This window comes from Halictus rubicundus, unplaced genomic scaffold (assembly GCF_050948215.1).
Source record: "Halictus rubicundus isolate RS-2024b unplaced genomic scaffold, iyHalRubi1_principal scaffold0519, whole genome shotgun sequence".
In the NCBI taxonomy this organism is placed as follows: domain Eukaryota; kingdom Metazoa; phylum Arthropoda; class Insecta; order Hymenoptera; family Halictidae; genus Halictus; species Halictus rubicundus.
The window spans coordinates 55536-127624 of NW_027489060.1; the positions used below are offsets into that span (position 1 = coordinate 55536).

Genomic DNA, 72089 nt, shown 5'->3' on the forward strand with positions numbered 1-72089 from the left:
AATTCGGCCCGAGCTCGGACCAATCGGCAAATGCCGAAGATTCGCGAACGAGCACACGAGGTCCGCGCTCGGGCTATAAAGATCGCGACGAAATCCACCGAGAACGGAGTTGGCCTGCACTCTGTGCCCGCGCCATATTGGATCGGTAGATCTCCACGTTGTCGCGAATTTATTCGCCGATCTGTTCGGTTTAAATTGTTCCTTAAACAAGTTAAACTATATTCCAGTATTTTATATTTAGTTAACATATCATCTCAATTTCCTCATTACATTCTAACTTTATGTTTAATATTATTCGTATAAATTCTTTAACCGTGTGACCGCGTGCTCGGTGCGGTTATGCAAAGGCTTCGGGGTTTCTACACCTTAATACCAGTGCAAAAGTGTCCTGACTCAACGGAAACTTGGTGAAGTCAATCTTTATTAACTTAATACTTTTCATATTATCCTATATTATGTTAATTTTGCATACTTGGTTAAATTTTATGTAAATTTGATATCCCACCCGTACACGTGGGAAACATAACCTCACGGTGTGCTCGTCGCACACAAATCCCAGTTGTTTGGGAATGGATGGCTGGGACAGCCTTATCGGAAGGCTTGGAAGATCGAGGCGGATGGTCGGAAACGGATAGGGCGAAAACTCCGTGCGCGTCGATACGACACGTGCGGAAAGGTAGAAGGGAGCCCGTGGTCGGTTAGTTTGTAAGAGAATTTCTGTAGCACTTTTGTGAGTCACTTTGTATTTGATAATCACCATGTACACCGCCGACAATAAATGACACGTATGATCGCCGGGGATTCACCTTTGGTTTACGCGCAAAAATACAGAAAGACTTGTAAGCAAACGGAATCGGTTCTTGAGAAGCGTGGTTGTGCGCCGACGGTTCGCGGAAAAAGAAGACCGATTCCGGGAATCGCTCGCGGATGTCGTCACTCGCGAGTGCGACGATTGGCTAGTGTGCCGTGGGCTTATTCGCAGAGACGGACGTGCTCGGGAGCTAATTAGCGCTGCGCCTGAGCGCGCGCGGTTTTGAATAGTGCAAAGTCGCGGGATCGGCCCGCTGCCCGTGTTGCTCGGAGCAACTCGTCACCGATTCCCGAACACCAGTGCTATAGCACCTTTCTTTTCTTTTTATTTTACTTTATAATATACGGTAGAATTATATTTTTATTTTATTTTCATTATACTCTTATACTTATAATTATCACCATACATATAAACTGCATTTTTTTACATTCTCATAAACTAAGGATACCACTCGCACACGTGGTTCACGTTCCACGTTCTCACGAATTCGATCGCCGATCTGTTCGGTTTAAATGGTTCCTTTCAAACAATACAAACTTTATTTTAGTATATCATATTTAGTTTTTCATATTATCCCAATACGATAACATATTATATAATATAATTTACAAAATTCTACTCCTTTCTAATCTTTACTATCTTATTACTATTGTGGGATAAAATATGACTGACTACGTGCGGGAAAAAGAATAAAACAGTATATATATATTTGAAAATAGGAAAGAGACAAAACAATTGTACACAACGCGATTGACCGCACCTCGCAGGTCAAAACTCAACGCAACACTCTGTTCTCTTAACTCTGACCGCAACTCGCAGGCCGAAGTTCTCTCACGTGCGCTTTTCTCTCGACTGCATCGTCTTCGTTAAAAGAAAACGCGTCAAGCTCGCACTCTACGCACACACGCACATACACACAAACACACACATACAGTTCCTTAAAGCTAAACAGTCTAATGCTCTATCTTAACCTAAACAGTCCAATGCTGTATCTTAACCTAAACAGTCCAATGCTGTATCTTAATCTAAACAGTCGAAGAGTATCGGTCCTCGACGGCGCCCAAATCACTCGACAGGGTGTCGTTTTCGTCTCGACGTTTCGACACGATCCCCATGCCCGACATCCGACACCACACTATTTTATATCATTAGCTCCTTAAACAAGCAAATACGCATTTCTTGCTTTGTTCTACTTTTGTTTGATTTTTTAATAAATAGGAAATATCACCAGCTCACGTGGTTACATAACCTCCCACTGGTGTTCTTCATACCCCAACACACGGAGTATAAACGGCTCATTGCCCGTAATTACTTTGCTCTTACTAAGAGTATTCCAATATTCCAGTTTACTTAATATTACTATAAAAATATCATATTCCGGAAATACTATTAAGTTGTGTGATTGCGTGCCCAGTGCGGTCACATACCCGCCACGGTGCATGCTCTCACCATTGTGCAAAGCTCGCGTAGCCACCTTATGTCTACTTAACAATTATTTTGTAATACACTATGAACTACGTATTACTCCATAACTTATAACACTGTCTGATATCTGTTTTGATGTTTACACGAGTTCACAAACATGTGACATCACGTCCATACACACATTCTGTACACGATTATATACATTTCTCCCTTCCCACCATGCATCGTCGCCTCTCCCTTGCCAAGGGTAAAAAAGGAACTAAAAATACATACAAACGTTTGCTATTCCCAAAACTAAATGTCACGGCTGAGGTTACCTCGGGCTCACCCAAGCCGATTTCAACGTCACTACCGTTATTAAATGAAAGGTCTCCGGTACCCACTGTTTCTTCTCAATAGTGTACCGGACGTAAATCCATTGCTCGTTCATCGACTCACCACTGACAACCTCCGATTCTTTGATAATATAGATCCTGTACTAGAATTTGCCAATCACCCACAGCTAAATCCCTCGTCATCCTCTAGGGACTCCACGTCCCAGGATCTTCACCCACTGCCGGTAGTAGAGGACGAATTTCAGGAGGTCCTCTCCCCGAAATCTAAGAAATTAAACAATACTAAGTCTCCCCCCGGGGACAATCAGAATAACGCTATGCAAATACCAACGATGCATGGAAATCAAATTCCAGTAATATAACAAATTCCAAGTCCTGTCTTCCTTCGCGGTAGACCTAAATCCGGACAAACCCACGGAAGATAATCAAATTAATCGGTCTCCCAATCTCGGGAGCAACTCCTCGAAAAATAATAAACCGACCGGGCGTAAACAACAGACCCAAAAACATCAGCCTCCGAACATTAGGAAACCAAAACCACCGCCGATTTACTTGTCAAACTTTGACTTAAATATCCCGGCTTTCCACCGCCGCATGAACGCCGATGTGGGAAAGGAAGCCTACTCGGCCAAATTCCTTGGCCGGCGTATTCGAATACAGCTCTTCGACGCCGACAAGTATGCTGAGTTCAGGAATATTCTGGCAGAAGCCAAAATTCCCTTTTATACATTCAGCACCAACACCGAAAGAAATCCGATCATGGTCCTAAAAGGATTACCCTCCATTCCTTCCAGCGAACTCTTGGAAGAGATAAAATCACTTGGGTTGGAAATATCCTCCATAACGGAGATCTCTCCCAAAAACTCACCATCTCATTACGCCATGTATAAGGCTATTTTCTCTCCGGCTACCACCACCGCTTCCATCGACAAGGTGGGATACATCTTTAACACCCGGGTCTACTGAGAAAAATCCTTATCAAAGCGAGCCTACACACAGTGCTTCCGCTGCCAGGCCTTCGGGCATTCTGCTAACAATTGCAATCTTCCTGCACGCTGCGTCAAATGCGCAGCGCACCACTCCTCATCGGATTGCAATAAGCCATATGAGATCCCCCCACCTGCGTAAATTGCAAGGGTAACCACACCGCTAACTACTCCCAGTGCCCGGCGTTGGCTGAATATCTGGCCAAAAGGGCTCCCAAGCCTCCAAAAACCGCCGTCTTCGCAAATCCCTCACAGTTGGAAGACAACAGAAACCCAAACCTCAATGCTCCAAGGAACACCTTCACACCCTCGGCTCGGGCATACACATCCTACGCTCAGGCTGCCAAAGCCAAAACTCGATCGGGCCCCCCTCAATACCGACCAAACTCCGGACGTCAACACAGTCCCTAACTTGGCAAATCCCAATCAAAACACTCACAAATTCATGCAATTGTCCGACACTATCCGTGACATATCCAAAATGTGTGATCTTAACCTCATGTTAGCTACGGTTGAAACCCTTGCTGAAAAACTAAGAGCATGCTCTACTAATTCCCAGAGGTTCCAGACATTCCTACAGGTCATTTCGACCCTGGACTAATTATTTCCTGTACTTTCGCACTTACTGTTAAAAAATGGCTAATTTTCCGCATCTTAGCCTCCCCATCGTGGGCACTGTTCTTGCATCAACTTTACCTTCCTTCTCCAGTACTCATGACTGGGTGCCTCCCCCCCTCTCCTAGGGCTTGCCTTAGCAAGCCCCTGGAGAATCTGGGGAAAAACTTAACAACAATGCTCCCTGGTAGGAAGCATAACTCAATGGCATATGCCACGGATAGTTAAATCCTTTCATGATTATCTATCCCCAGGTTTTTGCAACTTTCCTGGGCATCACTCATCTAGTTCCTTACTCACCTACTTCCTTAGGTAACACCAAAATTACTCAATCAGCTGATAAGGAGGCTAAGGCCTTCAGGAGCAGCTCACAAGGGTACAGAGACAAGTCTCTACTGGCGAACCTACGGCTCGCCAGATAGAGATTTCCCCTCTGCCCCTTTTACTCCGTTAATAAAAATAAAAAAAAAGCCTGTAGCAGCTCTCGGGGTAAGGCCCGAGCCCAGGACTTCTCGCAGCCGCGTGGATACGTGCGAGCTACGGTTTACAACCGAGCAAACACGAGGAAGCGCCGGGATCGGCCGTAAGCGTATGCGGGTCTACGTCCCGTACGAAGAAAACCGAAACCGCGAGCAAGCCCTGGGAGGCAGTCGCCCGGCGGCAGTACTTTTCAGTGCACAGCCGCTGCGACACTCCGGCCCGTTCTCCCCACTCCTCGTGACTCGCTCCCGAATCCAGTATTCCTGTCTTCCGATCCGCGATCGTGCCTCGCGCCCCGCGAGTTTAGTCTTCGTTCCGGCCGCAGCAGCGTGCGGAGCTCGTCCCGCGGTGTACTACCGAGGACGAGTAAGCACGCCGGCATCGAGCCGTACGTATTGGGTCTACGTCTGTACGTACGAACTCGTGCCGCGGTTGATCGGGGCGACAAACGGGGCGTCCCGCCGATCCGGAGACGAAATTCTCCGCACCCCGCGAGCTCAGCTGACGAAGGAACACATCACAATTCACGAACACCTACTGAGCCGTGGAGGTTCCCGAACACCATCGCCGAGAATTCGGAGTAGGGAGGACCATTCGTCGTCGGGTCCGAGACCGCGAGAACCGGCCGCCACGCCGCGCTCTCTCTCGCGCGGTTACAAGACGAGCTCCGCTCGCCCCGCGCTCCGCGTACCGTAGCCACGAGGCATTTCGGGGCCACGTCGCTCGCGACCGAACCGCGTACCGTTCATTTACTCCGTCGTCCACCGGTGGACGACGCTCCGTCGGGATTCCGTTCCCGTTACGAGAACCTGTCTCGCTCCGCCGATTCGGAGCTCCGTTGCTCCCCGCGTATAGGTTAAGTTTCCGTAATTCTTAAGGTAAATTGCTTAGGTTAATTATTCTATTGTATCACTCTTTGGGGTTATTCTGTCGGTTTATTGATAGGGTACCCACCCTCATTTGTTACTATAGACCAGCCGAGAGGCGGACCGACGCACCGGACCGACCGCCGCCGGCCCTACGGAAAATCCCGAGCAACCTTAGGATAAAATAAACTCTTTTCATTTTTTACTAAGAGCACGCGTACTTTATTAATCACCTTATCCCCTCCCCAAAGAACCCTAGCTGCTGAGCCAATCCGGGGAGGGCTCGCACGCCTCGCCGCGCATCACGCGGCAAAGTTTTATCCTTTATTTATTAGGTTACAACAATTATCTACACTATGTACAATCTTACCTGTAAACAAAGAAACGACAATTAAAGTTTATTCTATATCTGACTGCTTGATTTACACTTTTCTAACTCTCTTACTTTATGAACACGTGCTCTGTCGCGTAGTCTTCTATCTCTCTCCTCTATCTCTTTCCACCCGTCCCTATGTTCTACAACGCGCGAAGCGCGATAAAATTTGAATTAAAGAAATGCCATTTCTTTACATATATATATAAGTTAAAATTATAAAAATAAATAAAAACTGTTAACAAATGAGTAAAAATTATTTATACACCCTGCACCAATTATTTATATATACAAGTATAAATTATAAAAATAAATAAAAATTATTTATTCAAGTAAGTAGAAATTATTTATACACCCTGCACCAATTATTTATATATACAAGTATAAATTATAAAAATAAATAAAAATTATTAGTACAAACAGGTTGTTACGAGCCAGGGCTGCGAGCAACGCGAGAGGCCGGCGAGGGGTTGTTACCCCAGGAATATGGTTTCAATTTGTTAGTTAGGTACGCGGACGCACCCGATGCGAGATCGGGGAGCCGCTAGGATAGTTGACGTCGAGGACGCACCTAATGCGAAATCAGGGAACCTCTGGGAGGTTGGAGTCAAACGCAGACGCACCCGATGCGAGACCGGGGAGCTACTAGGAGGATGAAACTTCGTGAACGCACCCAATGCGTTATCGGGGAGTCACTAGGAGAGACACGTGGCGAACCCGATTTAAAAGGAAGGTGGATAACACGCAGACGCATCTGATGCGAGACCAGGGAGCTGCTAGGATACGGAAGAACCCAATGCGAAATCGGGGATCCGCTAGGATGGTATAGTTTTCGTGGACGCACCCAATGCGAAACCGGGGAGCCACTAGGTTGGAGAAATCTTCGTTGAATTGAATCTAAGATTAGTAAGCCTCGTAACTTATATATAATTTAATTGATACAATCCGAGCGGTAAGATAGTATCATGTGGGAACGTTCAATTATTAGATTAGGATATCAGGCAATAATTAAAGGTTGTAGATTACGCGAGTTAACAAACAAGACAAATATATTCTAATTTGGAATAGTTACAAGTGTAATTGTTTGTGTCACGAGTTAATGTAGTAAGTGTACAATTAGAGAAATTGTTACATAATGATGCACGGTGTTGACGCACTGGCAATGCGGGGTTAGATAGCGATTGTTGAATGCCAAATAGAATATATACCGAACTAACGGAATCTATAAGGTTACGTTTGATTCGAAAGGGATGTTCGGGAACGGCATAAAACCGACTTTTCAAGCATTGTATTATATTTTGTTGTTCAACCGACCGCATGTACATATAATTGTAATAAACGCACGACAAAGGCTGATCGACAACGCGTGAGCGCGGCTCGCCCCGTCGCACCCCTCCTCAACCCCCGCGTGCGCCACGGGTGGATCGAGCAGCTCGCGGTGCGCGAGGGGAGCGGGCGGGTGTGGCGCGTGCGCCGCGCGACGGTTGATCAATCTCAGTTCGATCACGACCACACACGTAGAGCATCGAGTTTTCTTTCCTCCGATCCATCGTTTGTCCGTCGTTTCCGTCACACTCGTTTTCCCAGTTCTTCCGATTACGACTGAGACAGTATTTGCCTCAGCTACGAGATAAACTCGATTTGTCGTTAACAAGGGACTTTAACCCGATCTCACTAGACTTGACGCGACGTGACTGCACGAGTACTGAACCGCGTCTGAATCTTGACTGAACCGCTTCTCGACTAACCAAAGAGCATGAAAATGCATGGGTTTATATACCCTAAAAATGAGAGGGGAATGTATCTGTTTTATTTTACGGTCGCATACTCGTATTTGTCGTTTCTAGTGAGTTTAAGGTTTGCAGCTGGATCTTTTGTTTATAGGGGTAAAACGAAGGGTTAGCCAGGATGTTTCCTATCCAAGACTATCTTGACAAAACATTCCAGAAGGGGATGTTTTGAAGATTTCCATATTAGGAAATCGTACGGTGCTGTTACTGAATCATGCTTCGTGCCAGCTGCGTCCAGCCGGAGTACAATCATTAAACAAGGGGCCTGTTGGGACGCTTTTCGTTCTCAGAAAAGAGATTAGAACTTCTAATCGAAATGAACGTGGAGAAACGTCTCCATACGTAACAAGGTAGAAATTATTTATACACCCTGTACCAATTATTTGTATATTTAAGTTAAAATTATACAAATAAATAAAAATTATTTGTTCAAATAAGTAGAAATTATTTATACACCCTGTACAAATTATAATAAAAACTCAATTTATCATGTTATTTGACGACCAATTATTGTTTTAACCCTTTCCTTACGGCAACCCGCGCCGCTGGAGTGACGCCACTGAACGGGGCACCGTGCCGCGAAGTGTGCACTTTGCTCGTCGGTAGCCTTCGATGTTCGGACTTACGTCTTTCGACGCCACTTGGTGATTGTCTTGTATGTACACTTTTTTAAGAGCTACATAACAACTGTTTCATCGTATTATATGAAAAACATGAAAATGAGTATATTGTATGAATAATAAGTTATTTACATATTTACAAAATTTTGCTATTATTACAAGTAAAAATACAATTTGGAGTAGTTAGACATCAAATTAGAATTCCTAGTAATATAATTCAGTTGTGACGTTCGCCGCTTCGCGTCAACGTTTGATCTAGAAATAATATAATCATATAATAAATGCATTCAACATTAATCAACAAATATTATAATAACATGTTACACGCGTCCGACTCAGTTAATAAGAACACATTATAACCATATAGAATATACATTTAACAATATCATAATTACATAAGCGTTAATATTCAGTAATAAATATTATAAATAATATGCATTAACAATATATATGTTATATTCTTATAAGCGTTCAGTCTAGATTTGCAATACATATATCATACCGCATTATACACGCATTCAATCCGAGTTAATAAATGTTATAATAATAAATATAATATACGTGTAAGCTTTGTGTAAAGGCTGGTGAGTTACATATAGATACTCGAGAGAGGTCAGGACTAGACAGGATAAAGTAAACAGAGATTTAGATAGAGAGAGTGACACGTGAATCAATTAATTTAATAATTAATTACCTCGATCATTCGTGAGAAACGAATTAACGAAATATTAAAGTTCAGAAATCCACAAGATCAGGTTTCTATAAAGAAGATTGTACGGGGAGAGAATATAGGGAACCACAAACATTTAATTGTTGATTCTCTATATTTTTAGACGAATCAACCTTGTGTTTTTGCTTAAGAAGGAGTCCGAAATAATATTATATAATTTTAGACGAATCAACCTTGTGTTTTTGCTTAAGAAGGAGTCCGAAGTAATATTATATACGTATTCAAATGCAATGTTATAAATAACAATTTATATACGTTCAATCTATATGCGTTCAATATATATATATATGTCGGGGCGTGATGGCAGCGATGCACCCCGTCGGCAACAACGCGTAACGCGTATAGGATTTAGTTTAATCGTAAAATAACGATTTACCGTACCCTGACAATTGCCCTGCGAAGGGGCAATAAAACAGTCCCTGCGTACCTGCGCTACCCCTCTTCGCGCGCGGGGCAAAGGGAGATGCGAGACAGGGTGCCTGGAATGATGGGCTGGGACCCTGTTGAACGTGACCACGGGCGGCAGAATAGTTTGGGCAACGGTAGGCCGAACACCAGCTTTGAGAAAAGTCATTTTTCGTGGGTAGAAAACGTAAAGACGTACGCGAACATTCTGTGAGGCCCGTGTGCTCGTTGACGTGTCTCTCGTTGCACCACGAGATCGGGCATAGCGTGTACGCAGAGTCCATACGACAATCGCGTAAGCGCAAAAGGGTCGAATCGATGGAGAACGACGCTGGACAATCTCCGGCGGGTCCGAGGACGGAAGAGTCCGCCCAGCCTCCGACATATATATATATATATATATATATATATATATATATATATATATATATATATGCGTTATTCCATAATAATATACATACATTATAAACTGTATGCGCTCAAGTATTAATAATCATAAATGTTAATAACATTATATATGCGTCTGTTCAAGCTACTGAATATTATAACTGCGTACTATATGCGTTCCGTATAAGTTAACAACATATTATAACCACGTATAATATGCGTTCCGTTAAACTAATAATGTAATTGTCAAACGTAGTTAATAAGTACACGAAACATTGTAACGCAAACACATAGATCATAAGTACACGGACACACGACGAACACAATAACATTAAGAGTAATAATATTAATAATTAATAAGAGAAAATGTATTAATACTTACGCCAATGGTTGCACAAATAATTTAATATGTACGCCAATGGTTTTCGCTTGGCGTCAGCAACGTCAGCGATAATGCAGGTGGCCAGACTCAGCGTCAGCAAAGATAAGGCCCAGAGCCACTAGAACAAAGAGATTGCTGACGCAGCAGTCGGACCTCTCTCTCTCTCTCTCGCACTCGCCGAAGCCGGTGCGATAAATAGCCGCTGCTCGTTAGTCCCAAGAGAGCAAGAGAGCGTTCCTCAGTCGAGTTCAGTATTCAGTCGAGTCAAGTCGCGTCCACGGAGCAGTCAGAGCAAGTCTTATACCATACCTTGTCTCAGTCTACCACATCTTCTCTGACTAGCTCATTCATCCTGATCCGCTTCAGGTCCTTATTCTTAATTATCCTACAATTATATTCATATCAATTAATCGTATCATACCATTTGTAATCCTTATTGTTGTTTTAAATATATACACCTAGTTTAGTTACGTTAAACTCAGTGTATTTTAATATCCTACGTACCTTCATTACCGGTAAATCGTTGTATTTAGTGAAAGTGTTCTTGCAATCATTCTTGAAATCTGTGTTGAGTGACAGGACTGGATCCGCACCGACAGACGATAGAATCTGCGAGTAAACGGTTTAGGTAGTGTTCTTACACGTCTTTCATGACATCTGTGTTGAGTGACAGGACTTGATCCGCACCGGCAGACGATTGAAACGATCTGTAAGTTAACCAGAGAGTTAGAAACGTGTCCTCGTACGTCTTGCTGACTTCTGTGTTGAGTGACAGGACTGGATCCGCACCAACAGACGATGGAAATCACATACGAGTAAAGACCAGATCAATATTGCTACAGCTAGTGAATTTTGAAGTGAACCAGTTTTCCTTCTCATTCCTTTCTATGTCCTATCCATGCGTCAGACACGCCGGGCGGGCCGCAAACACCAATTGGCTAAATTAGCCCGGGCCGCGCATTTCAACAGTCGTTAATCGGCACTTCCGAGTGCACGTGCAGCACCGTAGATTCTTCGTCAACAATCTACGCGAGTTCGAACGAGATCATCAACCACGCGGGTGATCTCCGCGAGTTAAATCCTGCATACCGAGAGGACGTCAACGCCCATCTGGAGAGGATCTTCGAGACGGCCGAGTGACATCCCGTGGAGGCTCGCCCCTGTAGCTGTCATTTCCTCGCTGCCGAATATTGACGACATCTGCATCGACGATCCCCGCTACTTCAGATATTGTCAGCTGCGAAAACAATTGCTGAATTACTACTATTGAAGAAGAAGAGCGGTGAGCGTTAGTTTTAAGACCGCGATCGTGTGTTTCTGAACCGTAATTAAGTGATCGTTTTTTGGGTCCGGGATCAGACACGGGCGTACGTACCGTGTGGATCAAAGACCGTCAAAATAAAGTTACTTTCCGGATTTGAGCGAGTAGAGATCGAGCCGTTTTATTTTTACGTCGATCCACGCCTGGGACGTGACATAGTATGGTATTTCCTAAAACAATGGTCAACGCAGAGACCTACATTACAATTTTTACATTCGTATCTAGTGTCGCGTCTTTTGTCGTTTGCACTGCAAACAACGCACCTTCTATTTCGGTTCTTTCCAACTGGTACATAGAGTGAAGGAAAATGTCGCTCTATTAATCGTAATGGATTATTATTGGCTGTTCGCTGATGATAATTAGTAGTTTTATGATATTTTTCCAGTATTTCCAGGATTAATTCTATGTGAAACTTGGCTATAGAAATGGTTTTTTTCATTTTATATTTATACAGACAATACGCATTCCACACGCATATGTCTAATAAATGAAAGAAAAATTTGCGGTACCATTTTAAAGTTTTGCGCGTTGAACTCACTGTACTTATTATGTAGCGGCCAGCCTGGGACATCTGGTTATGGCATGGGTACTGCTTTACGCTCTTGGAACGTGACTTTGGAGGTTTTTAGAAATTAGGTACGGAGTGGCCTTGTCACCGTTTTAGCTAATGTCCCATTCCTGTCCGTTCCCAGGGCGTAGCACTTGTATATAGCTTTCTAGGCCCATGCCATAAATCTGCCAGGGGTCCCATCCTGCCCTTCTCTAGTTTCGCACTTGACGATTGCCAGACGCCCTGGGTCTTTTCCAGGCTCTGGCAACTCTTCACCCGTGGTGAGTGGTTGATGGCCCTTGGTTCATCAGGATGGCCTTGGGGCCATCAGGATGTTCCTCGGTCCCATCTTCCACTTTCCAACCGTCCAACCCCCAATTGGTCCTCGTCTTGGCCAATCCGGGATATCTATCGGCATCCAGGGAAGGGAGGAAAATCCCGAAGTAGAGGGAGGATCTACCCTTACGTGGGTTCTTGGCTCGATCCTCCCAATCAATTGGCTTCCAAGCACGCTAGAGAAAACGACTTTTCCTAGCTGCTCTCCTGTACTCTATTCATTTTTGTATTCGGTTACGGCTCAAATCCATTTTGTAAATACAGTCCACTGCTTTAGTTTTGTTACATTTGGTCTCCTTTCTTACAAGAGGAAACTCCCATCCTTAGTCGACACATCGCGTGTAAATCCACATCAAAAGCTCGAACATCCTTCGGGATAATCACGAGCAATCAACATTTGGTCCTTCGAGCCGGATACTCGAATAAGTTCGTGCTTCACGGAAGACAAGGAGTCTTGCTGCTGCCATTTCGTGTCCGACTGGACAATCCTCATTGGGCTGCAGCATTTTGGGACTACCAGGAGACTACGGGACTGTAGCTGCCGTCATCAAGCCTGCAGTTTCCAGGAAGGCGTTTGCGTGCCCAAGACGTACTTGGAACACGGCCGCTCTCTGGAACTAGCTGACTGCCAGGAACCGACGAGCATCCCGTGAGACGATCCTGCTGAAGTTGTTTGTTAGCGCTGATCCACTCCTGTCATTCTCCGTAAGTTTTTCCTTGGTTTTAACTTGAGTTCGCAATAGTGTACAAGTATGGAAGCTCAATTCAAAGGTTTAATTTCCGAACGCGGGGCCGCTAAGGCTAAGCTGACAATTTTTAGAAAGTTCGTAGAGTCAGCCGATGTCAACGCGGACATAGTATCTTTCGAGAAGCGCGTTCGAACAAATGAGGGTCTATACGACAAATTTGATAGAATTCAAACGCAAATTGAAGCATCCGTCGTAGGAACTCCTGCATTGGAAACGCATCTTGCTGAGCGTGAGCAATTTGAAAACACGTATTTTAACACTCTTTCTCACGCCGAAAGGCGATTGATTGCTGCTCGCGGTGAATCTGCAAGTAATAGTGCATCAACTAGCAATCCTACTCCTACGCCTTCAGATTCGTACCCCGCGATTCGTTTGCCCGTAATAAAGATTCCCACCTTCGATGGCAATTATAGTCAGTGGATTCGATTTCGGGATACTTTCACATCACTAGTTCACGACTGCGACAAATTGAACGACATAGATCGATTCAACTATTTAGTTTCTTCGTTGTCCGGTCCGGCTGCGCGAATACTAGAGTCATTTGGTGTGTCAGCCACAAATTACAAATTAGCTTGGTCGCGTTTAAGGCAGAGGTACGACGACCCTAAATTTCTAGTAGCCCATCATGTCAATTCACTCCTAGACCTCGAGCCATTATCTAGAAAGAGCAGCGGAAAGGCTCTTAGTGAATTTGTGGATAGCGCGGTAAACAATGTTCGCGCATTAGAGTCTTTGCTAAATCCAGCAGAAATTTGGGATGCACTCATTAGCACGTACTTAGCAAGAAAGTTGGATACCGCTTCGCTAGATGATTGGGAGAAACGCACTATGGAGTCAAAGGTCCTCCCATCTTTCAACGATTTCGCTGCATTCTTAGAAACGCGGTCGCAATACTTAGAGCGCAGGGACAGTAGCAAGCCATCCGTTGCTATTGCCGTTAGTGATCGCACTCCCTTCCCAAGGAACCGTGAAATTAGTAAGAAACCATTCGTAGCAACATCGCACGTCGCTAGCAAATCTAGCAAATGTGGGCTATGCGACGGCGAGCATGCGTTGCAAAATTGTACTAAACTATTAGCCATGTCCCATGTGGAAAGACATGCTGCCGTAAAAAGGGCACGGGTGTGTTTCAATTGTCTCGGTATGGGGCACAGCGTTAAGAGTTGCACGCGCGGCAACTGTAGAAAATGTGGTAAGAAACACCACACATTGTTGCATCGAGAGGAGGCCATTTCTGTTCCTGAGCATCAAACAGAAGAATCTCCCTCCTCATCTCATGTAGGGCACGCATGCCACACTAGCTCGGCAAATCTTGAAGCCGAATATGTAGTCCTTTCTACCGCGGTGGTTTACGTCACGGACAGTAAAGGTAGAAAGCACAAATGCCGCGCGCTATTAGATTCGGGTTCTCAAATAAACTCAATCAGTCAGAATTTGGCACAAAAACTAGACCTTCCACATCGTACAATAAATACATCTATTAGCGGGTTTAACAGTTCAAAGACCAGAATCAGGTCATCAATAGAGTTAAAAATGTCGTCCATCCGCGGTAATTTCTCGTCCAGCCTGTCATGCTTAGTGGTCCAGGACATTACCGAAAACATGCCGAATGTGCCATTGCACAGATTCAACGTTCCCGTTCCTCCTGGGACTTATCCCGCGGATCCCGAGTTTTATTCATCGGGTAGAATAGATTTGTTAATTGGTGCAGGTATCTTTTGGAATCTGCTGTGCGTAGGCCAAGTCAAAATCGGGCTTGGCAACCTAGCTTGGCAAAAAACTCGTTTGGGATGGATTCTGGGAGGCCAGCTTTCCTGGTCAAGCCCAAAGGACAAGTGTCGTTCAGGTCGCACTTGTAATCTGATTAGCAACACCGAATTGCATAATTCCATGACTCGCTTCTGGGAAGTAGACGAGGCTTGCGATAGAAAGCCGGTAGTTTTAGAGACGGATATTTGTGAGCAGCACTTTGTAAAAAATACCACGCGAGATGATCACGGTCGGTTTATCGTGGCAATCCCATTCAATAATCGACTACTAGAATTAGGAGAATCTCGTGCTCAGGCCGAAAGGCGTTTACTTAACTTAGAGCGGAAATTCCGCAAAAATCCGGACCTTCGCACAGAATATTCAAATTTCATTCGTGAATATTTAGAATTAGGCCACATGAATAGAATAGATGAAGTTTCCGCTGCCACAATTTCCAATTGCTTCTATCTGCCTCACCATGCGGTCTTCAAGGACTCTAGTACGACCACTAAGCTTCGCGTAGTTTTCGACGGCTCGGCGAAATCGACAACAGGGATTTCGCGCAATGATGCGGAGTTAGTCGGTCCGATAGTACAGGACGAGCTTTTTAGCATCCTATTGCGTTTTAGGAAATTCAAAATAGTTCTATCCGCCGACATCGCCAAGATGTACAGGCAAGTTCTAGTTAGAAAAGAGGACCGTAGGTACCAATTGATTCTTTGGCGGTTTAGGGAAGAGGATAACATAGATACCTATTCTCTTAACACGGTAACTTACGGTACGGCCTCCGCCTCATACCTGGCAACCCGCGCTCTACATCAAGTAGGCATAGACTGCGCGCGCTCATCTCCCCATGCTAGCGACGTAATATTACATGATTTTTACGTCGACGATTTGCTCACTGGTTGTGACACGGTAGATGAAGCCATCGCATTGCGTGAATCGCTCGAAAGGATCCTAGCCAAGGCCGGTTTTTCCTTGCGAAAATGGGCAAGCAACGATCCTAAATCAATTGGACACGTTAGCGGCGTGACACAGAACTTAGAATTTAGAATCTTGGACAAAGAGCCGAAAACACTCGGGTTATTGTGGTCCGTGTCCTCCGACCAATTATCTTATAGTGCGCAAATTAGAAAACATACTAGAATCACAAAGCGTAACATCTTGGCTGAAATAGCGCAAATATTCGACCCCTTGGGCCTCATCGGCCCTGTTATAGTTAAATCAAAGCTTTTCATGCAAGAACTTTGGCAGATGAAGGTTGGTTGGGATGAAACCCTCTCCCAAGATCTTCATCTGCGATGGTTGAATTTCAGAACTGAACTAGATGAACTTTCGTCGGTCAAAATTCCTCGACTCGCTCTGTTTTCGAACTTGGATATAGAAATCCACGGTTTTTCAGACGCGTCGGAAAAGGCTTATGGGGCCGCAGTCTATGTCCGTTCGCGTAGAAGCGACGGCACTTGGGTCGCGCGGCTATTATGTGCGAAGTCTCGGGTCGCGCCATTGAAGAGCGTAAGCATTCCCAGATTAGAATTGTGCGGTGCGTTGCTAATGGCCCAATTAATAGAAAAGGTTAGGCGATCCCTTCGCATTGTCTCTATGCGTGAATATTGTTGGACTGACAGCCAAATAGTACTTGCTTGGCTTGCCGAAAGACCGTGCCGATGGAAGGTATTTGTTGCCAATCGCGCTGCCGAAATTCACAAACTCACTGCATCTTCGACCTGGAAGCATGTACGTACCGCGGATAATCCTGCTGACATTTTGTCTCGCGGCTCTAGCGCACCCTTGCTTATAGGGCATGATCTGTGGTGGTATGGTCCAAGCTGGCTATCGCTGGACGCCAAGGATTGGCCCATACCGGACGCTAGTATAGTTGACGTGCCTGACGCTCGCCCCATGTCTATAGTTCAGTTGAGCGTCACCACAAATCGTAGCCCACTCATAGTAAAATTATTAGAGAGATTTTCTTCGTACGACAAGCTACTTCGGGTCATAGCATACCTATTTAGATTTCCAACAAACTGTAGAAATGCACACGGCTCTTCAACGGGTCATCGTGGCTCTCCATCCGTTTCGGAGTTGATTTCGGCCGAACGGGTCTTGATTCGAACTGCCCATGCCCATTACTTTGACAGTGATTATCGCAGCCTGGCGCAACAAAGGGAAATAAACAAAAACAGTCCCCTAGTATCTTTGCACCCCTATCTTGATGAGCACGGGCTCATTAGGGTGGGCGGCAGATTGGAAAATGCTCCTGTTCCGTATGAACAGAAACACCCCATAGTTATACCGAAGTCGGGTCCACTGGCGGAATTAATCGTCCGCAGGGAACATTTTCGTCTATTGCACGCCGGAGGTCAACAAACCTTAGCCTCTCTTCATTCAAGATATTGGATCATCTCAGGTAGGCGGATTGTTCGAAAGGTACTGCGTCGCTGCGTCACCTGTTTTAGGACAGGTCCCGTCAGCGCGCAGCCCCTGATGGGCAATCTACCTGCCGACCGGGTTACACCTGCTAGGCCTTTCCATACCTGCGGAGTCGATTATGCCGGTCCTTTGCTAGTGGTTGACCGCGGACGCTCGCGTACGGCTCGGAAGGCGTACATCTGTATTTTTGTTTGTATGGCCACAAAGGCCATTCACCTAGAACTCGCAGTTGACCTTACTACGGATGCTTTTATTAGCTGTCTTCGCAGATTTATTGCTCGCCGGGGTAAATGTAAGGTAATTCACTCCGATAACGGGACAAATTTTGTTGGGGCTAGGAATGAACTTAGAGAGTTGGGTGCATTAATAGGCTCCGAGGCACACAATTGCACAATATCTGCGTTATTGGCAAAGGAGCAGATAGAGTGGCGTCTTATACCACCTCGTGCTCCTCACTTCGGTGGCTTATGGGAGCGCGGCGTCCGCTCGGTCAAGACGCACCTAAAACAAATAGTGGGTGAGCAGCGGCTCACGTTTGATGAACTGTACACGTTGCTTACTCAGGTTGAAGCTTGTCTAAATTCCCGCCCAATACATCCATTATCCGCTGATCCTTCCGATCTGAATCCTTTGACTCCCGGGCACTTCCTTATTGGTGATGCGTTGACCGCACTTCCTCAGGTCGACCTCACAGCTGTTCGCCAGAACAGGCTTTGTCGGTTTCAGCTAGTACAACAAATGCTGCAACATTTTTGGAAGCGCTGGTGCCGGGAGTATTTGAACGGGCTGCAGCAGCGACATAAATGGAAGGTCGACTCTCCTGTCGAGCCTAGGACTGGAGCCATGGTCCTCATCCAGGAGGACAACCTGCCTCCAATGAAATGGATGTTGGGACGCATTTTGGAGCTTCATCCAGGCCAGGACGGGAAGACACGTGTTGTTTCCCTTCGGACGGCGTCTGGCACTTTGAAGAGGCCCGTCACCAAAATTTGTTTTTTGCCGATCGCGGAAAATGATTCTGAGTCCCTTTTGTAATATTTGATTCAGTTGATCACTGTATATACTTCGTTCATTGTATTAGTTGACATCTTATATCCCGCTTTTCGTTTCCTTAGTATCTTGCGTGTATATATGATTTAGTTTAAATGTTACTCAATGTATATATTTCGTTCTTTGTATTAGTCGACATTTTTATGTTCCGCTTGTCATTTCCTTTGTTAGTATTTTGCTTTGCGTTGTTCTTAGCTCTTAGCTCCTAGTTCTTAGTTCTTAGCTCTTAGTTCCTTGGTTATTCTATCATGCTTTCTTGCTTTGGTTTTGTTGTTAGTTATCAGCTGTTCATTGTTACCTTTGTAGTCACTTTTGTACGGTTCTATCCTCCCTCCCTATTAGTTGCCCATTTCGATTGAACTCCGTGAGTTCAAGGTGGGCGGTATGTAGCGGCCAGCCTGGGACATCTGGTTATGGCATGGGTACTGCTTTACGCTCTTGGAACGTGACTTTGGAGGTTTTTAGAAATTAGGTACGGAGTGGCCTTGTCACCGTTTTAGCTAATGTCCCATTCCTGTCCGTTCCCAGGGCGTAGCACTTGTATATAGCTTTCTAGGCCCATGCCATAAATCTGCCAGGGGTCCCATCCTGCCCTTCTCTAGTTTCGCACTTGACGATTGCCAGACGCTCTGGGTCTTTTCCAGGCTCTGGCAACTCTTCACCCGTGGTGAGTGGTTGATGGCCCTTGGTTCATCAGGATGGCCTTGGGGCCATCAGGATGTTCCTCGGTCCCATCTTCCACTTTCCAACCGTCCAACCCCCAATTGGTCCTCGTCTTGGCCAATCCGGGATATCTATCGGCATCCAGGGAAGGGAGGAAAATCCCGAAGTAGAGGGAGGATCTACCCTTACGTGGGTTCTTGGCTCGATCCTCCCAATCAATTGGCTTCCAAGCACGCTAGAGAAAACGACTTTTCCTAGCTGCTCTCCTGTACTCTATTCATTTTTGTATTCGGTTACGGCTCAAATCCATTTTGTAAATACAGTCCACTGCTTTAGTTTTGTTACATTTGGTCTCCTTTCTTACAAGAGGAAACTCCCATCCTTAGTCGACACATCGCGTGTAAATCCACATCAAAAGCTCGAACATCCTTCGGGATAATCACGAGCAATCAACATATTACCATGTCTGCTTTATCGACGGCACCCATCGAATTATTATAATCTACTACGCATAGAGGTTTTTGAGACATTGTAACGAGTCCGTTTCCCGGCGGAACTCGAACAACGGTTCCTCGCGGCCGGATTTGGCTCGCCGTGCCAAGGTTCGCGGCGGGATAACGCGAGGGTTACGGCAGGACACGGACGGTCGAGCACGGGTGATTAACGACACGACTCTTCTAAATGTTCGTCACTGTCCCGGCTTCGCGTTTCGGAGGTTGGCGATCGCGATTCGGGTCTCGCGCGCGTGTCGGATCACGGCGGGGTCATGGCCGTACGCAGCGGCGTATCCGGACCTGGGCAACCTCGGCGGACGGAGAGCACGTGCCCCAGGACGGCCGGCGTTTCGCCGGTCGCGGGTGGTTCACTCTGCGAGGGTGTAGGGCGGAGGCGGAGACGTCGGGTTTAACGGGAAAGAAGGTTACTTACCCTGGTTCCGGTCCTCGATCGCTCGGCGTTCGGGTCGGCTCTCCAGGCGGTCCAGTACGCAGCGGCGTATGTCGGGGTTCGCGGGTCGCCGAAAATTCGGCACACTCGCGCTTACAAGTTCGCGGGTATAGAAATACTCTCGCGAGTCGTGTTCGGCGGGCGGCTTCTCGGCGTCGCAAAAGAACTATTCCGGTCGTGATCGGGCGGTCGGTATCGGCGGCTAGAAAAACGGCACGGATCGTAAGTCTTTTCGCGATGACGGCGGAAAGCCAAAGAGAGCGTTTTCCGGCTCGTCTCTCGCGTCTTGCTAGGCGAGGGGGTGCGGTGCGGTACGGTTCGCGGCCGGCTTTTCCGGTGTCGTCACGCATCCGGCGCGACGGTATCGCATCATGGCGGGTTCCGGTTCCCGCCAAGATCGGTTCGGTGGTGCGGGGATCGCGGGGGGCGCTCGCGGGTACCGGCGGATCTCGGTATCCGTCGGTCTGTTCGGGGGGTTCGAGTTCGGGGCGCGTACAGCTAGGAACAGGCCTGGCGCGATCAGGTCTGTTACAACATTTTTTTCCGCCATACCTAGGAACCGTTGTAAATTCTGATGTATGCATAGTAGAAAGCATGTATACATCCTTTTTGTCCACCCACTTTATGACTAATAAATTTTTAGATGATCGGAAAGATGCCTCTCCTTTTCTTAGTTTATCATGAATCTTCGGCATTCCTTTGCGCCTTTGCCTTACGGTTCCGCATGCATTTGTGTAGTTGTTATGTAATAAATCGAACAAGGCTGTACTCGAATACCAATTATCTAGAAACAGGGTATGGCCTTTTTGTAGGTAGGGCTTCATAAGTGATTCCACTATTGCTCCGGACTTTCCAATTTCCTTGTAACGGTGCACGCCTCGTTGCGGGAAGCGCGGCGAAGCGTGCGAGCCCTCCCCGGATTGGCTCAGCGGCCAGGGTTCTTTGGGGAGGGGAGGTAAGGTAACTAAATGATAAATGCTTGACTGGAGTAGAAAAAAATAAATGAAGCTTTATTGTTAAGTCCGGTCGTCCGGATTCCCCGTGGGTCCGGCAACGTACTCACGGTGGGAGCCTGTCTCCCGGCCGGTCTAGTTGAACAAAAGAAACAAAAGAAAACGTGAGCGTGGACGCCCGGTAATAACGCGATACGGAACTAAAGATAATTAAATTTAACGCTGACTATTTCCTATTAATAATGCGGGCTTAACATGTCTTAATTCTACGCGCGGAGTGACGGAATCTCCGGTACTGGTTCTGGTATCGGTGGTCCGGAGTGTCGCGGCGGGGTGTCGTCCACCGGTGGACAACGGCAGGAAAACCGGTCGGTACGCGGTTCGGTTGCGGTGTACGGATCGCGAGAATGCGTCAGGACGGTGGTCCGCGGAGCGCGGGGCGAGCGGTGCGCCTGTTCGCGGCCGTTCGTGGTGGGGCGTTCGGCGGAGAGACCCGACGGCGCCCGATCTCCTGGTCACGGCTGGTCCGGTACGGTGTTCGGTTCCACCGCGGCTCAGCAGGTGTATAGTGAATTAGACGTTCCTGCGTCAGCTGAGCTCGCGGGGTGCGGGGAAACTTGTCCCCGGATTGGCGGGACGCTCCGTTTGCCGTCCCCGATTAACCGCGGCACGAGTCGTACGCACAGACGTAGACCTAGTACGTACTACCCGTTGCCGGCGTGGTTGCTCGACCTCGGTAGTATACCGCTGGGCGAGCTCCTCACGCTGCTGCGGCCGGTCGACGACTAAGCTCGCGGAGCGCGATCGCGGATCCCAGACTGGATCCCGACTGCCTCCCAGAGCCTACTCGCGGTCTCGGTTTTCCGCGTAGGGGACGTATACCCACATACGTGTCGACCGATCCCGACGCTTCTTCGTGCTCGCTCGGTAGTATACCGTAACTTGCACGTTTCCACGCGACTGCGAGAGGACCTGGGCTCGGGTGCTACCCCGAGAGCTGCTCCAAGCCAACTCCCTCTCGTCGGCTTTCGTCGCGATCTTTATAGCCCGAGCACGAACCTCGTGTGCTCGTTCGCGGATCTTCGGTATTCGTCGATTGGTCCGCGCCCGGGCCGGATTCGCGGATTGGCGCGCGGCTGGTCCTCGTTGCTGATTGGCGCGGGCCTGGTCGAAAACTTGGCAACGAGACACATACGTCTCGTTGCATCCTTATTGTCGCTATTGACTATTGTCGATGAACCGGCATACACAATAATATCTTGTACGAATCCTGTTCGACAATCACTATGTATAAATGATTTAATGCCAAATCTACTTCTTTTCGAAGGAATATATTGTTTGAAGGATAATCGCCCTTTATATAAAAGCAAACTTTCATCAATGCATAATTTTTGGTAGGGATAGAATGATTGGCTAAATGCTTTTCGGAGCATATCAACGATGTTCCCTATTTTATATATCCGATCATTGATAGTTCTAAGATCATGGCTGAAATGTAGCATCTCTAACAATTTTAAATAATGATCTCTAGCCATAATTTCTCAGAAAACATCACTACGCAGAAGAGTATCTCTACTCCAATATTCCACCAAGGACAACTTTTTGTTGCGTGTCATTAGAAATGAAAGAGCAAAAAAACAGTACAACCCGGAAACTATTGTTCCCTCTACATCCTTCATATTATTGTTATTTTTTTTTTACCAATAATCATTCGTTTCATCTGCGATAAATTGTACGGACTCTTCTGAGACAAAGAGTTGAAAGAAATCAATGATTTTTGCCGATCTGCTAATATTTGGTACAATCCCTGGATTTTTTGCTGTAAACGGATGTATTTTAGGGATGAAAGTTTTTGGCGTCCATGTGTCACAGTAGTCGTCATTGTCTTCGTCATCCTTTTCTGCTTCAGAGTGTGAGGAATCACATATAGTCCTTCTTTTTCTGGGTGGAATGAAACTATTTTCGTTTTTATTCTCGGAATCATACTCTGTGTCAGTCAATCCATTAAAAAATAGATTTCTCTTTGAACTCCACCGTGACATTCTAACAAGGGCGCAAAAAACATTATATAAAACAAATTTTTAACAAAGCTTCAAACAAAATGTTCAAATATGATCACATGTTAATATTAAATGTTTATAACCTATAAATTTACTTCTAAACTGTAAAACTAGACACTAATCTTTCCAATTTCTCTCGCTCTCTTTCAATTACTTATAACGGTTCAAGAGGAATTTTGTACTATAATTCTTGTTTTGTATTATAGTCGCGTCTTGTACGGAACAAATACTCCACTATCCAGTGGAAAAAAACAGAAGCTTGATTCGTATGTAGAATATATTTCTAGTAGGATTTAATACAATATGAGTCGATAGAATCAAGAGATACTCTGTCGGTACGGTAGATTCTTTTTAACCGGCAAGAGTCGGCATAGGTGGTCGCATACATATTGTCACGTCCGGCGTTTTGCCGATAAACGCCTAAACAAGGACCATTATATTATCACACGGGAAAACAAAATAAGATCGAAATATACGTGACAACCCGACGCGGTTAAAGATACGCCGACTTATCTTCCTGCAAGACACGCAGATGAAGACCAGATTACAAATTAGACGCAAAAGAGGAAAATATCAGATTACGCCGAACCATAAGAAAAGACGACGACTTCATCTTGGCAACACACAGCTGACGAAGCAAGAAACATCGAGAAGATCGGGAAGCAGAAACGCCTAAATCATCACTTCAAGAAAACAAAGGACCGCCCACACTATAAAAAGGAAACCAGCTCTTCAATTCGAATTCATTCAGTTTAAAATCAATGCTACTGCTCAGTTCCGTTAACAGACCTTTGTACCACACACGCGTCGCGCCGGCAGTAAGATAGTGTCGCCGAATTTCGAAACCCCGTTGCGTGAAGTGTCCGCGTGAGCCCCAGCGACTAGCGGCCACAACCAGCGAGCGCCCCTTTCAACTCCACAACCAGCGAGCGCCCCAAAAAAAACCCCACAACCACGACTTGCGAGCGCCTACCAACGACTCGGTAATTTAAACGTACTATTAAGCGAACTGTTTATAAGTGCTCTAGCTTATGCGCTATGAGAATTCATCCTTGTATAATCTGATTCAGAACTAAACTCAAAATAAACCAAACCTTTGCCGTTTTTTATATAAAATTTAAGGTACAATTTATTTGACCAGCCCTCAATCTCCCGAACCAAAGCCGGTGAACGCAGGTAGGTTCTAAACTGCGCCTTATCCCCGGAAAACTACAAACAGCCCCATCTGGGACGTAACAATATCGATTGTAGTCAGCACCCGATACACAGATCGGCGCTTGAACGCCGATTACAGTCGGCACCCGTACACACAGGTCGTCTCGCGAACGCCGACTTTAGTCGGCACCCGTAACGAAGGGGTTAAACATTACTGACAAATAAAGTGAATTAATTTATTAATAACATATACTTACAAGGAGAGGCCACGACCTTCGGGTCACCGATTCGGTTGAAACTTTGCACACTTATAGATCTCGTTCTCCTGTTCACGAATATATACCATTATAGGGGCAGATACCCAATAGTTTTCGAGATATTGACGATTAAACTTTCATTATTTCCTATGTAATGCCGTATTTTTTCTGGCCTATACCAAGAGTCGGTGTGGCACGACGGTAGCGTGCCAAGTTTTCAGCCGGACGACCAGGGTTCAAATCCTGTCGACTAACGCATTCTTTTTTTTAATTTCATTATGTTTTATCATTGCATATTTATATTATTAATTTCAATCGAAAATGCAGTTCGGAACTTTGTTGGTTGCATTATCATCCCCAATATAAACTGTCAATAAACAGTGACATTGGAGACGCTCTTGAGATCGAGGAAACTCTTGAGAACGCGACGCAGTTTGAAAACGGCGGGTCACATTACTTACCATTCGTGCTCGCAGTGATAAAGTTTTAATTTTCCTCTAATGATTAGTTTTAAATTCTTTTTCTTCAATGCATATAATGATAAGTACCGGTTTCATTTTGATAAAATATAGCAGGCCGTCGAAAATTATTGGAAAGCAGTACAATATATCACCTCGCAATTCCATTTAAATTATATAATCACCACGGATCAGACAGGAAGTCAGTATCAATCAACGTTCGAAAGGACAATAACATATAAGGGAGAAAAGGGTAGAAAAAGGTAGATGAACTTATGTCACATCACACAAACGTAATAATAACTTATTCGAAATCCGGAAAGTTAACACAAGATATTTATAAAAACTTCTTAAAATTTAATATATATATTTAATATATAAATTACTATTACTATTTAATTACTATTAATTATCATTTAATATATAATAATAGTAAATAATCCTGTCGTTAGTAAATAAATACATGTTATTTGTAATTCAAAATGCAATTTTGTTGCAATTGAAATTAATAATAGAAATATGCAATGATAAAACATAATGAAATTAAAAAAAAGAATGCGTTAGTTGACAGGACTCGAACCCTGGTCGTCTGGCTGAAAACTTCGCACGCTACCGTCGTGCCACACCGACTCTTGGTATAGGCCAGAAAAAATACGGCATTACATAGGATATAATGAAAGTTTAATCGTCAATATCTCGAAAACTATTGAGTATCTTCCCCTATAATGGTATATATTCGTGAACAGGAGAACGAGATCTATAAGTGTGCACAGTTTCAACCGAATCCGTGATCCGAAGGTCGTGGCCTCTCCTTGTTAGTTAAATATGGTATGAGGTATAATTAAATATCGACAATATTTCACAAGATATTGACAATATTTCGTACGTTATCGTGATAAATAAGCGATTTCGTTGCATTTAAAATAAATTTGTTTAACTTTCAAAAATAAGATATTTATAGTAGGTTATAAGCTCCTTGTTTCACGAAGTCCAAAGTTTTTAAACCGTTTATTTGTACATACATTTATATATTACGACTTGGCAACGTCGCTCGGTCTTATATCCGAACATCGAATACAATTTCGAATAAAAGATACATTTGATTTTCATTTATTCCGCATGCTCGTCTCGAATAAAAAATCGAAAAATTCCCTACATCGAGTGTTGGGACGCAACGAAATGCGAGACCCATAAAAGAGCTCTCGAATGTCAGAACAGAAACAATCAAAGACTGCGCCTGGTCAATGTCGAATCCTCAAAACCAACTTCCTCCCAATAACGTTCAGCACACGCAACGCCAAGCACTTCGAACCCCGACCATAAATTAGCCTAAGGGTCGAAGAGTCGTGAACCCGAAGCGACGGGACTCGTCCGAGTTTTCCACGCATTTTAAGACAGCGCGTCTGGAAAATCTCACCATCCTCTCACCCCCATTCTCTCCTCTCATTTTACCACCTCCACCATAGAATTACAGCCCTTAAATATCCATCTTTGCGGGCGCGTCGCCAGTCTTCAGCAAATCTTCCGGCACTTTAAACATACACTCCTCGTTTCCCCTACATGTTTTGTACAAGTTACCATTATTAAAGTTATCGTTATTAACAAGTTGTTGAAGTAATACTCAAAACACGTCACCTCTTACAAATAACCGAGCGCGGCTTTAATTAATCGCGACGGAGTGATCGACGTGAGGAAAGCCGAAATCACTGGTCTTCCCGGCCATGCACGAGCAAGTACATCGAGTATTCGAATAAATCTCAAGGCCATGCAAAAATCGTACGTCGAAAATCAAAGATACATTCTGAGTTGCGAGTATCTGAAGAAATTCACCGTCGAATACATGGGGGCGCTGCCAAAAACTACCGAATAAAAGTCAAAGATACTTTGCAACTCATCAGCTGTATCTTCGAATAAATTCTCTCAAATAAATTCTCGCCGCTAGAGGCGTCGAATACGCATAGCCGTTACTTCGCGATTCGGATGACTCACGGACGACAAATGAAATTCGTGAAAAGTATCCGACGTATAAACTGTGGTATATATGTATCCGAGAGAAACGAGTTCGAATAAAAGATAGTTTTCATTTATTTGTCTTCGAAATTTTAAAATAAATTTTTGCCCAACTCTGATATTAACGATTCAGGACCTTCTAACTAAATATTCTTTGGCCATCCCTTTAGAATCAACAACCGCTGTCGAAGTTGCAAAGGCATTCGTTCAGAACTTTATCTGTAGATTTGGTGCTCCTAAAGCGATACTCACTGACCAAGGCGCGAACTTCCTAAGCTCATTAATGAAAAATTTTTTTTTTTTTTATTAACTCCCTCAAACTCTACAATTTGTCCCAGAGGACATTCGGTAGATTGTTTTAACAAGATAAGTGAATTTAGCCCGTTGATATTTTCCCAGTAGAAAATATCTTTTTAGAGAACACAATTTTAAGCCTTGTGTAGAAGATCAGTTGGGTGCTTCCTGCGTAGTCTTCTAGGCAGGTTTTCTGTATAGAGCTTCTTTGCTGCTTCGTTTGGATGATTTTCCAGTCTGAGTTGGTATCTGTTGCATAGTCGGTTTATCTCCTCTTCCACGGAATTGACCTTGAGGTCCTTGCGAATTTGCTCATTTCTCACGTACCACGGTGCATTTACAATGGTTCTAAGGGTAATGGATTGTAGTGCTTCAAGTTTGGATATGTGGCTTTTTGCAGCAGTTCCCCATATTTCTATGCCATAAGTCCATATTGGTTTAATTATAGACTTATATATTAATAGTTTATTGTTCATATTTAATCTTGAATTTTTACATGTAAGCCAGTACATGGTGCGTCTTTTTAAGCGGATTTGCTCTATTTTGGTTTTTATATGATACTTCCAGGTAATTCTTGCATCTAGATGCATGCCTAAGTATTTCACAGTTTCAGTTTGAGGAATAATGGTTCCATTTAGGGTGATAGGTGGGACACTGCCTTTTCTTAGAGTGAACGTGATGTGTTTGCACTTGTCAGAATTTACTTTTATTTTCCATCTATTTAACCACTGCTCAATTTTTAGAGAGTGTTGCTTGAGTATAGATTGAGCTTTTGTGGGATCAGAGTGTGAGGCCAAAATAGCACTGTCGTCCGCGAAGGTAAATATCATTGATTCTAACGTAGTAGGGATATCTGCAGTGAATAGCGTGTACAAAACAGGACCTAAAACACTGCCCTGCGGTACTCCTGCTTCAATGCTGTGGACTTCCGAGTATGACTCCTGCACCTTCACGAAAAACGCTCTATCTTCAAGATAAGATTTGAGGAGCTGGTAGTAGGGTAAAGGGAATGCTTCTTGGATTTTGGCCAGAAGACCTTTGTGCCAGACTTTATCAAAGGCTTTTTCGACATCAAGGAAGAGAGCAGTACAGTATTCCTTTCTCTCTAGTGCTGCTGTAATTGAATTGGCCATTCTGTGTATTTGCTCTGTAGTAGCATATTTGTTTCTGAAGCCAAATTGGTGGGAAGGTATAAGATTTTTTTCGCTAATTATTTCTTTCATCCTAATTAGGATTATTTTTTCTAGCAGCTTAGACATTGAGGGGAGGAGTGAAATCGGCCTGTGTGATGACGGCAGGTGAAGGTCTTTGTTTGGTTTAAGAAGCATAATACCTTGGGCTATTTTCCAGGATATAGGAAAGAATTTGATTCTTAGTACGGCATTGAAGATAATAGTGAGGAATCTAATTGCCTTTGGAGGTAGCTCTTTAAGAATTTTGCCCCCTATTAGATCAAATCCAGGTGACTTGTTATTGCTTGTTACAGAGATAAGCTTAGCTACCTCTTTAACAGACGTTGGGGGTACAATTTTAATGGGGTCCGTTTCATTTGCTACACAGAGACTGTGGTCCGTGAGAGCATAAGTGGGGTCAGTAATATTTGGTGTAAATATATTTTGTAGATATTTAGCGAAAACAGTAGCCTTTTCAGTTGGAGATTTAGCCCATGTTGAATCGTCTTTTTTGATAGCAGGAGCAGGAATTATTGACCTTTTAAATCTCTTGGTGGCTTTCCAGAGTGAATAATTTGTGTCTTCGTTGGGTGATAGATTGGTAATGTATGTATGAAATTCTTCATTGCAGTGAGTTTGAATTAGATGTTTAACTTCTTTGTTGATGACATTAAGTCTCTTTTTGTTGTTTGGAGTTTTTTGCCTTTGCCAGATACTTTTAATCTTGCGTTTTTCTCTAATTCTTTGCATTGTGTGCTCACGGTACGAGAGAAATTTCCTATTATTCACTTCAGGTTTAGTAGCTAACCAACATGCTTGCTGTATTGTATCTCTATTTGTTCAGGTGATTTTAAGGGTATGTTGCAGTTAATATGTTCTTCTAGGTACTCTCTAAATTGGTCCCAATTAGTGGTATTGTTAGAAAGGTGTGATGAAGTGCTTGATTGCGATGGTTTAAATAAAAGATTAAGTAGAACAGGGGAGTGGTCGGAAGTAAGATCTAGGCTGGATTGAATTTTGAAGTTATTTTTTGACAGTCCTTTTAAAATGGCAAAATCGAGTAAATCTGGGGTTTTTTCCTGGGCAGCAGGCCAGTGCGTAGGTTCACCGGTTGAAATCGCATTTAGTGATAATTTGCGTATTACTTGTTCCAAGATTCTGCCTCGTGGTGTAACTGTTTTGGAGCCCCAAAAGTTGTGTTTTGCATTGCAGTCACCGCCGGCAATAAATTTATTCCCTAATGATTTGAAAAAGTGCTCGTATTGTTGAGCAGATATTTTATCTTTCGAAGGAGAATATACAGCCGCCAATGTTATGTTGCCATGCGACGTGTTAATTGTTACGGCAGTAGCTTGTGTATGCGTATCAGCGGTAGAGCTATGGAAAAAATGTTTAATGTCATTTCTTATTATTATCGCTGCTCCTCCATGTGCTTTGCCAGATGGGTGCTTGGTATCGTAAATATTGTAATAAGGGATTTTAATGTGATTCTTAGCGGTAAGGTGTGTTTCTGAGATAAGTATCACGTCGATTTTGTTAGTATGTAAAAAGATTTTTAACTCGTGTAATCTTTGTTGTAGGCCATTAGCGTTCCAAATAACAATATTTAAGTTGTCCATTTTAGTTATTGTTATTGTTTAGCATGAGTGATAGAAGTTCTAACATTTTATTTATTTGTTGTGATTGTTGAGTTAAAAGTTGAGTTTGTTGCAGAATCATGCTGGTTATTAATTCAGAATTTTTAGTTGATGTTGTTAGTAGATCTTTTAGTTCTGCTAACGTTGAAGTGGAGTTCATATTTTCGGGCAATGCGGACGGATCTTTCCTAGCTTGAGATCGAGCTACTTCAGCAAATGTTTTATTAATATTTCCTATACCGCTATGTACACCCTCTGGAGCATTATTGTTTTGCTTGGCATACGTTACGTTATGCAGATTTGAATTTGGACTGACCATTTTATGTCTAAGTTTGGGGAAAAGTTTTTGCTGCAACTGTTTTCTCACAAGACAACCTTTGTAACTTGCCCGATGGTTTCCCTGGCAGTTTGTACATTTAACATTATTAATTTTACTTTCGTATGGACAACTCGAGGACCAATGTTTACCTGCGCATTTCACGCATGCTGGAGTTCGGTTACAGTAATTCTTGGAGTGGCCATATGACTGACAGCGTAAACATTGAGGAATGTACCTTTTTGTTTTGGGAGGTTCAAATGATACTATTACGTTATATAGCCTGTCGACTTTGTATATCTCTTTGTTGTTTGCATTGGGTTCAAGTTATATGAAGAATAGTGGCAACGGCTCCTTTGTAACGCTTTTAGTGATATTGTTTATTTGTCTTACCTGGTGATTGAGTTTTTTCAATTCATCGATTATTATACCTTGTGACGTTGCACAAACCTCGCCGCCCTTAAGCGTCCCTAACAACCGAACGAAGGGACCGGACTGCCGTAAAACAAGTTGTCGCGAATAGAACCACGGCTCGATGGGTTAGGAAGCGCTCCCCGAGGAACTCCCGAATCAACAGGAAACTCGTGCTTTCACCCTTTCGCGCACGCCGAGCCCGGCAAGTTTCAGGTACGCGAACGGCACCCCGGCATCCAGCCGACCTGAAGAAAGGGCACAGCGCTTCGCGGGACCACCTACGCCAAACCATGGCCATTACGCAAATCCGGTGCACCGGTAATAACGAGGAATGGGCGACGCCACACACGGGCCAGACAACCCGGAGGTGACGAAGCGGGACGAAGGCCCCTGTCGACCATCCGACAACCTATTTCGCGGTCCTGCCGTCCCCTCACCTAGCCAATTGCAAGGGGCCTCGGCGAGGGTGGTGTAGGCGCCCCCCCTCTCCATACCGGGGTAGGTCACCGATCTGCCCCGCGTTTCAATTTCGGAATGATTTTCGCGTAAGGTCTGGGGCCCAAGGACCCGACGTAGGCACGATCCTGCGAGTTCCGAATTTCGCGCCAGACGCGCGCCCTATTAGAGGAAAAGCCGGACTACGGCAAGGAGTGGGGATGCGAGGACCCTGCCGTAACGCGAACAGACTAGGCCGAATTACTGTCGCGGTGACTTCCGAATGGTAGCATACCGAACTAAAATCTATCGAATTCGCCCGGACCGCGGTGTTGCCTAAGTACCGAAATCCGTCCGCATATAGTACACGCGACGTGCGTGTCGTGATAATCCCGAGCTACCGCGGGACCTCAGCCCGGCTACCGTTTCGAGGCAGGAGCCAGAGTATCGAAGGACGATCCCGAACGAGACGGGCAATACCGCGACAGACGGCAGGAATTACCGGCAGGAACGGTGAGTCCCTTAAGTGACCCTTTTCGTGTATTTTTCGCGAGTTGGTTCGCCAGGCTCTGTCGGGGAACAGACGAGGTCGGCCGACGACGATTCCGTGCCCTCGCGGCAACGCGAGCTCGCGGATCGCCCGTCGGACGCGTAATATCGCGTCTCGTTCCCCGAGTTTTCGCGCGCCGAGGCGCTTCTCGCCTCGGACATTCCGCTAGTACCGAATTCACCGGTACCTTGAGTCTCGGCAGCGAGTTCCCGGAAAAATATCGTGCGGAAGTCTTCCTCGGAGGAGCTGCCGCCGTTATCGTTTGCAACCATCTGTTTGTTACGTTACATTTCGCGTTATTCCTATCGAGCCGTCGCGTAGTCTATCGCGAAGTTTTCGCCGAGCGTTCGCCGTCCGTCGGAACCGAAACCGCGCCGCGACAGTCATACCGTGATCGCGCCGACCACCTGCGTGCCGCGAAACCCTCGCTTCGGCGAGGGGCTATTCTCGTGCCGATCTACCGCACCCCCGCGGCGTATTTTACCGACCGACAACAGCGCGTTGCGAACCCTCCACCTTACCGCAAACTTTGTACGAAGAGCGCGGGCTCTCGGGTGCGGCCACGTGGCCGCGGCTTTGTAAAAACCGACGCCAATAAAATTGTAGAGCCCAGTCTGACTACCGATATTTTCACCTGCGCGATCCGCCCTGCCGTGAGGGCTGTTCTCGTTCCCTTCCGTGTCCGAACCCCCGACCCTTCTCGCGCCTCTCGACATTCTCGCGGTTCCCAAAGGTTCACCTCCCGCCCTCAGCTTCGGCTAAGGGCGGACTTCGTCCACGTTTCGCGTGGCACCCTTCCGGTGCCTGGCGCCCGAGCAGCAGGCTCTTTTCGACTTCCGAGAACCTTCGAGAATCGGTTAGTACCGGGAGGACCGCGTATTCACGGCCGTACGAGGCCCAGCCTCTGAGCCCATAAATTCCCGGAGTGGACCACGCCCCCGCCTTCCCACGCGGCGAGTGGAGGTCCACGTTACAACCTGTATCCATACTATGATGCATCCCTCTTAGTACTACCTTGTAACTTCTTTCTTTTTTCAGCTGGTAGGTGTAGAAATTAGCATTCTTTTCCTTCAAGGCTGAGGTGAGCTTTCTGTAGTCCTCGGATGTATTAACTTGGATTTTGACTTCACAGTTTTTTAGTTGTTTAATGGTGAAGTTGTCGTTAGCAATATCTTTCAACAGTTCCACAAGTGGTCCTATGACTTGAGCTTCAATGTATATTGGAGGAGGTTTAGGTTGGAGATTGATGTTTGTCGTTATATTGTCTTCAGTAGTATCGTCATTTAGATTTTGCAGAAGGTTGAATGGGTTATTTACGGGCACATTGCTTAACCAATTAACTTGTTGTTCTTCGGAGACCGTTGGGGTATTGATTGGCGAGATTTTTTTACGCTTCTTCCCTGATTCGTTAGCTTTCGAGAGGTCAATATGCATTGCCGCTGGAGTTATTTGCGAATTGAGGTTAAGTTGTAGATTTTTAATGGTATAGTTTTCACCTTTTTTTTAAGGTTTTTCTTTGGGATTCCGTTTGGAATCATAAGCGGATCGAACTTGCCAAAACGACAAGTTCCCTCTTCGTTAACTGCACTAGTAAACAGAGTTATTGCCGGAACGTCGGGTGTAAATATTGTTGGGAAATTGGATCGTGGAGTTGGTCAGTGGTGAAATAAATTGAGTCTATGTAGACACACTTATATTTGTGTTTTTCACTGCGTTGTATGATACACTTATATACAGGGTGGCCCACATAACTCTGAACAGCTCAATATCTCGAAAACTATGCCATCGATTTTAAAGTTCTTAGTCTTAAATTGCATGGAACTGAAGGGCCTTCCTGACTACATAAACGTGAAGTGGCCTCCCTTCCCCTTTAACGGGGGAGGGGAGGTACCTTTGTAATTTTAAATGGAACCCCCTATAAAATGTTACATATTTAGATTCTACAGGAAAAAACAAGTCAATTTTGTCTGAAACATTTTTTTGTCAGATACTTCCATGATGGGATATAACAGTTTGAAGTTTCGAGTTGTAGGTACTTGAAGGGCTCGGAAATAGCGGGGATATGTAAGGACAAAGTTATGTTTGAACCACCGACGACAAAAGAGGATATGAAACAAAGAATACGTGACGCTTGCGCTTCAGTGACTCCCGAAATGTTAAAAATTGTTAGAACAATTTTGATGTTTCGAGTAAATAAATGTTTACAAGCCCGTGGTGGACATTTTGAACATTTAATTTAAAATACATTTTATTTCTTCACGAATAAGCAAAGGACTCAAGCGCGTATAATTCCATAACGCTATTTCCGAGCGCTTCAAGTACCTACAACTCGAAACTTCAAACTGTTATATCTCATAATGGAAGTATCTGACAAAAAAATGTTTCAGACAAAATTGACTTGTTTTTTCCTGTAGAATCTAAATATGTAACATTGTATAGGGGGTTCCATTTAAAATTACAAAGGTACCTCCCCTCCCCCGTTAAAGGGGAAGGGAGGCCACTTCACGTTTATGTAGTCAGAAAGGCCCTTCAGTTCCATGCAATTTAAGACTAAGAACTTTAAAACCGATGGCATAGTTTTCGAGATATTGAGCTGTTCAGAGTTATGTGGGCCACCCTGTATATGTATATTGTAACGTGGACCTCCACTCGCCGCGTAGGAAGGCGGTGGCGGGGTCCACTCCGGGAATTTATGGGCTCAGAGGCCGGGCCGCGTACGGCCGTGAATACGCGGTCCTCCCGGTACTAACCGATTCTCGAAGGTTCTCGGAAATCGGGAAGAGCCTACTGCTCGGGCGCCAGGCACCGGAAGGGTGCCACGCGAAACGAGAACGACGTCCGCCCTTAGCCGAAGCTGAGGGCGGGAGGTGAACCTTCGGGAACCGCGAGAAGGTCGGGAGGCGCGAGAAGGGTCGGGGGTTCGGGCACGGAAGGGAACGAGGACAGCCCTCACGGCAGGGCGGGTCGCGCAGGTGAAAAGACCGGTATTCAGACTGGGCTCTACAATTTTATTGGCGTCGGTTGTTTTACAAAGTCGCGACCACGTGGCCGCACCCGGGAGCCCGCGCTCTTCGTACAGAGTTTGCGGTAAGTTGAAGGGTTGGCAACGCGCTGTGGTCGATCGGTAAAATACGCCGCGGGGGGTGCGGTAGACCGGCACGAGAACAGCCCCTCGCCGAAGCGAGGTTTTCGCGGCACGCAGGTGGTCGGCGCAATCACGGTATGACTGTCGCGGCGCGGTTTCGGTTCCGACGGACGGCGAACGCTCGGCGAAAACTTCGCGATAGACTACGCGACGGCTCGATAGGAACAACGCGAAGGGTAACGTAACAAACAGATGGTTGCAAACGATAACGGCGGCAGCTCCTCCGAGGAAGACTTCCGCGCGATATTTTTCCGGGAACTCGCAGCCGAGACTCAAAGTACCGGTGAATTCGGTACTAGCGGAATGTCCGAGGCGAGAAGCGCCTCGGCGCGCGAAAACTCGGGGAACGAGACGCGATATTACGCGTCCGACGGGCGACCCGCGAGCTCGCGTTGCCGCGAGGGCACGGGATCGGCGTCGGCCGACCTCGTCTGTTCCCCGACAGAGCCTGGCGAACCAACTCGCGAAAAATACACGAAAAGGGTCACTTAAGGAACTCACCGTTCCTGCCGGTAATTTTCTCCGCCGTCTGTCGCGGTATTGCCCGTCTCGCTCGGGATGGTCCTGCGGTAATTCGGCTCCTGCCTTGAAACGGTAACCGGGTGGAGGTCCCGCGGTAGCTCGGAATTATCACGGCACGCACGTCGCGTGTACGATAGGCGGACGGATTTCGTTAACTTATCCAACCCCGCGGTCCGGGCAATTCGAGAGATTTTGAGTTCGCTACGATACAGTTAGGAAGTCACCGCGACAGTAATCCGGCCTAGTCCGTTCGCGTTACGGCAGGGTCCTCGCATCCCCACTCCTGGCCGTAGCCCGGCTTTTCTTCTAATAGGGCGCGCGTCTGGCGCGAAATTCGGAACTCGCAGGATCGTGCCTACGTCGGGTCCTTGGGCCCCAGACCTTACGCGAAAATCATTCCGAAATTGACACGCGGGGCAGATCGGTGACCTACCCCGGTATGGAGGGGGGGGCGCTTACACCACCCTCGCCGAGGCCCCTTGCAATTGGCTTAGGTGAGGCGACGGCAGGACCGCGAAATAGGTTGTCGGATGGTCGACAGGGGCCTTCGTCCCGCTTCGTCACCTCCGGGTTGTCTGGCCCGTGTGTGGCGTCGCCCATTCCTCGTTAGTACCGGTGCACCGGATTTGCGTAATGGCCATGGTTTGGCGTAGGTGGTCCCGCGGAGCGCTGTGCCCTTTCTTCAGTTCGGCTGGATGCCGGGGTGCCGCTCGCGTACCTGAAACCTGCCGGGCTCGGCGTGCGCGAAAGGGTGAAAGTACGCGTTTCCTTTCGATTCGGGAGTTCCTCGGGGAGCGCTTCCTAACCTATCGAGCCGTGGTTCTATTCGCGACAACGTGTTTTACGACAGTCCGGTCCCTTCGTTCGGTTGTTAGGGACCCTTGAGGGCGGTGGGGTTTGTGCAACGTCACAACTCCCCCCCCCCCTTAAACCGGACCGGACTGCCACGGTATTTCCCTCTCGTGACCCCTCGCTCGATTGGTTCTGGCGCGGTTCCCTTCGGAAGTCTCCCTTTACATTCGCGGAGCCTTCACCGGCGGACGAACACTCGGACTCGACAAACGAATACCCAGATCCTGGAAGGAGAACAACGGGACTAGGTGGTATAATTAAGTTTGACGCAACAAATCACACGGTAAATAATTTTATTTTCTTTTTTTTTTTTTGATAATGTTTGCCCTACTGGGTGGGGGCCCGAAACACCTTAGGTGGTGCTACCGCGATAACAGTTTGGGCGGTACAACGGTACGATAGAAATAAAAAACGAGAAGGAAAAAAACAACAAATGTCACTCGAATAATTAGAAAATATTAATGGATCCCTTATCCGGGATTCCCCCTCGGCGCGGTACGGTAGTGCCGTGCCCTTAGTCACGGCGGCGTCGTGATCGTTGTGGGGGGGGGGGCCTTCAGCCCTTCCCTAGTGGGTGACGGGACGGATCTCCTTTTCCCATGACGGGCCGCATTTTGGGCAGGTGCGCACGGAGCACCCCTGCCGGCCGCAACGGTAACAGTGCGGCGCCGGGGGTTTAGGGCACCGGTCCCTCCGGTGCCCGGCTTGGCCGCAGTTCCAACACTCGTTGGGTCTCACCGGAGGGTTGTGTTTCCCGTCCTGGGCCTGGCGCCAATACGTTTCCCACTTATCGTGGCGCGCGTTCTTCGGGCGGCGACGAGCTGGCGGGACCGCGGCGCAGGGCACCTTGGCTGCGGTAAGGGTGGTGGCCGGCTTCTCCGGGACGCGGGATTTCTGGTCCCCCCGCGGGACCGGCTGCGGTAGTGGCTGCGGCGCGGGCCGTAGCGGCAGCGGTAGAGGGGTGGTGGCCGGCTTCTCCGGGACGCGGGATTTCTGGTCCCCCCGCGGGACCGGCTGCGGTAGTGGCTGCGGCGCGGGCCGTAGCGGCAGCGGTAGAGGGGGGGTTATCCCCTCGATAGGCCCCAGGAGGTCTCCTACGGGTACCTCGGGCCGGGCGGGAGTTGTCGGTAATTCAGAGGTGACCCCCGGCTGGGCGAGAATCATCTCGTCCAGCTCCCGGATTTCCTGGGTGACCATCTTTTGGTGTTTCGCCACCAGGAAAATATGGGTCGACATAGCTTCCATCTGCCTCTCCAAGCGCCTCTTTTTGTCCAGAGCTTCTTCGATATTCTGTGCCATCTGTGGGTTGGGGTTACATTTAGGGTCCCTGATCATGCGGGTCCGTTACTCGGTGGTGTGTACGTCTTGAGGTCCGCTACGTGGGCTTTTCCGACCTCTTTCCCGTCTAATGTGGTCAGTCGATAGACCACCGACGAGAGTTTTTCGCGGACGCGGAAGGGCCCGCCATACTTGGGGCACAGTTTCGCGGCGATATTCTGGGCGGCGGATGATAGAACGCGTTGGCGTCGCAAAACCAAGTCGCCGACCGCGAATTGTATTTCTCTCCGGCGAAGGTTATAATATTTCGCCTGGGATTCGTATGCCCTATCGAGATTTTCCCCCACCCAGTGACGTAGGGTGGCTAGTCGCGAGACGCGATTTTTCCAATCGCCGGTATTGGCGAGTTCCGCATCGGCCGCCGGTTCTCCGTCCCCTCGTCGGCATATTTTCGGTCTTGGTTCCCGCCCAAAATTCAAAAACGCGGGTGAGGATTGGAGTGCGGTGTGGTACGCGGTATTGTACGCGAAGCGGAAGCTCGGGAGATTCACGTCCCAATCGCGATGATCGCGGCCGATATACGATACTATCATCGTTTTTAATACCCGATTGACTCGTTCTACGGGATTCGCCTGCGGGTGGTATGGGGGCGTGGTCGAAATGGTAATCCCGTAGGTTTTCGCCAATTCGTGTATCGCTTTATTCACGAACTCGGTCCCGTTATCGGTGTGGATCACCTCGGGGGTACCCCACCGCGAAAATACGTGGTTCTCGAGGGCCTCGGAAATTTTTACCCCGGTTGCGCGCCGGAGGGGACAACATTCGATCCATTTGGTAAATAAATCCTGCACTACCAGGAGGTATTGGTGTCCGGCTTTACTTGGGGGAAGCGGGCCCATAATATCGGCGGCAATTACCACCCACGGGGCCCCGACACGACGTCGTCCCATCAGCCCGGAGGGGAGTTTTTGTTCCACCTTCGTCAACTGGCATGTGGGACAACGTCGCACGTACTCCACCACGGTACGGAACATGCCCTGCCAAAAATAACGGGTCGCGATTCGATGGTAAGTTTTCTCAACTCCCAAGTGGCCCGCTTGCTCCTCGTCATGGGCCTCTCGCAAAATTTCGGTAACGCGCTCCTCGGGTATTACGAGCTTCCACTCGTCGAGATCGCTCCCGAGCATTTCGGTAATCAAGGGATCGTTTCTTCGGTAATACAGTTGTCCCCCTCGAATCGCCCACCCGGGGTGCCCCTTCGGGTCGCCCTCTACCGCGCGAAATTTCTCTTCGTACCACCCCATTTTAGTCGCGGCGACAATTGGTAATTCCCCCTCCCCCTCAGCCGCGACCTCGTACATTCGCGAGAGTGCATCCGGCACGTGGTTTAGTGCGCCCTGTCGATACGCGATCGCGAAATCGTACTCCAACAATTGTAATGCCCAGCGCGCCAGTCTCCCGGAAGGGTTCTTCAGGGTCCGCAACCAACGTAGACTATGGTGGTCAGTAATTACCGTGAAGCGGTAACCTTCTAAGTATGGGCGGAACTTCTGTACGGCCCAGACCATCGCGAGGCATTCCAATTCGGTAGCGGAGTATTTTCGTTCGGCCTCGGTTAAGGCTCTGCTCGCGAACGCGATAACCCTTTCCACCCCCTCGATTTCCTGGGCCAGGACGGCCCCCAGCCCTACGGTGCTCGCATCGGTCTGGAGGACGAACGGAATATCGAAATGTGGACAAGCCAGGGTCGGGGCAGTCGCGATTAATTCTCGAACTTTTTCGAAGGCGGATTGTTGGCCGTCTTCCCATCTCCACGCCTGTCCTTTCCGAAGCAGGATGTTTAGCGGCTCCGCGACTGTAGCGAAGTCCGGGATGAATCTTCGATACCACGAAGCCATGCCGAGAAATCGCCGCAGTTGTCTTATATTCCGCGGGGCGGGAAAGGACAGGACCGGCGCGACTTTTTCGACATCGACTTTCAACCCTTCCCTACTCACCACGAATCCGAGATAACGCACCTCTTCCCGACAAAATTCGCATTTTTCCGGGTTAACGAGCAGTCCCGCGGATTTAATTCGTTCGAAAATCTTCGCGAGCCACGCGAGATGATCTTCGAAGGTCGTGGTCGCGATAATAATATCGTCCAAATACGCGAATGCATTCGGCTCCATTTCCGGGCCGATAAGTCGATCTAATAATCGCTGAAACGTCGCGGGAGCTCCCGTGAGCCCGTACGGCATCCTTTTAAATTGGAATAACCCTTTACCCGGAACGGTAAAGGCGGTAATTGGTTTGCTCGCGTCTTCGAGCGGGATCTGGAAGTACGCCTGACTCAAGTCGAGAGTGGAAATGTATCGCGCGGCTCGTAATTTATCGAGAATGCTTGACATAATTGGGAGCGGGTACGCGTCCTTCTTGGAAACCTCGTTAACTTTCCGAAAATCTAAACAGAATCGGTATTTGCCGTTCGGTTTCTTGACCATTACGATAGGGCTTGACCATTCGCTGATGGAAGGCTCGATAATATCATCCGCGAGTAAGGCGTCGACTTCGCGATATATCGCCTCTTGTACTTTCGGCGAGACCGGATAATATCGCTGCTTTATTGGTCGGTTTTCCCCGACATCAATCCGATGCTTGGTCAAGTTGGTAATGCCCGGCGAAGCGGCAAAGTCAGTGAGTGCAGTTTCCAAGAATTTACGGAGCCGCTCCTGTTCGTTGTCCGTTAAGATACGGAGGCCACAGCAGAGTGGGGAACGCGATAAGGAATCGAATGGAAATTCGACCTGGGATCGCGACGCAAAATACCACACCGCTCTGTGGTACTCAACAACGATACCAAATTCCGCGATTACGTCGATCCCTAGTAGTAACGGATTCACGAGATTGTCGAGAACGTACGCGAGAATGTGACGTGTTTCGTCGCGAATCTTTAAGGTAACGCTTGCTTGTTCGGTTGCTCGGTCGACCGATCCCGTGGCCAGCAGGAATAAGCAGGGGCGTGGGGCCGCGAAAATTTTCACGGAATCGCCGAGAACATCGATTACTTCGCGACTGATAAACGATATCGAGGATCCGGAATCTATCAAGGCGCGAAATACGTGAGTTCCGATATGCGCGTCGAGGACCAATAACGCGGGACGCGACGCAAAATTGTTCTCGTTAGGTTGTTCGGTAATTCGGGTGTTAGTTAACGAGTCGGGAGCCGCTTCGGTTCCTCCGAGCGGCTCCGCTGCTGGTTTCCCGCCCCCGGGTTGCATCGAGTGCACTGGGGCGTCCGTACGTTCGGTTCGCCACAGCGATAGCAGTGCACCCGAGGGGTCGCGGTACAATTTCGCGATCTGTGCCCGATTTTCCGACAATTCCAGCACGTGTCGTCGGCCGTCGGGTGTTTTCCCGTCGGCGCGTCGGCTCGGCGGTCTCCGGACGCGGTCGTGTCCGTTCGGTCGGTCCCGACGCGCGGCTGGTTCGTCCGCGGTCGGGCTCGGCCGTCGGGATTCGTTTCTCCGCGAGAACAGCTGGCTGTCGGTACGGTTCTTCGCCCTAGCGAAGCGTTCGGTACGGTGGGTCGGTGATCGCGGGGACGGGAGGGACCAGCGTCGTAGCGCGGCTCCGCGTATTCCCCCTCTTCCTCTCTTCGCAACATATTCACGCGCTCGTATCGGGCCGCGGCTACGTCGGGTTCTCTTCCATACCCCCCTGCCCTCTTACTGTAACGCCGCGGATCGTACGCGAATTCTTTATTTGATAGCCCATGATAACGGTAGGCTTCCGCGTTCGCGGGGGATATTTTATTTTCGGCTTTTCGCAACCCGTTTTCGAGTTCCTTAAGGCACGATACTAATCCCAAGGGGACCACGGCCCGTAATTCCGCCCTAGCGCCCCAGAAAATATATTCCATGCATTTTTCCTCCGGCCACGGGGTCGCGAGACGATTCAACATCGTTTTCATGTACGTGAGATAGTCGCGTACGGGTTCGTCGGGGCCCTGTCTCCGTAATCTAAGATCCCTTTCGAGGCGTTCCTCATAATCGGGATCCCCGAAATTCTCTCGCCACGCGCACACGAATTCGCGCCAAGTCGCGAAATCGTCGCAAGTGTCGTACCAGAGGGCGGCCACGCCGGAGAGGCAGATCGGCAGACAGCGTAGGAGGTCGGTATCGTCTAAATTCGCGCATTTCCGCATGCCCTCTAACCGGGAGAGAAACGTTTCGGGGTCCTCCCCTGGGGCACCGGAAAAGCGGATGCGCCACTCGCGCAGGACCTCGTACGCGGCCGGTCGCCGGATCCCCCGCAGCGAGGCCTGACTCGACTCGTCCTTGGTCGTTTGCATCGGACGCGTTTTGTTCGGGTCGAGGACGCGACGCGGTTGGGGTACGGGTAGGGTCAGTTCTGTCTTAAACCGCCCGTCTCCTAATAAATTTCTCCCCGGCTTACGGTTGTCCTCGGGAGTGTCGGGTTTTCCGAAGGAGTCCCCCCCCCCGGATCGCCCTCACGGTACGGCCGAGGGGTTCGTTCCCCGGTGTCCCCCGCACACTCCTCGTAAATAGACCGGTCGTCCCCCTCTCCCCGCCAAACCCAGTGTAGCTTCGAGGGTTTCTCGGAATCCATTCCGACGTACGGTACGGATCGCTTCGTCCTCTATCGAAGGACGGTAAACACGCGCCGGCAAGGCCTCTCGACGAACCGGGATGTTTACGCGAGCGGGCTGGCTGTTTTTATAGTCAGCTCAGCGTACGGCCTCGAGAACCTTCGGTTACAGGCCCGAACGATACCTAACGTTAACGGTTGGCCTTGAGCGTTTCTCGCGTTACCCGACAAACAACTATTGTTCTCGATATTAGGATTTCTCCCCTCGCCCCGCACTCCAATCGTCTCTCTCTTACCGAAGTTTATTATTTACTTAAGCGAAGGTCGCGGGGTTTATCGCGCGACGAAGCGGAACAGGCGCGAAATCAATGATCGCGCGACAAACAAACACAAGAAAAAAAAATACCAAACTAGACTAAGGATTACACGGACAAGGGACCGGGTGACGACGTTAGATACGGAACACGTTCGCCCCACCTCCAAGACGTACACTCCCCGGATCGGTAATTCCAATAATACGAAATATAATATCAAACTATAATACAATTGAAAAACATGCGCAAAATAGCGAGTTGGTTCAGTTCCGGGGTTTCTCCTCGAGAAATTCGCCCGGGAAATTCGCAAGACGCACGAAACGCGGTCGAGCGTGTCCTTCCAAATTCGCCGGTGATTTGCAACCATCTGTTTCCGCGTAATACGCGTCGCACCGACTTTCCCGAAACCGCGGACCGTGACTTTATTTACGCGAGTCCTTCGCTACCTCCGTGTCTCTCTTCGTTATTAATTACAAGGAAAAGAAGTCCTTTTCGAGAGAGAGGTCCCTGTTCGGGCGCCAATTTGTAACGTGGACCTCCACTCGCCGCGTAGGAAGGCGGTGGCGGGGTCCACTCCGGGAATTTATGGGCTCAGAGGCCGGGCCGCGTACGGCCGTGAATACGCGGTCCTCCCGGTACTAACCGATTCTCGAAGGTTCTCGGAAATCGGGAAGAGCCTACTGCTCGGGCGCCAGGCACCGGAAGGGTGCCACGCGAAACGAGAACGACGTCCGCCCTTAGCCGAAGCTGAGGGCGGGAGGTGAACCTTCGGGAACCGCGAGAAGGTCGGGAGGCGCGAGAAGGGTCGGGGGTTCGGGCACGGAAGGGAACGAGGACAGCCCTCACGGCAGGGCGGGTCGCGCAGGTGAAAAGACCGGTATTCAGACTGGGCTCTACAATTTTATTGGCGTCGGTTGTTTTACAAAGTCGCGACCACGTGGCCGCACCCGAGAGCCCGCGCTCTTCGTACAGAGTTTGCGGTAAGTTGAAGGGTTCGCAACGCGCTGTGGTCGATCGGTAAAATACGCCGCGGGGGGTGCGGTAGACCGGCACGAGAACAGCCCCTCGCCGAAGCGAGGTTTTCGCGGCACGCAGGTGGTCGGCGCAATCACGGTATGACTGTCGCGGCGCGGTTTCGGTTCCGACGGACGGCGAACGCTCGGCGAAAACTTCGCGATAGACTACGCGACGGCTCGATAGGAACAACGCGAAGGGTAACGTAACAAACAGATGGTTGCAAACGATAACGGCGGCAGCTCCTCCGAGGAAGACTTCCGCGCGATATTTTTCCGGGAACTCGCAGCCGAGACTCAAAGTACCGGTGAATTCGGTACTAGCGGAATGTCCGAGGCGAGAAGCGCCTCGGCGCGCGAAAACTCGGGGAACGAGACGCGATATTACGCGTCCGACGGGCGACCCGCGAGCTCGCGTTGCCGCGAGGGCACGGGATCGGCGTCGGCCGACCTCGTCTGTTCCCCGACAGAGCCTGGCGAACCAACTCGCGAAAAATACACGAAAAGGGTCACTTAAGGAACTCACCGTTCCTGCCGGTAATTTTCTCCGCCGTCTGTCGCGGTATTGCCCGTCTCGCTCGGGATGGTCCTGCGGTAATTCGGCTCCTGCCTTGAAACGGTAACCGGGTGGAGGTCCCGCGGTAGCTCGGAATTATCACGGCACGCACGTCGCGTGTACGATAGGCGGACGGATTTCGTTAACTTATCCAACCCCGCGGTCCGGGCAATTCGAGAGATTTTGAGTTCGCTACGATACAGTTAGGAAGTCACCGCGACAGTAATCCGGCCTAGTCCGTTCGCGTTACGGCAGGGTCCTCGCATCCCCACTCCTGGCCGTAGCCCGGCTTTTCTTCTAATAGGGCGCGCGTCTGGCGCGAAATTCGGAACTCGCAGGATCGTGCCTACGTCGGGTCCTTGGGCCCCAGACCTTACGCGAAAATCATTCCGAAATTGACACGCGGGGCAGATCGGTGACCTACCCCGGTATGGAGGGGGGGGGGGGCGCTTACACCACCCTCGCCGAGGCCCCTTGCAATTGGCTTAGGTGAGGCGACGGCAGGACCGCGAAATAGGTTGTCGGATGGTCGACAGGGGCCTTCGTCCCGCTTCGTCACCTCCGGGTTGTCTGGCCCGTGTGTGGCGTCGCCCATTCCTCGTTAGTACCGGTGCACCGGATTTGCGTAATGGCCATGGTTTGGCGTAGGTGGTCCCGCGGAGCGCTGTGCCCTTTCTTCAGGTCGGCTGGATGCCGGGGTGCCGCTCGCGTACCTGAAACCTGCCGGGCTCGGCGTGCGCGAAAGGGTGAAAGTACGCGTTTCCTTTCGATTCGGGAGTTCCTCGGGGAGCGCTTCCTAACCTATCGAGCCGTGGTTCTATTCGCGACAACGTGTTTTACGACAGTCCGGTCCCTTCGTTCGGTTGTTAGGGACCCTTGAGGGCGGTGGGGTTTGTGCAACGTCACAATATACAGTGACTCCCACTAATATTCGGACAAAATCGCATAACTTTACCAATATTGGACAGCACTACTTGAATTTTTTTGAGACGTTAGAACAATTACTACGCTACATAACGTGAAAAAATGTTTGATTAAAATTGCATTTGGTCGAAATTGCAGAGAAAGTACTAAAAGTTGTATTTTGCAACTTTTTTATGCGCGCTTATATTAAAAATGTAAAAAATACGTTTTGTTCATCTGTATCAATTATACATATTCTGAATATTTCATCTAAATCGGTCAACGTTGCAATGAGCTACAAACGTATAACGATGACAGCAGGGTGAAAGTCGCAGAATTTTGGTCTTGTCAGGGAATTTCACCCTTATATTATCATTTTAAAACATCTGTAGCTTATTGCAACGTTGACCGATTTTGATGAAATATTCAGAATATGTATAATTCATACAGATCTACAAATCGTACTTTCTAAATTTTCAATGTAAGTCCACATCAAAAAGTTGCAAAATACAACCTTTAGTATTTTCTCTGCAATTTCGACCAATTGCAATTTTTGTAAATATTTTTTTTCACTTTATACAGCAAACCAATTGTGTTACATAGAATCAATCATTTATTTGTAGTTATATGACAATGTAATTTTTTCATACAGCAATAAACAAGTGACACCGACTGATTGACGGGTCCGGCGCATTGCCGTCCCCATGAGCATCATAGCTGTACAAAGCAGCTCGAGCATCGGGGGGGGGGGGGGGGATCGACGTTCCCAGCTGATCGTGGAAAAAAAGTGAAAGCAGACAAAAACAAACCGTCACCATAACAGCTGACGGACGTTCGCGGGCTCTCCTGAGTACGTCGAACTCGCGCGGGTGAGTGTGTGGGTGCATGCGTGAGCGGCAAAGATGTTGTGTTGGCGCAGCATGCACGCGAAAACGTTAGCGCCTACGGGGTAATTAGTAGGTGTCAGGCGCCGATAGGAGGACACCTAGAATTTCTTTCAAAATCTTTTTTCACGTCATGTTGTAAACTAATTGTTCTAACTTGTCAACAACATCCAAATCGTATGATGCAATATTAAAATAGTTATCGCCCTGAGTGTCCCAATATTACTGTCAGCGACTACATTTGTTTTGTTTCTTTGTCTGTGTGGTGCAGCAGAATACTAGTGCAAAGTTTCTATAAAATCACTTCGTGTTCCTCTGTGTCAGAAGAACTCAAAGCGAGGAACTCAAAAATTAATCTAAATGTAATCCAAATTTATTTGTTTGAGAAGTTCACGCGGTATATAGACTGTTTGTCACTTACCTATTCAGCTGTAATTTTCTTCTGCTGTATCTTGTGGTTGAGCTCCGAAGTCTTTTGGAGGATACAGCCGCCTTGGCTGCTCGCTTGGTCGCCATTTTTCCCGCATGCTCAGTAGAACACGATTCACCACACTCCATTTTTACACAATCTCCACACTTCTCCACACAAACTCCAAACTATACACACTCGCGTCAACACAAGTCCGTACGTAAACTTATTTTTCCGCGTTGTGTATAAATTATTTAACGAATGAAACAGGAATGATTCGCACGCGATGCGAACGCGTTCCTGTCCATCAGTAAACTCAACGAAACAAACAACGACGCAACCAGATGTTGCGACATGCGTCATCGCCCCCCCCCCCCACTACCATAAAATGTAACTTGGCGACGCTTGAACCTACCTCACTGATTCCGTTGGTGCACCAACAGGTCTTGCGCTCTTGATTTGTTTATCTGTGCATACTGAAATATGTGTTGTATTTTTTAAATTATTTTTTTTTATTTTTTCGGTATAGCCACCTAAGATGTTCCAAAGTGACCCCCGAATCAAATTGATTTTTAGTCACACCGTGCCCAACAAAAAATTAGGAAAGAATTCATGGATATTCTACTTACTAGCATACAGGAGTGAGATTTTTTTCAGAATTTTAGGTGGAAAAATCGATGTTGACACAAATCCGAAAGCATAAAATTCCCGATTTTATATCGAACTTCTCAGTTGACCCCGCTTATATTATTATGTTCGCTGTGTCTTCGTTGTGATTATTAATGTGTATTTTTTACAGTTTTTTTGGATTATGCAAACATGTTTGTTGAAAAAAATTGGACATCTCCAAACATTCGAAGAAAGTGCGTATTTCGTATTGAAGTTTCAGAGATACTGGTTTTATAAAAGTAGTTGGATATTATTGAAACAATTGTACTAAATTCTTTTTAGAATTTTTGTAAATTGCATGAAAATGAATTTTCTCGTTGCCTTCTTTCCTGCTTCCAAGCGTATTATATGTTAGCGTCAACGCATTTTTAACGAGAGATTTTGGTGGGATGGTCGAAGGGATGTTTATTCTTTGACAGACTTATGGCAGGGCTTTATAATGTCTGTGGCCCGTGAGGCTAAAGTCCTGGCAGCAGAGATGGGCAAAATATTTATCTAAATAAAAATAATTTTTTTTATTCGAAGCGGATTTATTCGAACTTAGAATAATTTTTTCATCTTTTATCTGTATCTTTTATTCGAAGGCTTCGAATAAATCTTCGAATAACTTTTGCCAGCTCGACGAATGAACGGCGACGGCGCCCGACGAGGACCGACGAGCGCCGAACGTCGAAGACCCAGCGACTGCCAAACGGCATACAATGTAAGCGGATGGAGAATCGCGCATTATTGGCAATTTATGGTTTTATGTTTTTAATCAGAACAATATTGTTAAGACGAATGAGTTGTAGAGTTTGTTCCGATCGAAATGAGTCCAAACACGACATCATTTGGACTGTCTTTAATGAGATTGTAATTTTTATCGTAACATTACGTATCAGTGAAACTTGTTCGATTACACTCGAATTTGACCTCATTTTCATCAGGAAAATCCCCTCCATTCGCTCGTCACAATTTTATGAGGATATGTTGAAAAATTTAAAAGTTTAAACTTTCATTCGTCCGCGATTCTCTATCCGCTTACATTGTATGCCGTTTGGCAGTCGCTGGGTCTTCGACGTTCGGCGCTCGTCGGTTCTCATCGGGCGCCGTCGCCGTTTATTCGTCGAGCTGGCAAGTTATTAGAAGATTTATTCGAAGCCTTCGAATAAAAGATACAGATAAAAGATGAAAAAATTATATTAAGTTCGAATAAATCCGCTTCTAATAAAAAAAATTATCTTTATTCGTCGAATAAAATTATTTATTCGATACTCGTCGAATAAAGATAATTTTTTTATTCGATACTCGTCAAATAAAGATAATTTTTTTATTCGAACCTTCGAATAACGAATAAAGATAAATTATCTTTTATTCGAATCGTTATTTAAATAATTTTTTATCTAAATAATGCCCAACTCTGCCTGGCAGCAGGCGACGCGATAGCTGATGACCGATTTGGGTCTCACAGCTATCGATTGTCTTAGCATTGACTGTTTATTGACGGTGAGAAAAGATGTTTAGAGAAGGCAAGCGACCCGACGTCGTATTGTCAAAGATAAGGGACTCTTTGTCCTGAAGGATCTGGCCACGGAGTGGGCAAGGCTATGCCTTTTGGTAAGAGGACTGTGATGAACCCCACGGCACTTACCCCAGAACCTTGGGACCAGAAACTCCTAGTTTCTAACATATGAGATAATAAACATTTTTATATTCGAAAAAAGAATGTACAGACTTAAAAATGCAATATAAAATATTTTATTTGCCCTATATTTCAATATATCAACATGACTTCCAACAGTTTCTTCATTTTGAAAATAATATCTAACTACTGAATTTTTATAAAACCGGTATCTCTGAAACTTCAATACGAAATACGCACTTTCCTCGAATGTTTGGGGATGTCCAATTTTTTTCAACAAACATGTTTGCATAATCCAAAAAAAACTGTAAAATATACACATTAATAATCACAACCAAGACACAGCGAACATAATAATATAAGCGGGGTCAACCGAGAAGTTCGATATAAAATCGATTTTTCCACCTAAAGTTCTGAAAAAAATCTCACTCCTGTATGCTAGTAAGTAGAATATCCATGAATTTTTTCGTAATTTTTTGTTGGGCACGGTGTGACTAGAAATCAATTTGATTCGGGGGTCACTTTTGAACATGTTAGGTGGCTATACTGAAAAAAATTATTTAAAGAATGCAAAATATATTTTCGTAAACATTTTTCAGAAAAATTTGTAGTCCAAATTTCGCTTTAATGAGTTTTTTAGAACAAAAGTTATAGCGAAATGTGATCGCGAATCACACGTTCGAAACTTTCGTAACGTGAATAATTGCGGAGGAACCCGTCGAACGTCGCATAGGTAGCGCACACGAACAGAGTAAAGGTGCGTGTGTGCGTAGTGCGGTAGGAGGGAAATGGGTGGCGATTTTTCGCCAGAGTGGGAGCCGTCGGTTTGGGCATTTCGTCCACGACTGCAAACGTCTGCAAACGCGGGAACGCAACCACGCATTATACAGTACGTATAAATGTTTATAATCAGTATTTTATACTAATATTGTAAAGTGTAAATTGTTGGGTAGAAACGAAAGTTCGTAGGGTTTTCAAATAAAAATTGAAAAATAGGAAAGATATTTAGAAATCCGACAAGAAGTAATAGAACAGAAGGGAAAATATATTATTGAATAATTCTATGAATACATATCTATCGGTAATTGTGCATAAGAAGCCACACGACATCGACTTCGAAGCTCTTTCAATATGTTGTCGAGATGGAGATTTTGAACAATTTTTCCCCATGCATGCCGCCGCCGAATTGTGGATTCGGGGCCTCGAAAACCTTACACAAATTCGAAGTGTGAACATTCGAGAATTCATGATGACTCGTATGTAAATGGTAGAATATGATCTTGTAGAATTAGTAAAAAGTAATGATGTTGAAAGCGTAAATTCGGTGTCATTGCAGTTCAAAATTGGTCATTGCTATCGAGTTTAGTTATACCGTGAAAAATACATGTTCTAATATGTTAATATTTTTATAAGTATGCGACATTATTTACCAACCAAATGAAAATATGGCTTGATCGTCTAGTGGTAAGTAAAGGATTACATGTCGTGGTATTTGGAAAATATTCTAATATTTAATTACAGAGAACTGTTTTTGTTACTTTGAAAAAATAGTCAAATTTGCATACATTTCTAAGCTGTTTGTTATGTTCCCAGTGGATTCCAGACAAATTTTTTTGCAAAATGTCGAGAGTTTATCTAACTGTAATGCTAAAAAAGAACAAGTTGCACCTTTTTTGCACTGCCAAAGAAATTACATATTTTTTTACGTGCGGTACGATCGATCTATATTTCGACGATATTCGTCCTCTGAACTGCTCTGATCAGCCAACGTACATCGCAACATTGTATACAAACTTGGCCATGAGGTTTCAATGTTTTCGCTTACGGTGGCTGAGCAGTACAGTCCGCTGCACCTTTTTGTTTTTTAGTATTACAGTTAGATAACCGCACTGTGCACTGTGTGTTCTTACTGTATTTCTAAATACCTTTGCTATTTTTCAATTTCAATTTGAAAACCCTACGAACTTTCATCCCTACCCAATATCATGTGATAATGATATTTTATATTCTATTGTGTTTTTGTTTGTAATGTAGATGGAACAGATTCCGAATCATACACCGGCGGCGGCACCAACACCGGCGGCGGTGGTGTCAGCACCGGCGGTGGCGGTGCCACCATCAGGAACGGTGTCACTACCGGCGGCAGTGACGGCGGCCGTCGCCGCCTAACGATTGGCAGGCCAATTGCCAATGTAGTGAGTAGACAGTATATTTTATCATTCGTAAAGATTTATTATTTATTTCTAAAACGTTACATTTAATTTCCAACAGAAAATTGAAAACGGCCGCGGCGGCGTTGGAACATCGTCCGCAGGCTCAACATCAACGCCCCCCCCCCCTCCAACCAGCCCCGTCATTCAGATGACGGAAGAGATGCTTGTGAGTTAGAAAAACATAAAAATATGTTATATATATGTTAAATATAAATCTTGTATATAAATGTTGTGTACATGTTTCAGACAAAGCTGATGAAAAATTTCAAAAGAAATTCTTACCGAAGAGGGGACCATAAATCTTGGCGCGGTGGCCGCGGGTGGCGTGGCGGCCACAGGGGGCGCGGAGGCTGTGGGGGGCGTGGCGGCCGCAGCAGAAAATATATAACAATAAACATGTAATCAAAATATATTATGTCTGGGATCGAGCCTTTAGTAGAAGGGTTGAAGGACCACTGTGTAGGCGGGCACGGTTAGAGGAAAACTCGGAACTGCACGAGAACACTTTATTTTACCGGCTCGCGGTTCGTCAACACGAACGTTCTCTACACAGAAATGTATACGTTGTGACGTTGCACAAACCCCGCCGCCCTTAAGGGTCCCTAACAACCGAACGAAGGGACCGGACTGCCGTAAAACACGTTGTCGCGAATAGAACCACGGCTCGATAGGTTAGGAAGCGCTCCCCGAGGAACTCCCGAATCGACAGGAAACGCGTACTTTCACCCTTTCGCGCACGCCGAGCCCGGCAAGTTTCAGGTACGCGAGCGGCACCCCGGCATCCAGCCGACCTGAAGAAAGGGCACAGCGCTTCGCGGGACCACCTACGCCAAACCATGGCCATTACGCAAATCCGGTGCACCGGCATTAACGAGGAATGGGCGACGCCACACACGGGCCAGACAACCCGGAGGTGACGAAGCGGGACGAAGGCCCCTGTCGACCATCCGACAACCTACTTCGCGGTCCTGCCGTCGCCTCACCTAGCCAATTGCAAGGGGCCTCGGCGAGGGTGGTGTAGGCGCCCCCCCCCCCCCTCTCCATACCGGGGTAGGTCACCGATCTGCCCCGCGTTTCCATTTCGGAATGATTTTCGCGTAAGGTCTGGGGCCCAAGGACCCGACGTAGGCACGATCCTGCGAGTTCCGAATTTCGCGCCAGACGCGCGCCCTATTAGAAGAAAAGCCGGACTACGGCCAGGAGTGGGGATGCGAGGACCCTGCCGTAACGCGATCGGACTAGGCCGAATTACTGTCGCGGTGACTTCCGAACTGTACCATACCGAACCCAAAATCTCTCGAATTCGCCCGGACCGCGGTGTTGCACAAGTACCGAAATCCGTCCGCCTATCGTACACGCGACGTGCGTGCCGTGATAATCCCGAGCTACAGCGGGACGTCCACCCTGTTACCGTTTCAAGGCAGGAGCCGAATTACCGCAGGACCATCCCGAGCGAGACGGGCAATACCGCGACAGAAGGCGGAGATAGTACCGACAGGAACGGTGAGTCCCTTAAGTGACCCTTTTCGTGTATTTTTCGCGAGTTGGTTCGCCAGGCTCTGTCGGGGAACAAACGAGGTCGGCCGACGACGATCCCGTGCCCTCGCGGCAACGCGAGCTCGCGGGTCGCCCGTCGGACGCGTAATATCGCGTCTCGTTCCCCGAGTTTCGCGCGCCGAGGCGCTTCTCGCCTCGGACATTCCGCTAGTACCGAATTCACCGGTACCTTGAGTCTCGGCTGCGAGTTCCCGGAAAAATATCGCGCGGAAGTCTTCCTCGGAGGAGCTGCCGCCGTTATCGTTTGCAACCATCTGTTTGTTACGTTACATTTCGCGTTATTCCTATCGAGCCGTCGCATAGTCTATCGCGAAGATTTCGCCGAGCGTTCGCCGTCCGTCGGGACGGAGACCGCGCCGCGACAGTCATACCGTGATCGCGCCGACCACCTGCGTGCCGCGAAACCCTCGCTTCGGCGAGGGGCTATTCTCGTGCCGATCTACCGCACCCCCGCGGCGTATTTTACCGTTCGACAACAGCGCGTTGCGAACCCTTCAACTTACCGCAAACTTTGTACGAAGAGCGCGGGCTCTCGGGTGCGGCCACGTGGCCGCGGCTTTGTAAAACAACCGACGCCAATAAAATTGTAGAGCCCAGTCTGACTACCGAGATTTTCACCTGCGCGATCCGCCCTGCCGTGAGGGCTGTCCTCGTTCCCTTCCGTGTCCGAACCCCCGACCCTTCTCGCGCCTCTCGACCTTCTCGCGGTTCCCGAAGGTTCACCTCGCGCCCGCAGCTTCGGCTAAGGGCGGACTTCGTTCTCGTTTCGCGTGGCACCCTTCCGGTGCCTGGCGCCCGAGCAGTAGGCTCTTCCCGATTTCCGAGAACCTTCGAGAATCGATTAGTACCGGGAGGACCGCGTATTCACGGCCGTACGCGGCCCGGCCTCTGAGCCCATAAATTCCCGGAGTGGACCCCGCCCCCGCCTTCCTACGCGGCGAGTGGAGGTCCACGTTACAACGTACGCAAAATAAACAGTATGAATTATACCAGCTGATCTGATTATTCCCGGTATCGAGAATAGAATCACGCTAAGATTAACCCCTTCTAAGGACGGGTCACACGACGCACGAAGCCCTTAGAAAAGCCCTTGCGAGAGCGTTGAAGAACGATAGAGTAATAAACACTTCGGGGATCGGCGAGCGGTTTCCTAGCACCGCCGGAACGATTACTTGCCGAATTTGAACACGGGCCAATAGAATATCTATTATCGCGTCGATAATCGATCCGACGGTGACGGCCTATCACGCGGGGCGCTGAGAATCGACCCGCGATCTCGCGAAGACGAGCTAAGAACCAATGACCGTGCGGCGTTCGCACGTCACGCTCCGCCAATCCCAAACATTATATTATGTTTTTTTATTTTCCTAACTCTTCCTTTTTCATATCATCCTCAAAATATGCATCCATTTTTTCCCCATTTTTTCTCCTTGGCATTATCAAGGAATGATTCGCGGCATCCCGGACCCTTGCTATTCTCATCGGTACACGTACACGTCGATCTGGCGGTGTGTGAGTGTTCCGCACACTCTCATTCGAGCATAGTGACTGCTAACGACGACAATGATCGGAAAGAGAATACAGCGCTCGTAGCGAAAACTGCCGGAACTATATTTGAGCAAAATAATAGCTGTGGGATGGTTTTTCGGGGGCGGCAAATCCTTTGTTTAATACGTAATTATACAATACGTAACGGGTATATCTAAGGCCCGCGACTTCCCCGCCTAACACCGCGCCTACCACCGCCCCACTCCCAGCGAGCGCGCCGCGAGACCACGGCCGAGCGCAGCCTCCCATCGCGGCCGCGAGGTGGCCACCACGACGATACGGCTGCTCGCGAGTGGAAGTGGGCGGTGGGAGGAATAAATAGGCCACGAGAACAGCCAAACGGGGCAGTCGAGGCAAGGCATCCGATGCGACGTAGAGAGCCGATCTCCGCAGAGCACCGCTACCGCCACATAAGGCCTCAACTGTACCTCCGACCAACCGCACCCCGTTCCTACCGAAACCACCGTTCCCGCCAGACACCACCGTTCCCGCATCCGAGCCTGCACCGTGCAAACGGGCAGGAATCCCTCCCCCGAGGGGCGCAAGCCTACGGGAAACTAGTCCGAGCCGGCACCGTGCAAACGGGCCGGAATCCCTCCCCCGCGGGGCGCAAGCCTACGGGACCTTCCTGCTAACCTGACCGACTCCCCGACACCGAGGCGATACCGCCGCAGGACCGCCGCGAGTCCGAACCGCCGCCGCGATACCAAACCACCACCGCGATACCGAGCCGCCGCGCTACCGATCCGCCGCGATACCGCCGCGACCACGCCACCTGAGGGCAACCGTTGTACATAAAGAGAGCAGGGACAATAAAGACACGAGTATTCTACCAGAAAACGACTACTATTCATTCCTCCTCGAGGCACTACCGACTCATGGCAGCCGGCTGAGTCGGCACTTCCTCCACCCCGACGGATACCCGTCACAAATATAATAGGCGTTGCATTGACATTGTATATATCACCGCTAGAGCGCTCGCCGTCAACATTCTCCATAAGAACCCGGTGTTGGAGATTTATCGAGGAAACGAGAGGAGGCGGACGGGGTTCGCAAACTCTGAACCCATATCTAACTTTTGTATATTGTTCGGCGAATTGCCGAGTGCCGGGACCGTCCAGCGGTGGACGCGGAATGAGAGCACCGGAAAGAAGGATGAAGTTCCGGAGGAGACGAACGGATTTCGCAAGAAACGAAAATGCACGGAACCAATGGTTATTTATTTTAAAACAAAACTCACAGTACACTGACGCTCGGACAAACACGGAGGAACGACGATAACGGAAATCTTGCACGCGGCGCGCCGGATGATCTTGACCGCGGAAGAACGGAAATCTTGCACGCGGGAGGATACGATTCGCGACGCGGATGAAAGAAGATGATTGAAAGGGTCGAACAATAAATGGTCGAAAACTGTGAACAGTCGTATTTGGACTTTAGAATGTACGTGAAGCTCGAGATTGAATACGTGCGGATCGGCCGCGAAAACGTAATTGAAGCTGGAGTACAGAGTGCGTGAACGAGACGCGTACGAGCCGAAAGCGTTTGGTCGAATGTCGATCAAACGAGAAACCGTTGTCTCCGTCGACGCGATCGGTGGATCTTGAAGAAACGGGTGGTTTGAAATTTGGGGAAACAATAGCAGAGAGACGAACGAAGGACGGAGAAGGAGCGACACAAAGGAAGGACGAAACAGAAGCGATCGCATCGACGAAGACAACATGTACGAGACCAGAACAACAACGGGCTATTTATAGCTTGGTTTCGAACAGAAATCAGACCAAGTCGTTATCGTTCGAATCTCGAACAGTATATAGTTCTGTATTTTTAAACATGTTCGGTAACGAACAACACTGTACAAATCTGTTAAATACACGACTCAGAGGACTGGATCAACGGCGCGTGCGCGACGTCGTTCCTGCGTCCCCTCCCGCGCCCCGCGAGTCCCGGGTGGATCGAGCAGCTCGGTGGCCCTTGCGGGCCGCGCGGGGGACGGGCGTCAGGAGCGATCGATCTAACGGCCGATCGACGCAGTCTTTCTGTACTATCGACAATCGACAGATCTCAAGCTTGTTTCTCTCTGTATTCCTTGCGATCCTCGTTTCGTCGGTCTTTTTCCTGCCAACCCGTTCCTGCGAACTGACGGAAATCTTTCAGCACCGTGAAAGATCCGAAGAGTTCGAAACACCCGGTTATTTAAGAAAATGTGTCCTTATATCTACATTCTGCCGAATATTGCAAATTACGCCTAGAAAACGCAAAAGTAGGACCTGTTCGTTCGCGAGCGCTCTAGATTTATCTTTTATCTAACGCTTTTCACCCCTGGAAAGCCCCATCTTTGCATTATCGAACAATGATTTTCCGCCTCCCGAACCCTTGCAACCTTTTTCGTTCTTGCGGATCTAGCGTTGTGTGCGGTATACCATGGCACACGCACACGGCACGCACACGGCATGCACACTGTCATTTGAGCTTCTCCTAGCGGCCGTTTGTAGCGTGAAGATCGCTAGGAAGCTTCTCCTAGTTCCTGTTTGGAGCGTGGCGACTCAAGGCCACGTAGGAAAACTGGCCCTTAAAGCTGAATAAAACACAATAAAGGCATTAATTGATGCAAACCGGCGAATAACAACTCGTGAAATCGCAGAGAGATTAAATTTATCGAATTCGACCGTTCATAATCATTTGAAACGCCTAGGTTTAATCTCAAAGCTCGACATATGGGTTCCTCATGTTCTTACGGTGTGACGAAACAGCGTTTCTCGCGTTCCGTCGCGAGCTCGCGATCGTGACCCAAGCGCGAGTCAATCCGCGATCAGACCCTAACGCGAGTCAATCCGCGATCAGACCCTAACGCGAGCCAATGCGCGAGCGACCCGAGCGCGAAGTGAGGCTCTCGTTGTGGTCCGCGCTCGTGTATAAAGACCCGGCCGAAACGAGCCAGGACCGGAGTTGGCCTCATTCGTCTTTCCGTCGCGAACCGTGCCCGTGTACGGACGCCAGTACAGTCGACTCGCTGTGTGCTCGCTACACCGTGCCCGCGCCATATTGGCTCAGAAGATAGTCCGACGTCGCGAATACGTTCGCCGTTCCGATCGCTTTATAACGTTCATTTACACGTGTTAGACACACTGTGTATGTAGTGTAGGACACGGACGTAACGGGTTTGACACGGAATCCTTGGGGAACTGAAAACTGTTTGTTTGGTGTGCTCCGTGTACGTTCTGCCGTTGGAGACGTTTTGAATTCGACGAAACGGACAAATTCGGAAGCCGTACCGGTGACGTGTGACGTCACTTCGCCGGCGACGCGTGTGCTCGCGCGTTACCGCGAAGACGAGTCGTGTATTAGACGTAGATCGAACCGCACGCGTTAGGCCAAGCGAGGCGCATAACTTAGCTTTCGGTCATTTTCGATTCTGTGCATTCTGTCTCGTTTCTCCGTCACTCTAGATTCCGATAGAGATTTTCGTAACACTTGCGGTTCGTTATTTGAGACTGCGTAACTACCGTGTGCGTGTACCGCTTTGTTATCGCGAAGGCGAAATTCTCCCGTGCGTTCTTTTGTATCTGTGGAAGTCGGGTGAAATGACTGAGGCCGTGTTCGCGGGTATACGCCTTTATTCGTCGGTGGACCGTCAACCGTCCTATACCGACGTTCGCGAGCGAGTGTCGATCACATGCCTTCGACCGACCGATTCTCCCTCGCGTCAGTCGATTGTTTAGCAGATGGCGACCGTCCCCGAAGCCGATCTTCACGTGTTTCGCTGCGGCTTTCCGAGGACGGTCGCCGCCGCGTATACAATGTATGTTGTCGGTGGTCGGCGTGCTCTTTGCGCGGGCCGCCACAAGTCCAATATCATCATAATAAGATACTTAGTTCCAAAACTATACAAAATAATACAAGAGTTTGAAAATGTCCGTTTCTGCCACAAAGTGGCGCGGAGTAGCTGGTATCCAACGTCGAGAATGGCGCGGAGTGCAAAGGGTTAAAACCGCTGATAGATGCATTTGTTGTGCGACGTGGAAGATCAAGTTTTTGTGCTAAATTCTGACTGAACGAATTGATTTCAGAACCCGAATCTAACAGCGCGCGGCATTTATGTTTTCTACCCTTACTATCCGTGACGTAAACCACCGCGGTAGAAAAAACTACATACATATTCGGCCTCAAAATTTGCCGAGTTAGTGTGGCATACGTGCCCTACATGAGATGAGGAGGGAGATTGGGGCTCAGGGACAGAAACGGCCTCCTCTCGATGCAACAATGTGTGGTGTTTCTTACCAGATTTTCTACAATTACCGCGAGTGCAACCCTTAATGCTGTGCTCCATACTTAGACAATTGAAACACACGCGTGCCCTTCTGACGGCAGCATGTCTTTCTACATGGGACATGGCTAATAGCTTCGAGCAATTTTGCAACTCATGCTCGCCGTCGCATAGCCCACATTTGCTAGATTTGCTAGCGACGTGCGATGTTACCACGAATGATTTTTTACTAATTTCGCGGTTCTTTGTGAAGGGCGTACGGTCACTAACGGCAATAGCAACGAATGGGTTGCTACTCTCCCTGCGTTCTAAATATTGAGATCGCGTTTCTACAAATGCAGCGAAATCATTGAAAGGTGGGAGGACCTTTCACTCTGTAACGGGAGCGTTTTACGCGGACGTGAATCGCGAAGGAAGGTTGGTTTGTGCTGCCCTCTCCTGGATGCTCGAGCATGCCAGGGTCGTTGGAGAGGACAGCGGTTGAAATAAACGGACAAGGTTTATGAAAGTAATTTAGCTTTATTGTAAGTTACTGTTCTTCGTAGTCTCGGATCAGGACGGAGGGTCCTGGCTGGAGTGTTCCGGCGGGAAGACAGGCTGTAATCAGCCCGAAGGGACGACACGTTATTTCTATACAAATCTTAACTCTGCGACAAAACGGCGAAATCCGCGTTCCGTCGCGAGCTCGCACAACGGACCCAAGTGCGAGCCAATCCGCAACCGTCCCGAGCGCGAACCAATCAGAGCACGCCGCCGCTTCGCTAACATTTCGCGAGACGGCGCGCTCTTCGTAGTCCGCGCTTTCTCCATAAATATCGGAGCGAACCGCGTTTAGTTCGGAGTTGGCTGGGAGCTGCTCACCGGGAACCATCCCGAGCTCCTGACCACTCGCAGCCGCGTGTGAACACGCATACTACGGCTTCTTCCGTGTGTGTGTGTGCGAACACGCTGGTGCAAGGCGGAACACGTACTACGGCTTCTTCCGTGGGCGTGTGAAACCAGTGCCGCGAGGAAGTCTCGAGTGAGCAGACGGACGGGAGCAGTGTCTCTGAGCGCTACTGCTCGTCGCGCGCTCCAGCTCTCTCCCCCCTTCCCGATTCCTTTCCGCCGATCCTGCGAAATTCGCTCACCGCTCCGCGACCAGGCGTCTCGTCGCACTGGACATCGGCGGTCGGAAACGTGCTCTCGCGAGATTCGGTAGAAGATGTCGAGACGGGAACGGATCTCTCTTCATGCAATAACGTGTGGTGCCACTTATGGCAAGCGCGACAAGAATATTTGCTCGTGCAGTCTTGAATAGAGTGAGATTGACTTAAGCAGTTTGAGCATCGACATAATCGCTTAATGATTTCCCTACGATGGGAAGCGCTCTTTGACAGAAACGATGGGCATACATTTATGTAATGACGCGCGCGGCATAACGGACATGCTACCGGCGATGACTTTGTTACAGCTGCTGTATGAGTCCGAGTGGACTCGAACGGAAATTTGGTCGCCTGAACTCCGCTTTTGACACGCGCGGGAGATTTCGCACGCGGAACGGGAGGAATTATAGAACCGCTTTTAAATTCCTCGACAGCGCGGACACGTGAATCGATGAACGCTCGCAATGTATCGAACGACGGCGGGGTCACGTCGTCGCTTGTTTTTATGTTCCACGCCTTCCGCGTCGTGGAATCGAGTTTTTGCGCGATCACGTGAACGAGTATGTAGTTCCAGAGGTTTTCGGGAGTCCGTCCGAGATTCTGAAGCGACGCAACGGATATACAGACTCGGTCACGAAGATCTTGTAGCTCCGACGCGGATTCGCGATTAAGAGCGGGTAATTGAAGCAGCGCTGACAAATGGACGGCAAGAAGGCGACGCAGATTGTCGTAACGCGATTTCAGCGCGTCCCACGCGATTTTGAAGTTTGCAGCGGTCAGCGGAATGTTGCTAACGCAATCGAGAGCGCGGCCTTTGAGCGAGGATACGAGATAATGCATGCGGGATACATCCGTGAGTGACCGGTTCGAAATGATGAGCGCGTCAAATCGATCGCGAAACGCTTCCCAGGTCTCGCACTGACCTTCGAATAGCGGGAGGTGGATTCGCAGGAGATGCGCGGGCGTTTCCATCGAGAGATGGGAACCGGCGGACTCAGTTTGAGCAGCACTCACTTCTTCCTGCTTCTGCTGGTCAAGGATGTCGTTCATGAAGGCGAGGCTGTCGAGGTACACCTCCTCCGTGGCTGCGAACTGATCCTCGCTGAAGTAAGGATGGCTCGTCTGCTCCTTTAGGGACAGGGCAGCCGCGACCTTCCCATGACCGGCCTCGTACTTCCTCCACTGCTCCTTTATGTGGACGATTCGGGTCTGCACAACACTCTTCGTCCACTTCTCCTTGCCCAATTTTTTGAACTTCACCACCGATCGCTCGATGGCCCGTTGAACGGTGAGCTGTTGCTCCAAATGCATCACCATGGTCGGTGTTGAACGGTCGACGTCCACTTCCTCAGATCCGGCTCGAAGGACCAAATGTTTCGGCTTGAACGATTGTTCGATTGCCTGAGGCCGGGACCACTCAGAATTGAGGACTGAGGAAAGTGGCGGAGACTGCTCCTCTATCCTATCCTATCCTCTATCGTATCCTATCCTCTATCCTATCCAATCCTCTATCCTATCCTATCCTCTATCCTATCCAATCCACTATCCTATCCTGAATCCTATCCTATCCTCAATTCTATCCTGTCCTCTATCCTATCCTCAATCCTATCCTATCCTCTATCCTATCCTATCCTCTATACTATCCTATCCTCTATCCTATCCTATCCTCTATCCTATCCTATCATCTATCCTATCCAGTTCCCTATCCTATCCTCTATCCTATCCTATCCTCTATCCTATCGTATCCTCTATCCTATCCCATCCTCTATCCTACCCTATCCTCTATATTATCATATCCTCTATCCTATCCTATCCTCTATCCTATCCTATTCTCTATCCCATCCTGTATCCTATCCTATCCTCTATCCTATCCAATAATCTATCCTATCCTATCCTGTATTATATCCTATCCTTTATGCTATCCTCTATCCTATCCCATCCTCTATCCTACCCTTTTTTTTTTTTATCGTGAGGAAATGTTTTATACATACCCCGACTCCCTGGGGGAAGCCGGGGTTATGTGGGACTCTCCCCGGGGGGCGAAGCCCCCGGAGACTACCCACTAAAACCTCACGCCCACCTAAGCTACACAGGAGGTGCCTGGATCACGCGAGTACTCAACAGGACACCTCCCAGCTATCATCATACCCCGGGGGAGGGGTTAACCTCCCCCACTGCCTACGCTATAAGACCCCGGGCGGAGGGACCCGCCCGGTGTCCCCATCCCTGGAGCCTTCGGATTGGGCTTCCCGAGCCCCAGCTCGGTCCACCCACAGCTCCCGGAGTCTTCGTGCCCCGCTCGGGGCCGGTGTCCCGAAGGAACCAGCCCCGGCCGAGGCAGGAAGACGCCTGTAACCGTTCTTTCCTACCGTTTCTACCGATTCGCGTACGCTGTTACTCGTATCTCTACTTCGCGTCTCGAGACTATCCCTAACCGTCTCACAGTGCCGGTTACTACCCTAATTTCTCGAAGCCTGCACGTTCGCGAGCAGGAATGGATTCGTGCCTCCAGGCACTGGAAAGCGGCGAGGTATGGACGAGTTAAATGAGATATTCGTAGCCCAGATAAGGTAACAAAAGATGATATATTCTCGTAAGAACCGTCGTGTGTGTTTGGATACAGTTAATTCCAGGTATCGTGTGGAACAATAGGTCGGCCTCCCGTGCCGACGGCTCGCGACACATAAACAAAGTATTATGAACGCGTGAAAAACGCTCGCGGTACGCTCGCTCGACTCTACGCCCGGTTTTCGGAATCGGTTTAGAAAATCACTCAGCACGGATCGCGCCCCGCGACAAGCAGTTCGTGACCCGTCTGACCGTCCCTACACTCGGCCGGATAATCGTACGAGTGATCAGGATGGAGACAAACACGAAATCGCCGTCACTCCACGCTTCCAATGATTCTGCTCTTCGGCACGTAATCGTGGCCTCTAAGCAGTCTCGGGCGAGGCGGCGGCAGAGTGTCAGTGACCGTGCAAAGTCCGATCGCTTCTATCTGACCCGAAATCCGCGATCGAACGACGTCGTACCCGTCAGACCATCCAGGCACCTGGACGATGTTCGGACAAGTGGCCTGAGTGGAGACGCACACTAAACCTTGGTCACTCCACGGAACGCACGAGTCTACCCTCTGGCATGACACATGGCCTCGGAGTATTCTCGGATATTGGTCACGGCAGAGTGTCCACGATCGTGCAAGGCGCGATCGTCTCGATTCAGTAGAGACGTGCACTAAACCTCGATTATTCCACGGGACCTATAAGTTCACCCTTTGGCACGATACGTGGCCTCGGAGTGATCTCGGACAAAGGTCACGAGAGAATACTCGGGATCGTGCGATGCTCTTTCGTACCGATTCGGGGGAGACTCGCACTAAACCTCGGTCGCTCGACGGGACCCAGGAGTCTACCCTTCGGCACGATACGTGGCCTCGGAGCAAGCTCTGATAAGGTCACGACAGAGTAGCCGCGATCGTACGAAGTACAATCGCCTCGAATCTGGTCGAGACCCACACCAAACCTCGGTAATTCCACGGGACCCAGAAGAGTACCCTCTGGCACGGTGCGTGGCCTCGGAGTACCCTCGATTAAGGTCACGGCAGAAGAACCCTGATTGTGCGAAGTGAAATAGTCTCGATCCAGACGAGACTCACAGAAAAACCTCGGCAGTCCCTCGGAACCCAGGAGTTTACCCTTTGGTACGTTTCGTAGCCTCAGAGTACGCTCTGTTGAGGTTTCGGAAGAACCACCGCGATCATGCGATGATTGACTGTCTCGCTTCGACCCGTATAGTACGTACCGTATCTTTGAAACGATACTTATACGTACCCTATACTAATATTTATATTTGAAGGACGAAGTGAATCTACTGTGTCTGTTCGACGCGATAATCGCACGCTTCGCGACGCATTTCTATCGCTGCCCGACGCAGTTCTCTAAATTTTATAAAATCGTGTCGTACCGACACACGGCGCCTTCCACTCGCCGTCGCTCCTAAATCGTACTCGCGACTTGCTCGCTGCAAGTGATCTACACTGACACTAGTAACGCCTCATTTCGGAATTGATAATTAAACGTTTCTCGATCAATCTTTAGGCGAGTGAAAATTATGTAATTTCGTTTGACTACTACGCGGTCACGTCCGAGAGTCACGGAGCTTTATATAAAACGTTTCGACAGTGCCACGGCGCGGTTTGCGCTCGTGACTCCTCGGTTTGAGGCGCGTACGCGTTGAGAGCAGGAAGGACGGTTTGCCTTGCTCTGCCGAGTCGGTTTGACTCCTCGAACGGGTACCGTGTTTCGTCGAACAGACACAATTCTTAAACGCGTGTTTCTCGGACCGCTTCCAGACGTAGAGTGCTGGATCGCTGGCTCGCATCGACCTCCTTCGATTATTATCGAGTGGGGATCGATGCGTGCGTAACTCGACAAGGATCGCGATATCTCGCGATCCCTCACTATCTCCGGACTCGCTAACAACGTAGTATGGTACGGTGGTGGGGTCGTATCGCCGACCGATACGTGCGGTATATGTGTATGTAACCGACACGGTTACACGCCGCCACCGGAAGAAAGGGCCGTCGGAGGCGCGATCCGGCACGCCCCGACCCTTCCTCACCCAAATCCCCCCACGAATCCCCCTCCCCTAAGGAAGGGACGGACCGACACCCCCCCAAACCGGGTAAATTAACCCGGGGGGTGTCGTTCTATCACGGGGGGAGCTATGCTCCCCCCCGGGGGCCCGGGTCAGCTCACACCCCGGGCCCCCAAATACACCGCCCCCAGTTGTGGGGGCGTAACAGGGCGCTGCGAAACTCCCCGCGCCAACCCCACTCCGCCCCCCACCACCGTGGGCACACGTTGACGCGGGGGAGACCCCCGCGCCCTCCCTACCCTCTCCGCCCCCCTACTGGGGGGCACACGTCGGAGCGGGGGTCGTCCCCGCGCCCAAATACGCCTCGCGGAGCCCGGGTCCCGTTCCCGGGCCCGCTCGGCGGCCTCCTTCTGCTTGATAACATCATCGCAGAAGGAGGCCACCGCCTTCCACGACCTCACGCTGTCGACCATGTGGTCGACCACGGTCGACAGCGAGAGGTCCCACCCTTCCACCGCGGCTCTAAGGACACGGCGCGGCTCAGCCCAAGCTGGGCACTCCTCCAGAGTGTGCCGCGCCGTGTCTACATCTTCGCCGCAGTGGTGGCACTGCGCAGTCGGCTCCCGCCCCATTCTGTGCAGGTACTCTCCGAAGCAACCGTAGCCGGAGGGCACCTGCGTGAGGCGGAAGGTCAACCTTCCCCGCCTCCTGCACCATATATAAAATATGGGCAGGAGGGCCCGGACAATCGGACGTGTGGAGGGCGTTAACATCGCCCTCCACTCCGAAAGACTTTCCGTCCGGGCCTGGCGATTCTGGCCCTCGAGCTCCAACTCCTCCTCGCGCGTGAGTTCCACCCCCGGCGGGCGGCGGAAGGAGCGGGCGATCTGGTATAACTTCGCCCGCTCCGCCGCCACCACAGTGAAGGGTGGAATCACGGCGAGGAGTCCCGCCGCCTCGGTGGAGATGGTGCGGTACCGCCGTATGACCCGCAAGGCCAGCCGCCGCCGCACTCTTTCTAAAAGTTTGCGGCTGGGCGTGCTGGCCTCGAGCGAGCGGTGCCATACGGGGGCCCCATACAGGGCTATAGACCGCACCACCTCCACATAGAGGCGGCGTACTTTCAAATCCGGCCCCCCGACATTCGGCAGCAGCCGCGCCAATGCGGCTGCCGTCCTCTCTAGTCGGGGGGCGAGGAGCTCGAAGTGTCCATCGAATCGCCAGCGGCCGTCTATGATCAGGCCCAGGTACCTCATCCTGGGCCCGATCGCGACGGAGGTTTCAGCGACGCGAATCCGGAGATCTTGACCGCGGGGTTGCCGCCACACCCGAGGCGAATACAACCAAATCGCTTCGGTTTTTGTGGCGGCAACGGTCAACCCCATTCTCCGAATTCGCCCGACCACGCAGTCCAGGGCGGCCTCACAGAGGTGCCTGGTCCTGCTCCAGTCCCCCCCCCTCGGCATAAACCAGGGTGTCATCTGCATAGCAGATGACACCCGTATCCGGGGGGAGGACAACCCGCAGCACCGCGTCGTACGCCAAGTTCCACAGGAGCGGTCCGAGGACCGACCCCTGTGGAACGCCGCGGTGCGTCTCCCTCTTGTAAACGGTGTTATACCGGCCGGTGTAAACCACCTCTCTGTCGCGGAGGTAATCGCCGACCACCTCCCGGAGATAAGGGGGCACCTGGAAATGGTCCAGCGCCCCCATTATCTCCGACCAGGGCAGGGTGTTGAATGCATTGGAAATGTCCAATGATACAGCTATCAACACCCTGCCCCGAGCGACAGCCTGCTCCCGGAGGAGGCGCAGGCGCTCCAATGCGTCTATAGTCGAGCGCCCCCTCCGGAATCCAAACTGGCTGTCGCTCAGGTCGGGACCACCCCGCGACAGATGCTCGACGAGGCGGGCGGCAATTATTCTTTCGAATAGCTTGCCCGCCTCGTCGAGTAAACACACCGGCCGGTATGCAGAGGGAGACTCTGCGGGTTTCCCCTCCTTTTGGAGGAGAACCAGGCACGCTTCTTTCCATACTGTGGGGAAGACTCCCCGGCGCAGGCTCGCGTCCATGACGCTCCTGAACGCCGGGGCGAGGACCTCCATAGCTAAGGCCATTATACCACCGGGAACCCCATCGGGGCCAGGGGCCTTCTTGCCCCTGGCCCGGAGTTCCCGGACGGCCCGGTACAGCTCCCACTCGGTGACCCGGAATTCGTCCGACCATTCAATGGTCGAACCCGGGGCGCGTTCCCTCCTCCACTCGTTCCCATCTCCAGGGGGGAAGAGGGTACTCACAACGCGCCCCAGAAATTCCGGATCTAGCCTCTCCGTGACCGGGGACGCCCAGGGGCGGAGCTTCCCAAGCACCGCCTTATACGGGCGTCCCCACGGAGCGTCACGGAGGGTGAGCAGGAGCTCATCCCAGGCCTTGGCCTTAGCAGCGGCAATCGCACGCTTGAGGGCCACGGCCGCCGATCTGTACTCTCTGTACAACTCGGCGACCCTCGGCTCCGCGTCGCCGCCCAGGAAATGGCGGCGACGGGCGCGGGTATACTGGCGGCGGGCTCGGCCGGCCGAACTGCGAGGGGCTGAGCTCGGACCCGGGGCATCGCCACGTCGCAGATCATCTGCAACGTGCCCCGGATACAAGTCGCCCCCTCATTTACCCCGCGCTTCCTGGCCGAAGGCCAGGCGGAGCCGATTATCACGGTCCTCAGGAGGTCCCCGTCTAGTCGTTTCAGCGCCCATCTGGGCGCTGACGGGGTGCCACGTCGGAGGGGCGTGTCCAATGGCGAGTCCGAGACCACAGCCACGTCCATCAAGACGTAGCTGTGGTCCGATAGGGTCTCTCCATCCCAGACCCGCCAATTGGACACACGGCGTGAGGCGGCGGCTGTCGCGAATGACACGTCCACTATGGACCAGCCATTCCACCTCACGCACGTAGGCACGGAGCCCCGGTTTAACAACCGGAGCTCCATCCCCTCCGCCCAGTCTTCCAGGACTCCGCCTCGGGCGTTGGTCACGGGGTTACCCCAGGTGGAGGACCTCGCATTGAGGTCCCCCAGGACCAACACTGGACCGGCTATATAAGGGGCTATCATTAGCCCCAGCCGGTCCAGGAACATCCCTAATTCGGCGGAGTCATAACTGGGTGAGCTGTACCACCCCACGACCAGAAATCTTCCCCACTTTACCATAACCATCCCCCTGCCCCGTTCGACCACGGAGCAGGGGGGCACAGTCGCCGAGTGGCGTCGCCACCATATCGCCACGGAGCCGTCATCGTCCCCGGACCAGTGTGGGTGGTCCGGGACCCTGTACGGCTCCGTGGCGACGGCCAGGCCAACCCCCCACTCCTCCAGGCACTGGACCATTAGGTCCTGTGCCCGGCGGCAGTGGTTGATGTTGGCCTGGAGTACCGAGAGAGGGGACCAGCGCGGAATATGGGCCATTAATTGGCCTTCGCGGTGGTCCCCTCCTTAGCCGCCGGTGCGAGTGACGGGGGGTTATTTCCCCCCGTCCCGCTGGGGCCCGCCTCCACCTCCATGCTCTCCCCCTTCGAGGTTGGGGGAGCGGCCGCTTTCGCCACCGGGGTATCCGGGGGCGCAACTTGGGTGGGCGCCACGGAAGGATAGGATAGGATAGAGGATAGGATAGGATAGAGGACAGGATAGGATAGAGGATAGGATAGGATAGAGTATAGGATAGGACAGAGGATATTATAGGATATAGGATAGGATAGGATAGAGGATAGGATAGGATAGAGTATATGATAGGATAGAGGATATTATAGGATATAGGATACGATAGGATAGAGGATAGGATACGATAGAGGATGAGATAGGATAGAGGATACGATAGGATAGAGGATAGGATAGGATAGAGGATAGGATAGGATAGAGAATTGGATAGGATAAGATAGGGGATAGGATAGGATTGAGGGTAGGATAGGGCAGAGGATTGGATAGAATAGAGGATATTATATAACAGAAGATAGGATAGGATAGAGGGTAGGATAGGATAGAGGATAGGATAGTATAGAGGATAGGATACGATAGAGGATGAGATAGGATAGAGGATACGATAGGATAGAGGATTGGATAGAATAGAGGATATTATAGGATAGAGGATAGGATAGGATAGACGATAGGATAGGATAGGGGATAGGATAGGATTGAGGATAGGATACGATAGAGGATAGGATACGATAGAGGATGAGATAGGATAGAGGATACGATAGGATAGAGTATAGGATAGGGGATTGGATAGGATACAGGATAGGATAGGATAGAGGATAGGATAGGGGATGGGATAGGTTAGAGGTTAGGATAGGATAGAGGATATTATAGGATAGGATAGGATAGAGGATAGGATAGGATGTAGGATAGGATAGGATAGGATAGAGGATAGAGGATAGAGGATAGGATAGGATAGAGGATAGGATAGGATAGAGGAGAGGAAAGGATAGAGGATAGGATAGTATAGAGGATAGGATAGGATAGAGGACAGGATAGGATAGAGGATAGGATAGGATAGAGGATGAGATAGGATGGAGGATACGATAGGATAGAGGATGGGATAGGATAGAGGATGGGATACGATAAGATAGGGGATAGGATAGGATAGTGGATAGGATACGATGGAGGATGAGATAGGATAGAGGATACGATAGGATAGAGAATTCGATAGAATAGGTGATATTATAGGATAGAGGATAGGATAGAGTAAAGGATAGGATAGAGGATATTATAGGATATAGGATAGGATAGGATACAGGATAGGATAGGATAGGGGATAGGATAGGATTGAGGATAGGATAGGATAGAGGATAGGATAGGATAGACGATAGGATAGGATAAAGGATACGATGGGATAGAGGATTGGATAGGATAGAGGATAGGATAGGATAGAGGACAGGATAGGATAGAGGATAGGATAGGATAGAGGATTGGATAGAATAGAGTATATTATATAACAGAAGATAGGATAAGATAGGGGATAGGATAGGATTGAGGGTAGGATAGGGTAGAGGTTAGGATAGAGGATTGGATAGAATAGAGGATATTATATAACAGACGATAGGATAGGATAGAGGATAGGATAGGATAGAGGACAGGATAGGATAGAGGATAGGATAGAATAGAAAATAGGATAGGACAAAGGATAGGATAGGATAGAAAATAGGATAGGACGGAGGATAGGATAGTATAGAGTATAGGAAAAGGACAGAGGATATTATAGGATATAGGATAGGATAGGATAGAGGACAGGTTACGATAGAGGATGAGATAGGATAGAGGATACCATAGGATAGAGGATTGGATAGAATAGAGGATATTAAAGGATAGAGGATAGGATAGAGTAAAGGATAGGATAGAGGATATTATAGGATATAGGATAGGATAGGATAGAGGATAGGATAGGATAGGGGATAGGATAGGATTGAGGATAGGATACGATAGAGGATAGGATAGGATAGAGGATAGGATACGATACAGGATGAGATAGGATAGAGGATACGATAGGATAGAGGATTGGATAGTATAGAGGATATTATAGGATAGAGGATGGATAGGATAGAGGATAGGATAGGATAGATTATAGGATAGGACAGAGGACAGGATAGGATAGAGGATAGTATAGGATAGAGTATAGGATAGGACAGAGGATATTATAGGATATAGGATAGGATAGGATAGAGGATAGGATAGGATAGAGTATATGATAGGATAGAGGATATTACAGGATATAGGATAGGATAGGATACAGGATAGGATAGGATAGAGTATAGGATAGGATAGAGGATATTATAGGATATAAGATAGGATAGGATAGACGATAGGATACGATAGAGGATGAGATAGGATAGAGGATACGCTAGGATAGAGGATAGGATCCGAAGGGGGGGGAGGCGGCGCAGGGTACACCCCGGGGGCGTACCCCCGTTGCGACGCCTCTGACGCGAGCGGGGACGCCCTTGATGATCTCGAGGCGGGGGATCGGATATCCCCTTACACTCGGTCACCAACGGCGTCCCCGGAGGCCGCCGGGCATCTCGGGCGGGGGCTCGGATGCTCATCGGGAGGCCTAACAGGGGGGAAGGCGCCACGTCGTCCGTTGCGTGGTGCCTTCGGATAGAGTAGGTACGGGAGGGGGCCGCGTCCCCCCCCTGGGTGGTATGCTAAGGCGGGGGCACACCGGATTGACATGCGCGCGCAGAGCACGGGTGCCCCCAGGAGTCTAGGGACGGACGGGGAGGAGTTAGTGGGTATACTCGGCGTTGCACCAACCAGCCGAGGAGTCCCACATAACCCGGACCACCCCCCCCGGGGGGGTTCGGGTATCCGTAACGAGATTACCTTCTCGAAAAAAAAAAAAAAAAAAAAAATAGGATAGAGGATAGGATAGGATAGAGGATTGGATAGGATAATATAGGGGATAGGATAGGATTGAGGGTAGGATAGGATAGAGGATAGGATAGAGGATTGGATAGAATAGAGGATATTATATAACAGAAGATAGGATAGGATAGAGGATAGGATATGATAGAGGATAGGATAGGATACGATAGAGGATATTAAAGGATAGAGGATAGGATAGAGTAAAGGATAGGATAGAGGATATTATAGGATATAGGATAGGATAGGATAGAGGATAGGATAGGATAGGGAATAGGATAGGATAGGATAGGGAATAGGATAGGATTGAGGATAGCATACGATAGAGGATAGGATAGGATAGAGGATAGGATACGATACAGGATGAGATAGGATAGAGGATACGATAGGATGGAGGATTGGATAGTATAGAGGATATTATAGGATAGACGATAGGATAGGATATAGGATAGGATAGGATAGAGGATAGGATAGGATAGAGTATATGATAGGATAGAGGATATTATAGGATATAGGATAGGATAGGATGGAGGATAGGATAGGATAGGGGATAGGATAGGATTGAGGATAGGATAGGATAGAGGATAGGATAGGATAGAGGATAGGATAGGATAGAGTATATGATAGGATAGAGGATATTATAGGATATAGGATAGGATAGGATAGAGGATAGGATAGGATAGAGTATAGGATAGGATAGAGGATATTATAGGATATAGGATAGGATAGGATAGAGGATAGGATACGATAGAGGATGAGATAGGATAGAGGATACGCTAGGATAGAGGATAGGATAGGATAGAGGATGGGATTGGATAATATAGGGGATAGGATAGGATTGAGGGTAGGATAGGATAGAGGATAGGATAGAGGATTGGATAGAATAGAGGATATTATATAACAGAAGATAGGATAGGATAGAGGATAGGATATGATAGAGGATAGGATAGGATAGAGGATAGGATACGATAGAGGATAGGATAGGATTGAGGATAGGATAGGATAGAGGATAGGATAGGATAGAGGATAGGATAGGATAGAGGATAGGATAGGACAGAGGTTGGGGACCGAGGGGATATGGGCTTAGTAGTGGTGACTCGGATCCACTACTAGGTATGCCACAGTGGTGGCGGTCATATCCCTAAAATCCTCTACGCTCCACCTCCTCGTGGTGGTCCCTGGGAACACGCATAGTAAGGCTCACACGGTGGGATGAAAAACCGCGGAATGGGTCCTGCGATAACGACCGGGGAGGTCGCCGCAGGGCCCTTGCCGTAAACCGGTGGTCATGTTTTACCGGAACGGTGGTCTTGCCTTAACCGGCCGGGCCGCGAGGATGATAACCTCTATAAAAAATCCCCAACCCTAAGCCTTGGTGCGCGGTGAGAGGGTACGCCCTTGTTACAGGGCGTGGCTGGTGGGGTACATCAGCCACTAGCGCACCAACGTCTGGATACCTGGCGAACTCCAGCGGAATTAGCCTTACCCGGGCAAGGAGGCTCTGCCCGGGCGGACGTGTTTTTTTTTTCCTGCCAATCTCGTGGGACCAGAAATGGAAACAAATAACGAAAAAAATCTCGATGTTGTGGGGGAGGCTGCCGATACGGCAGCAGCGACGGTGGGGGAAGAGACGGCAGCGGTCACTGCCGGGGAGGGGATGGCAGCGGTTACTGCCGGGGAGGACGCGGTCGTGGTCATCGCGGACGAGGACTCGGATGGGGATGAAACAATCATCTCCATCTCGAGCTCCGTCGGCTCGATCGTGACGCGCGGGGGGCGCGGAGAAGCGGGGCGCGACATCTGGGGTCTCTGACCCCAAGCGTGCCCGGTTAGAGGGGGGGCAGCACACCCGCGGCGGGTCGGTGTCGCGGACGGACCCCGGGGAGGGCTC

The 72089-nt window shown here is 48.9% G+C and overlaps 1 protein-coding gene across 1 annotated transcript; it reads left to right on the forward strand.

Moving 5' to 3' along the window:
- The first annotated feature begins 13164 nt into the window (after nucleotides 1-13164).
- LOC143364409 (uncharacterized) lies at nucleotides 13165-18378 on the forward strand. Its single transcript, XM_076804775.1, has 5 exons — nucleotides 13165-16425; nucleotides 16539-16647; nucleotides 16712-16846; nucleotides 17613-17640; nucleotides 17682-18378. The coding sequence occupies exons 1-5, from the start codon at nucleotides 13165-13167 to the stop codon at nucleotides 18376-18378; spliced, it is 4230 nt and encodes a 1409-aa protein (XP_076660890.1).
- Nucleotides 18379-72089: the final 53711 nt, after the last annotated feature.

Coding starts and splice junctions, on each gene's coding strand:
- LOC143364409 (XM_076804775.1), top strand. CDS start 13,165: ATGGAAGCTCAATTCAAAGGTTTAATTTCCGAACGCGGGGCCGCTAAG. Junction 16,426..16,538: donor GGGTCGCGCCATTGAAGAGC/GTAAGCATTCCC, acceptor TTGGACTGACAG/CCAAATAGTACTTGCTTGGC. Junction 16,648..16,711: donor CATCTTCGACCTGGAAGCAT/GTACGTACCGCG, acceptor CCTTGCTTATAG/GGCATGATCTGTGGTGGTAT.